This window comes from Medicago sativa, chromosome 6 (genome assembly GCF_051527215.1).
Source record: "Medicago sativa cultivar Bolivia chromosome 6, Bolivia_mono, whole genome shotgun sequence".
Taxonomy (NCBI): Eukaryota; Viridiplantae; Streptophyta; class Magnoliopsida; order Fabales; family Fabaceae; genus Medicago; species Medicago sativa.
In genome coordinates, this window is record NC_140754.1 from 94,560,285 (window position 1) to 94,632,373 (window position 72,089).

The window sequence follows — 72,089 nt, forward strand, 5'->3', positions numbered from 1 at the left end:
TGAAGCACACTGGTCAGAAGCTGAATGAGACAACTTCTGATGTGATGTTCAGAATCTAAATGCAGCGGATAAAAACAGAGAGAGAAGAAGAAAGACACAAAGCAATTATACTGGTTCCTTCCACAATCCGGAAGTAGTCCAATCCCCCTTGCACTTCCAAGGAGATTGCACTAAAATGTAATATCTGATTACAATTTCTCAAGCACACATCAAGAGACTTCCTTTGCTCAAGCACACTTTGCAAGAGTCTTCCTATGCTCAAGAACACAATCAAGAGACTTTTATGCTCAAGCACAACTGCAAGAGACTTCTATGCTCAAGCACAACTGCAAGAGACTTCCTAAACAAACAAAATTACACAAAAAATTGTTTGAGGTTGAACACTTGATATACAATCAGAGGTGCTCACAACACAAATCAGATACAGACTCTAAGACTTAAGAATTTCTAAGATGTGAACTTGAAAACAGAAATTCTAAGTGACTTTGAAAGCAGAACAATTTTAGCAGAGTTTTGACGCTTGTAAATTGTAGATGAGTCGTATGCCAAACTCTAAGTCTTCACTCCTTTATATAGAGGTGTGAAAGAGACGTTGTGAAATTGCCAGCACATCAAAAGAGTAGTTGTTGAAGCTTGATCTTTCACCAATGATCTTTTGCCTGATTTGGTTGTTGTCCTACGAAGAACCAATTTCAAAACCATTCCAGTTGAGAGGGAACATTTCTGCTGGCTTGGTTGTACATTCAGAGCTGTTATTTTGTCTTGTAGCAGAGACACAAAACAGAGTAGTAGAGAAGGTGGTTGTACAGTTCGTACAAAGTACAATGTCAACGCTTTTGTTCCTTTTGCAAGCAAATGCCTTCAAACACTTTTGAAATGACCATTGCAAAGTTCCACTAGTCTTCTGCTACCTTTAGATGAATTTCGATCCTTGAAACAACTCTTAAATCCTTGAATTTTGCAAATTTAGTTGATCTTCAGCTTCTGGTGAAACAACTTCTGAAGAGGCAGATTCTGATGATGCACCTTTTGATGACGTGGCACTTCAGGACCTCTAGTCTTCAGGAGCATTAGTCTTCATGAGCACTTTGACTTCAGGAGCGCTTTTGGTCTTCAGGAGCACTTTGTTTTCAGGAGCGCTTTTAGTCTTCAGGAGCACTTTGCCTTCAGGAGCTTCTAAGCTTCAATTTCGTTGATTTCTGTTGCTCTTTATTTGCTCATTCAGAACCTTTGTATGATATAAATTTTTGTCTATGGTCCTGTACACTTGAACAAATATTAGCAATTCCAATTGTCAATTTTTAATACCTTGTTATCATCAAAATTCTAAAGGTTTATTGTTAAACACATTTTGTTCCAACAATCTCCCCCTTTTTGATGATGACAAACAATAGTATTTAAAAACTTGATCAATTGTTGTAAGCTCTAACTCCCCCTGAGTCTGATAGTCTTTAAGGTGAGGTTTGTAAGCTCCCCCTAAGTTCTATCCAGGTTAATTAAATTCATTTAGCGCGCAATAATATCAGAGCTTAAAAAAATATCTTGAGAAGTAGATTATAAATAAGAATAATGGTTCAATTAATTTTATTTGAAATTGATACTCCTTCTTTTTGTTCATAGCTTATACCTTTCAGGTAAAAATGATAGAAGTTTTTCAAAATATTTTCAAATATCATTAATGGGGCTCAGGGCCTTTAAATACTATCATATATACTCCCTCTTTTGTCATTAACAAAAAGAAATAAACAAAAAAAGAAGAGATGAGAAAAACATAGAATTAAAGGTTCAGAGCATCATATAAGTAAATTGACCATCTTCATACAATCAAAGTAAATTAATCAGAGCATATTATCCAAAAATAATTATCAGAGCAATCAATATATAAGATGAAGAATAATCAAACAGTTCAGAAGCACATGATAATCAGGCTCAAAAACTATTCAGAAGCAAAATGATAAAACAAGTCATATCAGAAGCATAAAGAAAATAAACAAGCTTAAGGTGTGCAACTAAGGGTTTGGCTTGTTTTGATTCTCCAAGATCTTCCTCAGTAGCTCATTTGTTTATGGTAGTTTCTGATCCATCTCTGTCTTGAGCCTTTCTTCTCTGAGTCTAGCTTCTTCCAGCTTAGCATCTGTTTCAGCTTTGAACTTAATCAGCAGTACCTTTTGTTCAGATAGCTCTCTTTCCAGCTCCTTATTCCTTTCTTTTAACACCTTATTCTTCTGAACTAGAGTCAGATCAGGTGCAGCTTTGCTCAAATTTACCTTTGAAAGGAATGTAAGATCCAGATCCTTGGGGTGAATAAACTTAGGAAGGAAATCCTCCGGTTCTCTTCCTCTTATGCTTAAAGGATTCTTCACCCAGGTTCCAAGGACCTCTATCTCATCCAGACTTGCTTCCATACCATTTAGCCAATCTTCCAGCTTCTGCTTAGCTTGTTCTTGAGCTTCAATGCAGGAGTCATGTAGTGCTGAAATGATATTAACCACTCTCTCTTTCAATCTCCTCCATTGATTCTGATAGCTGATTGTGTGACTCAAGTCATTTCTTCCTTCTATCAGCTTGATTAACTCAGCAGCAATGTCTTCACACACACCTTGTAATACTTGAGGGTCTAAGAATATGGTGGGTGGTGAAGGTTGTTTAGAGGCTTTTGGTGAGACTGTAGGTACAATGACTAGGTTTGATGATGATTGGCCATTTGTAGTTACAGGATTGCTGGTTGATGGTTGGTCAGGAACAGAATCTATAGCCATGTCAGAGGCTTGAGGATCAACTTGATCATCCTCAGAGTCAGTGTCTATGTCAGTGGCTATAGAAACACTAGCATAGTGGGTTATCTTGACAACTTGAACAGGTAAAGGAATGGTGAATGAATTGATTGGCTCAGGAGCAGTTTGTTCAGGAACAGTGTGTTCAGGAACAGCAGGCTCAGGTAAGGTTTGTTCAGAAACGGCTTGGCTAGAGCTGGTTGAGGGGGCCATTTGTGGGTTAATCTGTGTGTTTGGTGATTGTTGTTGTGGTGATGAAGTCTTTTGTGGTTCAGGTGCATGGTGTTGGGGGCTTTCTGAAATGACTTCTTCTGAAGCAACTGCTTCAGAAGCTATTTCAGAGGCATTTTCTGAGTTTGGATCAGGTAATTCACCTTCACAGTGACTTTCTAAGAGGTCTAATAGTGAGGTGTTTTCAGGGGGATAGATGATGAAGGACAAGATGTGGTGAAGACTTGAGATACCTGAGGAATCTTGACTGAGTTATCAGCAGCTTCTGAAGTAGACTCTGAAGCTGCAGATTCTGAAGCATCAACTTTCTTCTTAGCAATTTCTGCAGTTTTATCAGCAATGCATTTTACTTCTGCCATCTTCTCCACGAAGAAATCTTCATTCTTATCTTGCCCAGTTTCCTTGAGCTTTGCATCCCTATCCTGAATGAATTTAGCTTTCATTTCCTTCTGTTCTGCTAACATCTTGTCAGCATGATCAGAAGCCATTTTGGCTAAGTCAGGAGTTACCTCCACCATGGGAGTCATAATAGGTGCAGCAACCTTCATCTTCTTCTTGGGCTTATACTCTTCTTCTTTTATCTCATCAAGAACATGTTCCAAATGTTCCTTGGTGATAATAACTTCTCCTTTACTTCTCTTTCTCTTAGCAACCTTCTGTTGCTTGGCCTTACCATCAGCAGCTTCTGATTCAGTAACAAATTTGGCCTTCTTTCTTTTGACTTCAACAGAAGCAGCTGCTGTTGGAACAAAATATGTTTAACAACGAACCTTAAAGAGTTTTGATGATAACAAGGTATTAAAAATTGTAAATTGGACTATAGTTAATATTTGTTCAAGTGTACAGGACCATAGTTAAAAATGTACATCATATAAAGGTTCTGAAGAACAAAAAGAGAGCTAAGAAATCAAGAAAAGGAAGCTTGAAAGCATCTGAAAAGAAGTGCATCTGAAGTCATAAGTTCTCCTGAAGAATGATGACGTCATCAGAAGCTGAAGGTCATCAGAAGCTGAACGTCATCAGAAGCGGATAACCTTCAGAAGCGGATAGTCATCAGAAGCAGATAGTTCAGAAGTGACTTCATCAGAAGCTGAAGCTCATCAGAAGCTGATTATCACCACAAGCTGAAGATTCAAAGATCAACACTTCAAAAGCTGTCTATTGGATTCGAAAACACTGCAGAAGACTAGTGGATGGTTGCAACGGTCATTTTGGTGAAGATTTGAAGGCATTGGAACCTTATCTTCAAAAAGCGTTGACATTGTACTTTGTACGAACTGTACAACCACCTTCTCCACTACTTTGTTTTGTGTCCACATTACAAGACAAGAAAACAGCTCCAGAATAACAGCTATGCCTGCAAAGATGTTCCTTCACGATGGGAATGGATTTCAAATTAGTTCTTCATAGGACAACAACCAAATCAGGCAAAAGATCATTGGTGAAAGATCAAGCTTCAACAATGACTCTTTTGATGTGCTGGAAATTTCACAACGTCTCTTTCACACCTCTATATAAAGGAGTGAAGACTTAGAGTTTTGGTAATGCTGAACGAAAGACTCTCAACTTTTTTACAAGTGCCAAATCTCTGCTGAAATTGTTCTGCATTCACTTAGAATTTCTGTGTCTCAAAGTCATATCTTAGAAATTCTTAAGTCTTAGAGTCTGTATCTGATTTTTATTGTGAGCACCTCTGATTGTATATCAAGTGTTCAACCTTAAATAATTTTCTGTGTAATTTTGTTTAGTTAGAAGTCTCTTGCAGTTGTGCTTGAGCAGGGAAGTCTCTTGATTGTGTTCTTGAGCATAGGAAGACTTTTACAAAGTGTGCTTGAGCAAAGGAAGTCTCTTGCAGGTGTGCTTGAGCAATTGTAATCAGATATTACATTCTAGTGAAATCTCCTTGGAAGTGCAAGGGGGACTGGACTACTTCCGGAATGTAGAAGGAACCAGTATAATTGCTTTGTGTCGTTCTTCTTCTTTCTCTCTGTTTTATTCCACTGCGTTCAGTTTCTGATTATCACTTCAGAAGTTGTTTCACTTAGTTTCTGATCAGTGTGTTCAGTTTTTAGGAGAAACGAAGAATTTTCCAAAACACAATTCAACCGCCCTTCTTGTGTTTTTCTCACCTTCAATTGGTATCTAGAGCCTTGGTCTGTTGTTTAACACTTAACCGTGCAACAGTAAAAGATGTGAGAAAAACATGTCTGGTCCTATTCCTACTCCTATTCCTGGTCAAACTAGCTATAATAATGTCTCACATGATTATAGTGATAGTAAGAAATCCAGTGTTGGAAAAGTTCCAAAGTTCAATGGAGATGCTGAAGAATTTTCTTGGTGGAAAACCAACTTCTATAGTTATATCATGAGCTTAGACGAAGAACTATGGGATATACTAGAAGAAGGAGTTGGTGACCTGGTTCTTGATGAAGAAGGAGCTGTTGTGGATAGAAAGAAACATACTCTTGAGTTGAAGAAACTCTACAAGAAGCATCATATTATCAGAGGAGCTCTTGTCACTGCCATTCCTAAAGCAGAGTACATGAAGATGAGTGACAAATCCACTGCTAAGGCTATGTTTGCTTCTCTCTATTCTAAATATGAAGGCAGCAAGAAGGTCAAAGAAGCAAAGGCTCTCATGCTTGTACATCAGTATGAGTTATTCAAGATGAAGGATGATGAAACCATTGAGGAGATGTACTCAAGGTTTCAAACCTTAGTCTCTGGGCTACAAATCCTGAAGAAGAGTTATGTTGCTTCTGACCACATGAGCAAGATACTCAGAAGCTTGCCTGCCAGATGGAGACCAAAGGTGACTGCCATTGAGGAAGCTAAAGATTTAAACACTTTAAGTGTCGAAGATCTTGTTAGTTCTCTCAAAGTTCATGAGTTAAGTCTTAATGAACATGAGTCTACTAAGAAGAGTAAATCAATAGCACTTCCATCCAAAGGCAAGTCATCAAAAGCTCACAAAGTAGTTGAATCTGAAGAAGAAGAACTATCTGGTTCAGATTCTGAAGAAGATGCTGCTGAGATGACTATGATCTCTAACAGACTTCAGTATCTGGTCAGAAAGAACAGAAAGTTTCTAACCAGAAAGAGCAACTCCAGAAGCTCAAGGAAAGAAGATCAGAAGGGATGCTTCAACTGTAAGAAGCCTGGACACTTCATTGCTGAATGCCCTGATCTTCAGAAGGAAAAGTCAAAGGACAAGTCAAATAAGTCAACATTCAAACCAAGCAAATTCAAGAAGCAGATTAAGCAGAGTTTAATGGTAACCTGGGATGATTTAGGGAGTGAATCTGGATCTGATAAAGAGGAAGCTGATGAAGACGCAAAGGTAGCTGTTGGATTAGTAGCTACAGATTCAGACTCAAAAGATGAAAATGAGGTATACTCTAAGATTCCCAGAAATAAACTTGTTGAGTCTCTTAAAGAACTTCTTACACATTTTGAAGTAAGAACCAATGAGTTGAAGGATTTAAAAGAAAAATATGTTGATTTGGTAAAACAGCAAAAATCAACTCTATTGGATCTGAAAGCTTCTGAACAAGGACTTAGGGGCTTTGACTTCATGTGTAAAACTTATGAAGATCAGCTCAGGTTCTTTTGTCAGAAGCTACAAGAAAAGTGTAATGAAAAACCTTTAAGACCATGAAATTGCTCTTGAAGATTTTATCATATCTGGCATTGACAGAAGCAGAGTGGGTTCTATGATTTATAGCATTTACAAGAACAATGGCAGAGGAATTGGTTTTCCAGAAGTGAAACTTGAGAAAACCAATCTAAAATCCTATTGTGAATGCATCAAGGAAGGTCTGAAAACCTTGTTTGTACCTGAAGGTGCTGAGTTGGAAACTGTTGTTCAATCAGAACCTGAAGCTTCTAGCTCTAAGGCTAAGATTACTTCAAAGCCAAAGAACTCTAAGCCTAAGGCTATGATCAAATCTGATTCCAAGACTTCAAAGATCAGGATCCTGAAAAGATCAGAACCTGTTCCTCAGAGTCTTGTGAAACCAAAATCTGAGGTTCTGAAGTCTAAGTTTCAGAAGAAGACAATTACTGCTTCTGAAGTACCAAAACCAAAGGTGATGGTTAATCAGAAGCAACCCAACTCACAGCACAAGGTACAGGAAGTGAAGAGTAAAGCCTCAAGTACTAACCTTCCAGGACCCATAGGACAATGGGTACCTAAATCTAAAAATGTCAAAAATGCAGGTATGTCTAAGAGCAGTGCCAAAGCAAAAGTCATGGTACTGATAGAGCCAAACCGCAAGCGCACGGCCTATCGAAGTAATAGTAGTAAGTAGAGTATCGTTCCGCTAGGGAGTTGGTCAATTTAATTAACTTTTAATGAATGATTAGAGGAGAGAAAGTTGATTAGAAAGGGTTTGATTGCTGAAGGTAAAAACAATAATAATAAAGGGGTCTTAGGATCATTGGTTCATCTTAATAACTAATCCTTCACTTGACAAAACCTAAACTTCTAATTTCATGGTTTACACACTAATTTCTAAAGACCGGTTTCCCTTAGCCCCTCACCTTTCCGATGAAAGTCCGGTGAGAGTTTACTTCTAGCAACCAAGCCTATTTCACTGACATGATTACTAGAAGATGCATAGAGGATTGAAACTACTCTTTGTCTCAATAGTTGCAAAGACTATTTCACTGTTTTGCAACTATTGTCTAGATTCACTTGTTCCAACATCAAAGCTCCGCTCTCGCTTTATGAATTGATGTTTGGGATGATGGATTAACGATTATCAAACCCTCCGCTTTCGCTTCCACAGTTTGATAATTGTTAATCCACGTTAAGACGGTGAATCTAGATTAGAAATTAGGGTTACATAGAAATTAGGGTTTAGACATGTTTTGTTTAGGATTGAGTCATTAGACTCCCCAATAATCCTAAGACTAAGAAGTCTACTCACTCATGTTCATCGTAGACATGGAGGAAGAAGAGAGAAATACGGTAAAATAAATTGCAAGGAAAGTAAAAGGAAAATAAAGACTTTTATTAAAATAATACTTGAAATAAACAAAGTAAAGGATGATTGTTTATGGTGGAGAGCTACTCTATTTATAGCTTTACATTCGACTTAGAAACTAAGCAACTAAAAGGATAAAACGGTAAAGCTGCAACAGGGTAACTTGGCCTTGAAGAAAAAGCAGCAAAAGTGGTTCTGGGGACGGGCACGGCCGTGCCACATGTTGGCACGGGCCGTGCCAAGCTTCTGGTAAGGGGAAATGTATTTTTGCCCCGTATCTTCGTATTCTTGCGCTGTATTTTGCTCCAGTCCTCTTTCTTTTGCTCCAAGGCACCTTCCACCATATATTTATTCCTAAAATAAAATAAAAGACAATTTGAAGTAAAATATTCTAAACTAAAATAAAATGCAATAAAATAAAATCAAATCTAAGATAAAACTAAACTAAATAAGGCAATAAATAATGCTATCTATGACTCATCAAACTCCCCCACACTTGAATCTTTGCTTGTCCTCAAGCAAAAGGCAGCAAACATAGCAGCAACGAAGATTGATTTATGGCAATATTAAGAACATAAGTCTCAAAGAAAGGTTTTGCCTCAAGTACACTAATTTCAATTTCAAACACTTCTCATGAACCTATTCTACCCAACATCAAGTCTCAAGTGAGTGTGTGTGTGCAGTCCAACCCTTTTCTTGCTCCTGTATAAGACAGATATTATGAGGAATAGGTTCTATCCTTAGTGCTAAAGTAACCGAGAAAAGTCCTTTCTTCATTTCATATAAGAGTGATGGGAATTTGAGTTAAAATTAAATTAGATATAACAATTAAGCACAAAGGGGCTGCAGATGCTTAGGGGCTATCTATCCTCGTAGGAAGTCTTCTCGGATGTAATTGTCCTTTCCCCCTAGATTCAAAATCACCCTAAGCAGTGCTGCAAGATTATTTATTTGTTTCATCTCCGCGTAGGAAGTCTTTTTGGATGTAATTGTCCTTTCCCCCTAGCATTGATGAATTTGTTTCACTTTAAGTTCAAATTAAGGAGTCACCACCACAATTAGGAAGTCAGGATGTAATTGTCCTTTCCCCCATATGTTGGTGCCATTCTCCCGCCCCATTTAACATTAACAAATTAATAAGAATATAACAATTAAGAACAATTTGATTAATTTTCCCACACAAACTTATACTACTTTTACTCTTAAGACTTTAAAGGGTCTAAGTTAACACTAAAGATAGAACGTGTTCCTTAAAATACCTATTCATACATTTACTCAAGGATTGCAACCGGGTGCTTTTCTCATTGGAGATTTTCACAATAAAACATGATATGGGTATAGCAAGAACATAAGAAACACAAGAAACTATTTTCATGTACCAGAGACAACCTTTAGAGAAGAGACAAAACAAAAATTTTATGCCATATTTACATTAAAAACAAGCTACTTAGTCATGCCTCTTGCTATAAAAACAAAACAAAAGAATAAAGTTCAAGGGAGTTTGGGAACACTACGACTCTAGACACTTTATTAGGCCCCCCCCACACTTAGGGGAAGCATTGTCCTCAATGATTCAAAAGAAAAAGAAATTAAAAGAAGAAGAAGAAGGAGGAGTAGAAGAAGATGAAAGAAGGAGATGAGTAGAAGAATGAGAGATATAGGGATAAGAAGAAGGGAAGAGAGGAAGAGGAAAGCTCACATTTGTTTATTGAGGTCCGTAAGGAGGACCTTGAAGTTGGAGGTGTTGCATCATCCGACGGAGCATCTCATTATTTTCATCATTGACACGGTTGCCCCTTTGAACTTCATTGCGAAGGCCGGAGATCTCAACACCTTGCCTTTGTTGCTCGGTGCTCATCCTCTCGATTTCATTGTGAATCCATGTCCATCTTTGATTTTTATTAAGCTCATCGGCTTCATGGCCATGGTGCCCCTCTTGGTGCAAGTTAGCACCTTCTCCTTCATCATGGTGCAAGCTAGCACCCTCTCCTTCATCATCTTGTTGTTCTAGAACCTGCACATCATCAACATACAACCAATTTTCTTCCACCTCGGTGGTAGTCCGAGATGGGTTAGGCAATAAAAATACGATTGGCACATTTAGCTTAAGTTGGTAATGGAGTGGTGGACGATATTTAATGAAATTCATAGCAATGAGGGTTTCCCGGTTAAGCTTATTGTTTCCCTCAATTGGTTTGATCCCCTCATCCTCACTCACACCAAAACATCGAGCTATGTATGTAATGATGCCAAGAAGAAGAAAAATTTGGTTTAAAAAGGCCAGAACACGGGCACGGCCGTGCCAACCTTGGCACGGGCCGTGCCAACTTTCTGTGGCTCCCAACCTTCTTTTCTTCAAAAACACTGGCACGGCCGTGCCAGATCCAGCACGGGCCGTGCCAACACTCTGGTCAGAGGGACTTCAAAATTTTTCATTTTCTTGATTTTTCTCGAATCATACTTGGACAATTACCTACAAAACAAATTAAAACAAAGAAAAACAAAACAAAAACAATTAAATGCGTGGGTTGCCTCCCACGAAGCGCTCTTTTAATGTCATTAGCTTGACGGTTAGAAAGAGTCCTTAGAATGGATCAAAGATATCATGTTGTGTAGATGGCGCTATAAAACGTTCTTTCACAACATGATCGTTAAGCATGCAACAAGAGTAAAGAGCGGGACCTTTCATAACGTTTTCCAACTCAAATCCTACCATCTTATCACTCACTTGAAAGACGATCCTACCAAGTTTAACATCAATGAGGGCTCCTGCAGTTGCGAGGAACGGTCTACCTAGGATTATAGGGACGTCATCGTCCTCTTCAATGTCAACGACTACAAAATCAGTGGGGATGTATATCCCCTCTATCTTAACAGGTATGTCCTCGACAAATCCTACAAGTTTCATGGTAGAACGATCAGCTATTTTTAATTCCATCTCGGTAGGTTTCAACTCTCCTATCCCTATCCTTTTAAGCAGAGACAAAGGCAGCAAACTAACACTAGCTCCTAAGTCACATAAGGCTTTGTTTATGGATTCATTCCCAATTTCACATGGTATGGCAAAGCTACCTGGATCTCTAAGCTTAGGGGGTGCTTCTTGGATGATTGCACTAGTTTCCTTAGCCAAGGCTATTGTCTCATTATGCTCTATAGCCCTTTTCTTTGAAAAAATTTCCTTTAAAAACTTGGCATAAAGAGGCATCCTAGACAAAGCTTCAGCAAAGGGAAGTTTAATGCAAATCTTCCTAAGTATGTTAACAAATTTTTCAAATTTACCCTCTAATTTAAGCTTTTCGGGATTTAAGGGGGATGGAGTTTTGTTTTCTTCAAGTGGTTTAGCTTCTTCTATCACAACTTTATCACCTAAGGGCTTGACATTTTCTTTCCCAATGTTTTTAACCTTAGCAAAAGTTTCGCCTAATTTACTACCCCTAAAAGATATGACATTAACTTGGGCTTTGGGGTTGGCTTCGGTTTGACCAGGAAAGACTCCCGGTGTTTGGGAAGATGTAGCCACTTGTTGGGCTATTTGGGCGATTTGTGTTTCAAGCATTTTAGAGTGAGTAGCAATAGAATCAACCTTGGTATTGAGCTTGGAAAGAGAATCATTCAGAAATCCAGTTTGGTTTTTAAGTTCTTGGAGTTGTTTGTTTTGGTTGGCAATAGAATTTTCCAACAAAATTTCCAAATTGGATTTTTGAGTGAATCTTTGGTTGTTTGCATAACCGGGTGGTGCTACTTGTCCATAGAGATTTTGGTTTTTATAAAAATTTTGATTTTGTCGTATCCCTTGGTTGTATTGAGCATAATTCATTTGCTCAACACCATTAGTAGCACTACCTAGTTGGCAATCAACACCAGCATGACCAGCTATACCACATATTTCACAAGAAGGAGTAGATGCAGAATTGATAGCACTAACATTGAATTTTTCAAGTTTTTCAGTTAGTGTATCAATTTTAGAAGCAAGGTGATCATAGTTAGAGACTTCGTGTATACCTGCCTCCTTTTTGGAGGATGAAGAACTAGAGATGGCTCTCTCGTCGGTCCATTTGTAATGATTTTGAGCCATGTCTTCAATTAGGGCATACGCCTCCGTGTAGTTTTTGTTCATAAGTGCTCCACCTGCAGCTGCATCAACAGACATCTTAGTGGTATAAGACAAGCCATTATAAAAAGTGTGGACTATAAGCCACTTCTCTAGGCCATGGTGGGGACAAAGTCTTAGCATTTCTTTGAAACGCTCCCACGCCTCATAGAGAGATTCCCCATCTTTTTGATTGAACCGTGTGATTTGGTCTCTAAGTTTAGCGGTTTTAGATGGTGGAAAGAAACGGGCAAGGAATGCTTGCCTCATCTGATCCCATGAAGTAATGGAACCGACTTCGAGGGAATGGAACCAAGCGCTAGCTCTATCCCTTAAGGAAAAGGGAAAGAGATGAAGTCTTACGGCCTCTTGGTTCTCCTTCATGGTTCCACTAATTCGTAGGAAAACAGAGATGTGAAGATTGGGATCCTCTGTGGGGGATCCCGAGAATTGGTTTTGCTGCACCAAGTTAAGTAGGGCAGGCTTGATTTCAAAGTTGTCATCCTCAACCGTTGGGTACACAATAACAGCTTGTGGCTCATCCGTTGACGGCGTTGCATACTCTTTGAGAGTGCGATTGGCCATGGCGGTGTTATTTTGTGCTGCTCTCCTCCTTCTATGTAAGAACCTTTCGATCTCGGGTATGAATACCGCTTGATTTCTAGTTCTTCGCATACAAGGTTGAGAACCCAAGAAGTTAACGATAACAGAAAAATAAAAAGGTAAAAATAAAAATAAAAAGAAAAGAGAAAGAAGAAGAGAGAATTCTAATCACTAAGAAAAAGCTAATCAAATTAGTTAACTCCCCGGCAACGGCGCCAAAAACTTGATAGAGCCAAACCGCAAGCGCACGGCCTATCGAAGTAATAGTAGTAAGTAGAGTATCGTTCCGCTAGGGAGTTGGTCAATTTAATTAACTTTTAATGAATGATTAGAGGAGAGAAAGTTGATTAGAAAGGGTTTGATTGCTGAAGGTAAAAACAATAATAATAAAGGGGTCTTAGGATCATTGGTTCATCTTAATAACTAATCCTTCACTTGACAAAACCTAAACTTCTAATTTCATGGTTTACACACTAATTTCTAAAGACCGGTTTCCCTTAGCCCCTCACCTTTCCGATGAAAGTCCGGTGAGAGTTTACTTCTAGCAACCAAGCCTATTTCACTGACATGATTACTAGAAGATGCATAGAGGATTGAAACTACTCTTTGTCTCGATAGTTGCAAAGACTATTTCACTGTTTTGCAACTATTGTCTAGATTCACTTGTTCCAACATCAAAGCTCCGCTCTCGCTTTATGAATTGATGTTTGGGATGATGGATTAACGATTATCAAACCCTCCGCTTTCGCTTCCACAGTTTGATAATTGTTAATCCACGTTAAGACGGTGAATCTAGATTAGAAATTAGGGTTACATAGAAATTAGGGTTTAGACATGTTTTGTTTAGGATTGAGTCATTAGACTCCCCAATAATCCTAAGACTAAGAAGTCTACTCACTCATGTTCATCGTAGACATGGAGGAAGAAGAGAGAAATACGGTAAAATAAATTGCAAGGAAAGTAAAAGGAAAATAAAGACTTTTATTAAAATAATACTTGAAATAAACAAAGTAAAGGATGATTGTTTATGGTGGAGAGATACTCTATTTATAGCTTTACATTCGACTTAGAAACTAAGCAACTAAAAGGATAAAACGGTAAAGCTGCAACAGGGTAACTTGGCCTTGAAGAAAAAGCAGCAAAAGTGGTTCTGGGGACGGGCACGGCCGTGCCACATGTTGGCACGGGCCGTGCCAAGCTTCTGGTAAGGGGAAATGTATTTTTGCCCCGTATCTTCGTATTCTTGCGCTGTATTTTGCTCCAGTCCTCTTTCTTTTGCTCCAAGGCACCTTCCACCATATATTTATTCCTAAAATAAAATAAAAGACAATTTGAAGTAAAATATTCTAAACTAAAATAAAATGCAATAAAATAAAATCAAATCTAAGATAAAACTAAACTAAATAAGGCAATAAATAATGCTATCTATGACTCATCAGGTACCTAGACAGCGGTTGCTCAAGACACATGACAGGAGAGAAGTCAATGTTCCTCAGCCTAACAATGAAAGAGGGAGGAAATGTGAAATTTGGAGGCAACCTGTCTGGCAAAATCATAGGTACAGGAACTATTGGTAATTCCTCTACCTCAATTAATAATGTATGGTTGGTAGATGGTCTTGAACATAACCTTTTGAGCATAAGTCAATTTTGTGATAATGGTTATGATGTGCTTTTTGACAAAACCAACTGTACTGTAATCAACAAGGAAGACAAATCCATTGTATTCAAGGGAAAGAGAGTTGATAATGTCTACAAAATCAATTTTTCTGAACTGGCTGATCATAAGGTAATTTGCCTTCTATCAGTGAATGATAAGAAATGGATGTGGCACAGAAGGTTGGGACATGCTAACTGGAGATTAATCTCTAAGCTTAGTAAGTTACAACTTGTCAAAGGCCTACCAGACATTGACTATCATTCAGATGCACTCTGTGGTGCATGTTAGAGAGGAAAAATTGTGAAATCATCTTTTAAAACCAAAGACATTGTTTCAACCTCCAGACCCTTAGAACTACTCCATATTGATTTATTTGTACTAGTAAGTACTGCATCCTTATATGGAAGTAAATATGGATTAGTCATTGTTGAAGATTATAGCAGATGGACTTGGGTGAAATTCCTGAAAAGTAAAGATCATGCATATGATGTATTTAGTAACTTCTGAACACTGATTCAAACTGAAAAAGAGTCAAAATGATCATGGTGAAATCAGAAGTGATCATGGTGGAGAGTTTGAAAATGAGCCATTTGAAGCTTTTTGTGAAAAACATGGAATTCTCCATGAATTCTCTTCTCCTAGAACTCCACAACAAAATAGGGTTGTAGAGAGAAAGAATATAACTTTACAAGAAATGGCCAGAACCATGATCCATGAAAACAATTTGGCAAAACATTTTTGGGCAGAAGCAGTGAATACAACATGTTATGTCCAGAACAGGATCGATATCAGACCTATTTTGGAGGAAACAACATATGAACTCTTTAAAGGAAGAAAACCCAATATCTCTTACTTTCATCAATTTGGATGTACATGTTACATTCTGAATAACAAGCTCTACCTAAAGAAATTTGATGCCAAGGCCGAAAGAGGAATCTTTTTAGGTTACTCTGAAAGGTCAAAGGCATACAGAGTGTATAATTCAGAAACACTTTGTGTTTAAGAATCTATGCATGTCAGATTTGATGACAAAGAGCTTGAAGATAAAAATTCAAAGCAAGGTGAAAGTGTTGCAGAGATACAGGTTCCTGAAGATACTCCAGAACCTGATCAGATAGCTGAATCTGAAGATAGTCCAGAAGCTGAACCCACATCAGAAGCCCAAGATGGCTCACATCAAGCAAATCCTCCCAGAAACACATTCAAACATAAGTCTTCACATCCAGAAGAATTAATCATTGGAAACAAAGATAGTCCAAGAAGAACAAGATCATACTTCAGACAAGAAGATTCAATGATTGGACTGATCTCAATGATTGAACCTACAACTGTTGATGAAGCACTTTCAGATGATGGATGGATCTTAGCTATGCAAGAAGAGTTGAATCAATTCCAAAGAAATGATGTGTGGGATCTGGTACCCAAACCTCAGCACAAGAACATTATTGGAACAAAATGGGTATTCAGAAACAAGTTGAATGAGCAAGGAGAAGTAACAAGAAACAAAGCAAGACTTGTTGCACAAGGGTACAATCAACAAGAAGGCATTGATTATACTGAAACATTTGCTCCAGTTGCAAGATTGGAAGCAATCAGGTTACTTCTGTCCTATGCAGTTAATCATGGCATAATATTATATCAGATGGATGTCAAGAGTGCTTTTCTTAATAGAGTCATTGAAGAAGAAGTGTATGTCAAGAAACCTCCTGGATTTGAGGATATTAAGTATCCTGACCATGTTTTTAAACTGGAGAAATCACTATATGGCTTGAAACAAGCTCCCAGAGCTTGGTATGATAGACTAAGTAATTTCTTAATCAAAAATGATTTTGAAAGAGGACAGGTTGATACAACACTCTTCAGAAGGACCCTTGAGAAAGATATTCTTGTTGTGCAAATATATGTTGATGATATAATATTTGGTTCTACTAATGCATCTCTTTGCAAGGAATTCTCTAAGTTAATGCAGGATGAATTTGAAATGAGCATGATGGGAGAGCTGAAGTTCTTCCTTGGCATTCAAATCAACCAATGCAAAGATGGAGTTTATGTTCATCAATCAAAGTATACAAAGGAGCTTCTGAAGAAGTTCAAACTTGAAGATTGTAAAGTGATGAACACTCCAATGCACCCTACGTGCACCTTAAGCAAAGAAGATGAAGGAGTTAAAGTAGATCAGAAGTTGTACAGAGGTATGATTGGTTCTTTGTTATACCTCACTGCATCTAGGCCAGATATTTTATTCAGTGTATGCTTGTGTGCAAGATTCCAATCAGATCCTAGAGAATCTCATATGACTGTTGTCAAGAGAATCTTCAGGTATTTGAAAGGAACAACTAATCTTGGACTTCTTTATAGGAAATCCTTAGATTATAAGCTAATTGGATTCTGTGATGCTGATTATGTTGGTGATAGGATTGAAAGAAAGTCAACCAGTGGCAATTGTCAATTTCTGGGTGATAATCTTATATCCTGGGCAAGCAAAAGACAAACAACTATTGTTATGTCTACAGCAGAAGCAGAATACATTTCAGCTGCAAGTTGTTGTACACAACTACTTTGGATGAAACATCAGTTGGAAGACTATCAAATAATTGCTAACAGTATTCCCATTTATTGTGATAATACTGCTGCTATTTGTTTGTCTAAAAATCCAATTTTGCATTCAAGAGCTAAGCATATTGAAATCAAACACCATTTTATCAAAGACTATGTTCAAAAAGGAGTTTTAGATATACAATTCATTGATACTGAGAATCAATGGGCTGATATATTTACTAAGCCTTTAACTGTTGAAATGTTTGATTTTATAAAGAAAAATTTGAACATTCACTACATGTCTGATTAAATTTTGCTTGCTCATGAATAGGATTTTAGGTTCTGAAGTCAGTTCAGAAGCAGTGGTCCATCAGAAGCTCTTTATTGAGGTTCTGAGGAAAATTCGCTTCTGATGATGACGTCAGCATCTGAAGTCCAGAAGCTGGATTTTATGCTTCTGAATAGTAGAGTTAGTGGAAACGTTGGGAGTTACTTTTTCTGGTAACTTCTGGCCCACTAACTTGGTAGTTACTCTGAGAATTTCTGACGTGGCCTGTCTGTATTGGTGTATAACTAAAAAGGGCAATGATGATTTAATAGCTTTGAAAGTACTTTCACGCGCCCCCAATTGTCATTAATGTTATGTTTGTTTGTCTCTTTTGAATTGCAATCGTTTTTACTCTTAACACTTTGTCAATTCACACACTACTCACTTCACAAACAAACACTTTGCTTTCAAACCTGTTCTTGCGAAGTAAGCGCAATTCTCTCAACCCTAGAACCCTAAAAGAATCATCTTCATCATCATCAAATGGCATCATCAAGCTCACAACGAGAAGTTCCAGAATCTACTGCACAAGTGGTCCCTGACTATGACTACAGAGGAAGATCCATGAAACTAGAGGAATGGGATTTATTGGTTCAAATAGAAAATCCGCTGGATTTTGCATCTCTAGCATTTCATGATTGTTGGATCAGAAGTTACTATGAAAAGCAAGGACTTTTGCAATACTTCAAGATGTTGAATGGACCAACATACGAAGCCATGGTTAGGCACTTCTGGGTGAGAGCTAAGGTATATGACAAAGCTGCATCTATAGTTGAAGAAAGTCAAATGGTTTTGCTTTATCCAGAACTGGAAGGGAAAACTAGAGAAGAAATGGGACTTGAGCCATTTACTTACGTTGAAATCAGGTCAAGTATTTGTGGTATCCCAGTAAGAATTGCAGAATGGCAGATGGAATCTGTACTTGGTGTAGAAGCTTCTGGGAAATACTCTGGAATTAATCTTTCAAGCGCTGCTGATGAACGCTTCTGGAAAGAAAAAGCAAACATGGTTATATATAATTCCACGAAGGAAGGAATGTATGCTGATTTGGACATGGAAACTAAGTTGCTTCTGAAGATTCAGAATGAGAATTTGCTTCCATGTGGTGGAAATGATAAACCCAATTTGGCACAGAAAGTTTTTCTCCAGTACTTCATCAAAAAGGAAAAGGTGAATGTGCCCAAATACATGTTCAAGTGGTTGATTGACAATCTGAAGAAGAGTCAGTTGCAGGATAGACCCTGGGTTCCTTATGGAAGGCTCTTATCAGAAATATTTTATCAAGGTGGAGTTTTGGACAGACTAAGCAGTGTTGAAGCCTTTACAGATAAACTGCTTGACACTAAGACTGGGAAGTTCATCAATGCGCACACACTCCAGCATATGAAGCTTATCAGTAATGTCACCAAGCTTGATACTGACTTAAGTGAATCCAGTGCCAAGTCTGATCTCATGAAGGACTTCCCACCCATCTGTAAGAAGGATCCTCTTGATGTGCAGATGTATTACATCAAGGATCACTATGAGGCAACCAACAAGGTCATCAGGTTGGAGGATGTACCTGAAGAGATGTTTGGTGGCGCTCTGCCACATGCCAGAGGCAGAAAGTCAAAGAGGAAGTTGACTGAAGAAGAGTATTTGAAAGTTGAAAAATCTACTCATAAGGCAAAGGTTGCTTCTGACAAGCTCAAGATTGGTGGTTCTACAATGCCATCAATTGAGGAAGTGGCTGCATTTTTGGTTGTGCCTGATCAACCTACAATACCAAAGAAAAAGAGGAAGCCAGCAGTAAGGAAGATTAGGGAATCTCCTTATGTTGTTAAGAAAGCAGAGGATGTTGAAGCTGCTTCTGATTTGGCTTCAATGGATTTAAAAGGGAAGAAGGCAGAAGATGAAAAAGTCTTGGAAATCGCATCTGAACTACAAGAGTCTGTGGCCTCAGAAGCTAAGAACTTGATGCTGATGGCAAGTGAGTCTGCTCAAAAGGATTCTGATCCTGAACCAGAAGTGGTAGTCAATGTATCATCAGATTCCTCATCCTCACCATCATCAGATTCTGATGATGATATACCCATAGGACTCCTTTTTCAAAAACCAGTAAAAAGCCATCCAACATCAACCAAGACCAACAAAAAGCCCTCTCAGTCAAGCACTTATGAGCCAGTGGGTCATATAATCAATCAAAAGCTAGAAGAAATGGCTGAGAGAAGAGACCATGTCATTGATAGTATTCTCCGTCATCACCCTCAACCTCTTAACATTCAACCCCTCAACATGGTTGTACCAGAAAATGTTGAACCTAACTCAGAGAAAGCTTCTGAGACAACCTCAGAAGCAGCTGCTTCTGATAAAGTTGTTTCAGAAAGCCCCCAACAACAAACACCTGAACCACACAAACCCTCATCACCTCAACAACAACAATCACCCAAAGCTGATAGTGACCCCCAACCCAACATTCAAATAGAGCTAACATCACCCCAACCAAACCCTCAATCAGAGCAAGCTTCACCTCAACCTACCCCAATGGATATTGATAACCATCAAGTCAATCTCCAAACTTCAACCTCAACCGCACAAATTAACCCTGACCAACCATCCTCTTCAACCCAATCTGAGCAACTCACCATTCCAGAGTCTAACCCTGTTCAAGATCTTTCTCTTAGTAACTCTGACCTAGAAATCCTTGAACAACCACCGCTGGACATACTGGAATCTGAGTACATTGACTCTGAGTTACTCAAGATCCTTTCAGAGATGCAGGATCTGGTACAGAACAGAAGGATGATTGATCTGCCATCAGCTTATGAGGAACAATGGGAATCCTTGCAGAAGAAAGCTACTGATCTGATAGCATCTGTAAGTAGAAAATGTATCAGAATCAAGACTGCTGCTGTAAGGAGGTTTTTGAAGGATCTGAAGTTAGCCAAGAGAGGTCCAAGGCTGCTTCTGACAAATGAGCCATTCTACTTAGAAGCTGACTACATGACAAGAGAAGCCAGGATGTTCAAGCTACTAAGGCAGAAGATGGCAAAGCAACAGCAGGAAGCTAAAGCAAGGGAAATTGCTCTTCTTCAGAGGCAACAAGCTCTTGAAGAACTGGTGAAGAAGCAAGCGGAACAAAAGGAGAAGATGATGAAACAACAACAAACCAAACCTTAGTTGCACACCCTAGTGTCTATTTTCTTTGTTGTTTGTTTTAGCTGTTTCAGTTCTTGCTTCTGAACATTTCATGCTTTAAATTTCCTACTGTTTCTGAATGCTTAGTTGGTTCTGATTCATAATGCCTTGATATTTTGTTTATATACATATACATTACTCTGATTCAATTTTTTATTTATGCTCTGATTATATTTTGATAAGATTATAGGTTCTGATTATAGTTATACTCTCTTCATGTTTGAGTTTTTCTCAAATCTTTTTGTCTTTATTGCTTATTTGCTTTTTGCTAATGACAAAAGGGGGAGTATATGTGATAGTATTTAAAGGCTCTGAGCTCCATTAATGATATTTGAAAATTATTTTGAAAAACTTCTATCATTTTTACCTGAAAGGTATAAGCTATGAACGAAAGAAGGAGTATCAAATTTCAAATAAAATTAATTGAACCATTCTTCTTATCTATAATCTCTTCTCAATTAATTATTGTTTAAAGCTCTGATATTATTGCGCGCTCAATGAATTTAATTAACCTGGATAGAACTTAGGGGGAGCTTACAAACCTCACCTTAAAGACTATCAGACTCAGGGGGAGTTAGAGCTTACAAACCTCTGACTCTGAGCTTACAAACCTCAGAACCCCAAAGTAAACTTGTTAATTAGATTAACAACAATTGATCAATTTTAAATACTATTGTTTGTCATCATCAAAAAGGGGGAGATTGTTGGAACAAAATGTGTTTAACAATGAACCTTAAAGAGTTTTGATGATAACAAGGTATTAAAAATTGTAAATTGGACTAGCTAATATTTGTTCAAGTGTACATGACCATAGTTAAAAATGTACATCATATAAAGGTTCTGAAGAAAAAAAAGAGAGCTAAGGAATCAAGAAAAGGAAGCTTGAAAGCATCTGAAAAGAAGTGCATCTGAAGTCATAAGTGCTCCTGAAGAATGATGACGTCATCAGAAGCTGAAGGTCATCAGAAGCTGAAAGTCATCAGAAGCGGATAGCCTTCAGAAGCGGATAGTCATCAGAAGCAGATAGTTCAGAAGTGACTTCATCAGAAGCTGAAGCTCATCAGAAGCTGATTATCACCACAAGCTGAAGATTCAAAGATCAACACTTCAAAAGCTGTCTATTGGATTCGAAAACACTGCAGAAGACTAGTGGATGGTTGCAACAGTCATTTTGGTGAAGATTTGAAGGCATTGGAATCTTATCTTCAAAAAGCGTTGACATTTTACTTTGTACGAACTGTACAACCACCTTCTCCACTACTCTGTTTTGTGTCCACGCTACAAGACAAGAAAACAACTCTAGAATAACAGCTATGCCTGCAAAGACGTTCCTTCACAATGGGAATGGATTTCAAATTGGTTCTTCATAGGACAACAACCAAATCAGGCAAAAGATCATTGGTGAAAGATCAAGCTTCAACAACGACTCTTTTGATGTGCTGGAAATTTCACAATGTCTCTTTCACACCTCTATATAAAGGAGTGAAGACTTAGAGTTTTGGTAATGCTGAACGAAAGACTCTCAACTTTTTTACAAGTGCCAAATCTCTGCTGAAATTGTTCTGCATTCACTTAGAATTTCTGTGTCTCAAAGTCATATCTTAGAAATTCTTAAGTTTTAGAGTCTGTATCTGATTTGTACTGTGAGCACCTCTGATTGTATATCAAGTGTTCAACCTTAAACAATTTTCTGTGTAATTTTGTTTAGTTAGAAGTCTCTTGCAGTTGTGCTTGAGCATGGAAGTCTCTTGATTGTGTTCTTGAGCATAGGAAGACTTTTGCAAAGTGTGCTTGAGCAAAGGAAGTCTCTTGCAGGTGTGCTTGAGCAATTGTAATCAGATATTACATTCTAGTGAAATCTCCTTGGAAGTGCAAGGGGGACTGGACTACTTCCGGATTATGGAAGGAACCAGTATAATTGCTTTGTGTCGTTCTTCTTCTTTCTCTCTGTTTTATTCCACTGCGTTCAGATTCTGATTATCACTTCAGCAGCTGTTTCACTTAGCTTCTGATCAGTGTGTTCAGTTTTTAGGAGAAACGAAGAATTTTCCAAAACACAATTCAACCCCCCTTCTTGTGTTTTTCTCACCTTTAGCTGCATCCTGAGAGTTGACACCAGATTCTCTGTCATGGGTAGCTACAAGTCCAGTTAGGACTTCAGTATCATTTTCCTTAATGATGGAAGGAAAATTCATTATTACATCTGATTCTGCTGCTGAAATTTCCATAACCTTCTCATCTTGAGGAATTTTCTCGATAAACTTCATAAAATATAAGGTCCTGCTATTGATAGTCTTATCAGCAGTAGAAACCTTAAGGCATTTATCAGAAGCATCCTTTGATCTCCTCAGAATCTCCAGCAGTTTACCTTGGTGGAAGATTTCAGACAATAATCTCCCACATGGTACTTGCTTTCTACCTTTGTTGATGCCTTCATTTATTGCCCAGCATAAATGATGCATGATGTATCTTGGGAGATTGATCTTCTCGAAAGCAGCCATGAAGTATATTGCCAGCTTATGGTCCTGATTAGGTTGATCAGACCCTCCTCCTATCTGAAAGAAGCAGTCTGTGCTGAACTTCACCAGCATCCTGTGATGAATCTCCATATCTGAAGTTTTAGCAGCTGAGTTTCCTTCCAGCAGCAAGTTGGTGTAGCTTTCCAGCAGGATATCATCCTTTTTGACATCCCACTTAAATCTGCCTTCAGGAGCCACCCTGCAAGCTTTAGCAATAACTTCTTCTGTGATGGTTACTGGAATACCCATCACAGCTGACCTGATCTCTAAACCACTGACCTGTTTAAGATCCTTTTCCTTTCCCATCTTTCCCTTTAGACTGGGATTCTTAGACACTTCTTGTCTTCCTTCTGCCTTTGCATCCTTCCCGTTGTAGACTTCTGCCCTTATGATGAGTCATAGAATAGTCTATTTTAATGCTTTATTTAGTACCGTTTTATTTAGATTTAGTTTTATTTTATTTTAGTTTTATTTCCTTTTTGAATATTTTACTTTAAATTGCTTTTTATTATATTTAGGAACGAATATATGGTGGAAGGTGTCTTGGAGCAAAAGAAAGAGGACTGGAGCAAATACAGTGCAAAAATATGAAGATACGGGACAAAAATATAATCCCACCAAGTCAGGAGCTTGGCATGGCCCGTGCCAACATGTGGCACGGCCGTGCCACCTCCAGAAGCCACTTTTGCTGCTTTTCTTCAAGCCCAAGTTACCCTGTTGCAGCTTTACTGTTTTGCCCTTTTAGTTGCTTAGTTTCTAAGTCGATTGTAAAACTATAAATAGAGTAGCTCTCCACCATAAACATTCACCTTACTTTGGCTTAGAATATTTCAAGTATTATTTCAATAAAGTATTTTATTCTATTTACTTTCTTTCACAATTTATTGTCTTATCTCTTCTTCCCCCGTGTCTACGATGAACATGAGTGAGTAGACTTCTTTGTCTTGGGATTGTTGGAAAAGTCTAAATGACATAATCCTAACAAACCAAGCTTTAACCCTAATTCTATGTAGCCGTAATTTCTAATTTAGATTCACCGTCTTAACATGAATTAACAATTATCAAATTGTGGAAGCGAAAGCGGAGGGTTTGATAATTGTTAATCCATTATCCCAAACATCAATTCATAAAGCGAGAGCGGAGCTTTGATGTTGGAACAAGTGAATCTAGACAATAATTGCAAGACAGTGAAATAGTCCTTGCAATTATTGAGACATATGTAGTTTCAATCCTTATAAGCATCTTTATTATTATTGTTATTTACCTTCAGCAATCAAACCTCCTTTTATCAAACTTTCTTCTCCTCTAATCATTCTTTAAAGGTTAATTAAGTTGAACAACTCCCTAGCGGAACGATACTCTTTCTTACTACTATTACTTCGATAGGTCGTGCACTTGCGGTTTGGCCCTATCAAGTTTTTGGCGCCGTTGCGGGGGAGTTGTTGTAATTTGATTAACTTTTTAATAGTGATTAGACTGAAAAAAATCTTTTTCTTTATTTTATTTTATATATATATATATATATATATATCTTTCTTTTTCTATTTCTTCTTTTGCCTTTAACTTCTTGGGAAGATAATAACGATATGGCTAAGGAATGCACTCTCATAGAGTATGCAATCCCATCTTCAAATGAGTCATACGATGCTATTGTGTACCCAACGGTTGATGACAATTTTGAAATAGACCCTGCACTTATTGAGTTAGTGCAGCAAAATCAATTTTTTGGATCACCCACTGAGGATCTGAATATTCATATTTCAATTTTTTTAAGACTCAGTGGAACCGTGAATGCAAACCAAGAGGTCGTAAGGCTGCACTACTTTTCTTTTTCCTTAGGGGGAAGAGCTAGTGCTTGGTTTAATTCATTAAAACTTGGTTCTATCACTTCATGGCACCAAATGAAGCAAGCTTTTCTTGCCCAATTCTTTCCTCATTCTAAAATTGTTCACTTAAGAAAACAAATCATACAATTCACTCAAAAAGATGGAGAATCTCTTTACGATGCGTGGGAGCGTTTCAAAGAAATGTTTAGACTTTGTCCCCATCATGGTTTAGAGAATTGGATTATTATTCACACTTTTTATAATGGCCTTTTGTATCCCACAAAAATTTATGTTGATGCAGCTGCAGGTGGAGCTTTGATGAATAAAACATACACAGGAGCATATGCTTTGATCGAGGACATGGCACAAAATCACTTTCAGTGGACCTATGAAAGGGACATCACTAATGTTGCTCCTTCACCCTCTAAAAAAGAGGAAGGTATGTATGAAATTTCTACCCTTGATCATCTATCTGCTAAGGTGGACGCACTTTTTCAAAAATTTGATAAATTAAGTGTAAGTGTTGTCACACCTACTCCTGTTTCACCACCATGTGAATTTTGTGGAATACTTGGCCATACTAGCGTTGAATGCCAACTAGGAAGTGTTGTTGAAAGTCCCGAGCAATTAAACTATGATAAATATGATCAAGGGATGAGGCCAAAACAAATTTTTTTTAACAAAACACGTCAAAATCCCTTTGGACAACAAACAACACCACCCGGTTATGCAAACAACCAAGGAGTCCCTCAAAAATCCAGCTTGGAAATTTTACTAGAAAAATGTGTTATGGAACAATCCAAGCAATTTCAAGAACTTAAAACTCAAATTGGATTTTTGAACGACTCTTGTGTCAAGCTTACATATAAAGTGGACTCCATTTCTACTTACCAAAGTTTTCTAGAGACTCAAATATCTCAAGTAGCCCAGCAAGCGGCTACTTCCTCTCAAACCTCCGAAGTCCTTCCAGGCCATACCAAAACCAACCCCAAAGACCATATAAGTGTTATCACTCTTAGGGATGGTAAACAATTAGAGGACCCAGTTGTAAAAGTTAAGAACAATGAAGGAGAGGTAAGGAGTGATGAGCCTCAAAGTGAGAAAGCTATAGGAGAGGATGACAAGCCATTTGTTTCACCATCTCATGAGCCTAAAAGTCCTTTAACACAAGAGTTTGCTAAACCCAAGTTAGATGAGCAGTTTAGAAATTTTATTGAAATACTTCCAAACTTAAGGATCCAGAGAGATTTTCCATACCATGTGTCACAGGATATAAAACATTTGAGAAAGTCATGCGTGATTTGGGAGAGAATGTTAGTTTGTTGCCATTATCCCTTAGTGAGAGATTGGGTATAGGATAGTTAAAACCACTTTCTAACCGTCAAGCTAGTGACTCTAAACAAGCGCTTCGTGGGAGGCAACCCACGCATTTAATTGCTTTGTTTCGTTTGTTTTTCTTTGTTTTAAGTTGTTTTGCAGGTAATTGTCCAATTGTGATTCGAAAAAATTGAAAAAAAAGAAAAATTTTGAAGCCTCCTTACCAGAAGGTTGGCACGGCCCGTGCTGAAGCTGGCATGGCCGTGCCATGTTTGTAACACAAAAAAACGACCTGAGCCACAGAAAGTTGGCACGGCCCATGCCAAGGGTGGCACGGCCGTGTGCGATCTCTTGTTACCTATATACATAAAAATTTTCTTCCTTCTTCCTCATTCTCAAACCACAACCTTCTTTCATCTTCTAAACCTCTCTCTAAACCTCCATAACTCTCAAACCTCAAACCTTCATATCTCCATCAAATCTTCACCAAATCACTCCATTCTTTCACTAAAACAATTCTAAACTTCATCCAAAACACAAATCACCAATCAAAAACAACTTTCATCCACCCAAACCAATAATTCACCAAAACCCTAATCTTTCAAAACCTAACCCAAACACCACAAATTCTCAACCAATCTCCATAACTAAACCCATCAACCTTACTTACACATCAAACCTAACCCTAAACCAATCCTTTCCACCAAAAATCTTCCCAAACCCTAAACCTTCAAACCAATTCAAACAAGGGTCACATGGCTTCAAGAAGAAGCGGTAAGGAGCCAGCAAGCTCTTCCGGTCCTCCCTCAAAGAAGCAAGCAAAAGTCAAGAATCATGGAATCCAGTTTAAGGATGACACCCAAAAGGCCAGGTATAAAAATCTTATTTCTAAAACCTTACATCCCTCTAGATATCCTAATTCTTATGATTTGAGTGTGCTAGGGCTTAGAGATGATGTTTTTAGGCTGATAGGAAGACTAGGTTGGACTGATATGTTAGAACCTATGGTGGGTTATGAGAACTTCACTTATGAATTTTTAAGCTCAATTGTTTTTACCAAAGATAGGTTGAATTTTGATAACCCTAATCATATAGTTGTTTTTCAGTTAATGAATGTTGATTATAATATGTCTCTCCAACACTTTTGTGAAGCCTTAGGTTTTGTCAATAAGGGGCATATTCATGATCATTGGGATGATAGCCTAAAATCGGATAACTATGACCCAGCTGCCTTTTGGACACGCATCACCGGCCTTGACACCTATGTCCCTAGAGCAAACAAAGCTAGCAACATTCACAACCTCGTACTTAGGTACCTTCAGAGGGTCATGGCTGGCACTATATGGGGTAGAACCGAGCTAGGAAACACTAGAACCGATGAGCTGTTCATGTTGTGGGCAATGCTCTACAACCACCCGGTTAACACTTGTTTTTATTTGATTGACTACCTAGACTCCATAGGTAATAAACCATCCGGTAAGGGTGACATAGTGGTGGGTGGCATCATTACATACATAGCTAGGTGTTTTGGTGTGAGTGAGGATGAAGGGATCAAACCAATTGAGGGAAACAATAAGCTCAATAGGGAAACCCTCATTGCTATGAATTTCATTAAACGACGTCCACCACTACATTACCAACTCAAGCTGAATGTGTGAATCATGTTTTTATTGCCTAACCCACCTCGGACTACCACCGAGGTGGAAGAAAATTGGTTGTATGTTGATGATGTGCAGGCTCTTGAGGAGCAAGAGGTTGATGAAGGAGAAGGTGCTAACTTGCACCATGATGAAGGAGAAGGTGCTAACTTGCACCATGAGGGAGAACACCATGGCCATGAAGCCGGTGAACTTAATGAAGACCAAAGATGGACATGGATTCATAATGATCGAGAGGATGAGCACCGAGCAACAAAGGCAAAGTGTTGAAATCTCCGGCCTTCGCAATGAAGTTCAAAGGGGCAACCGTGTCAATGATGAAAATAATGAGATGCTCTGTCGGATGATGCACCACCTCCAACTTCAAGGTCCTCCTTACAGACCTCAATAAACAAATGTGAGCTTTCCTCTTCCTCTCTTCCCTTCTTCTTCTTCTTCTTCTTCTCTCCCTAATTCTTCTTCTTCTACTCCTTCTTTCTTTCTTTCTTCTTCTTCTACTTCTTCTTCTTCTCTTTTAATTTCTTTTTCTTTGAATCATTGAGGACAATGATTCCCCTAAGTGTGTGTGTGTGTGTGTGGGGGGGGGGGGGGGGGCTAATAAAGTGTCTAGAGTCGTAGTGTTCCCAAACTCCCTTGAACTTTATTCTTTTGTTTTGTTTTTATAGCAAGATGCATGACTAGTAGCTTGTTTTTAATGTAAAATATGACATAAAATTTTTTTGTTTTGTCTCTTCTTTAAAGGTTGTTTCTTGTACTTGAAAGTAGTTTCTCGTGTTTCTTGTGTTCATGCTATACCCACATCTTGTTTTATTGTGAAAAATCTCCAATGAGAAAAGCACCCAGTTGCAATCTTTGAGCAAGTGTATGAATAAGTATTTTAAGGAGCACATTCTATCTTTAGTGTTAACTTAGACCCTTTAAAGTCTTCAGAGTAAAAGTAGTATAAGTTTGTGTGGGAAAATAATAAATTGTTCTTAATTGTTATATTCTTCTTAAATTGTTAATGATAAATGGGGCGGGAGATGAACACTCCAATGATAAAGGAGCTTCTGAAGAAGTTCAAACTTGAAGATTGTAAAGTGATGAACACTCCAATGCATCCTACGTGCAACCTGAGCAAAGAAGATGAAGGAGCTAAAGTAGATCAGAAGCTGTATAGAGGTATGATTGGTTCTTTGTTATACCTCACTGCATCTAGGCCAGATATTTTATTCAGTGTATGCTTGTGTGCAAGATTCCAATCAGATCCTAGAGAATCTCATATGACAGCTGTCAAGAGAATCTTCAGGTATTTGAAGGGAACAACTAATCTTGGACTCCTTTATAGGAAATCCTTAGATTATAAGCTGATTGGATTCTGTGATGCTGATTATGCTGGTGATAGGATTGAAAGAAAATCAACCAGTGGCAATTGTCAATTTCTGGGTGATAATCTTATATCCTGGGCTAGCAAAAGACAAACAACTATTGCTATGTCTACAGCAGAAGCAGAATACATTTCAGCTGCAAGTTGTTGTACACAACTACTTTGGATGAAACATCAGTTGGAAGATTATCAGATAACTGCTAACAGTATTCCCATTTATTGTGATAATACTGCTGCTATTTGTTTGTCTAAAAATCCAATTTTGCATTCAAGAGCTAAGCACATTGAAATCAAACACCATTTTATCAGAGATTATGTTCAAAAAGGAATTTTAGATATACAATTCATTGATACTGAAAATCAATGGGCTGATATATTTACTAAGCCTTTAACTGTTGAAAGATTTGATTTTATAAAGAAAAATTTGAACATGCACTTCGTGTCTGATTAAATGTTTGCTTGCTCCTGAATAGGATTTTAGGTTCTGAAGTTAGTTCAGAAGCGGTAGTCCATCAGAAGCTCTTTATTGAGGTTCTGAGGAAAACTCGCTTCTGATGATGACATCAGCATCTGAAGTCCAGAAGCTGGATTTGTTGCTTCTGAATAGTTGAATTAGTGGAAACGTTGGGAGTTACTTTTTAAAGTAACTTCTGGCCCACTAACTTGGTAGTTACTCTGTGAACTTCTTACGTGGCCTGTATGTGTTGGTGTATAACTAAAAAGGGCAATGATGATTTAATAGCTTTGAAAGTACTTTTCACGCGCCCCCAATTTTGTCATTAATGTTATGTTTGTTTGTCTCTTTTGAATTGCAATCGTTTTACTTTTAACACTTTGTCAATTCACACACTACTCACTCACAACAAACACATTTGCTCTCAAACCTTTTGCGAAGTAAGCGCATTCTCTCAAACTTAGAACCCTAAAATCTTCATCTTCTTCAAATCTTCGTCAATCATCAAATGGCATCATCAAGCTCGCAACGAGAAGATTCAGTATCTACTTCACGAATGGTACCTGAATATGACTACAGAGGAAGAAGCATGAAATTGGAAGAATGGGATTTGCAGGTTCAGATAGAGAATCCAGTGGACTTTGATTCTCTGGATTTTCATAGGTGTTCAATCAGAAGCTACTATGAAGAGCAAGGACTCATGGATTATTTCAGAATGTTGAATGGACCAACATATGAAGCTCTGGTTAGACACTTCTGGGTAAGAGCAAAATTTTACAACAAAGCGGCATCCTTAGCGGAGGAAAGTCAGATGGTGCTAATGTATCCTGAATTAGAAGGAAAAACTAGAGAAGAAATGGGTCTTGCGCCATTTGTTGAAGATGAAATCAGGTCCAGCATCTGTGGTATTCCATTAAGAATTGCACAATGGCACATAGAGTATGTTCTCAAGGCTGCAGCCTCTGGATACTACTCTGGAATTGATCTTTCAGATGCTGCTGAAAAACGCATTTGGAAGAAGCAAGCCAACTTGGTAATATACAATTCTGAGAAGGAGAAGAAATATGCTGAATTGAGCATGGAAACTAAGATGCTTCTGAAGATTCAGAATGAGAACCTGTTTCCAAGTGGTGACTGTGTGAAACCAAACCTAGCTCAGAAGGTCTTTCTCCAGCACTTCATCAAGAAGGAAAAGGTGAATGTGCCCAAATACATGTTCAAGTACTTGGTAGAGTGTTTGAAACAGAGTCAGCTACTGGATAAACCCTGGGTTCCTTATGGAAGACTACTCTCAGAGATATTCTATCAAGGAGGTATCTTGGACAGTCTCAGTCAATCACAAGGCTTCACAGATCAGCTACTTGACACAAAAGCTGGAAAATTCATTAATGCTCATACTCTTTTGAATATGAAGCTAATCAGTGAAGTCACCAAACTTCAAACTGATTTAAGTGAATCACTTGTTAAGTCTGATCTTATGAAGGACTTTCCACCCATCTGCAAGAAGGATCCCATTGAAGTGCAGATGTACTATATCAAGGAACATTTTGAGGCAACCAATGAGAGAATCAGATTAGAAGATATTCCAGAGGAAATGTATGGTGGTGCTCTGCCACGAGCCAGAGGCAGAAAATCAAAAAGGAAGATGACTGCTGAGCAATATCTAGAGGTTGAACAACCTGCTAAAAAGGCAAAAGTTGCTGCTGACAAGCTCAAAATTGGTAGTTCATCAGTACCTTCTATTGAAGAAGCCATTGAAGACATGGACTCCAGGATGATCATGGGTGTTGACATTTCTCTTGATCAACCTGCTATACCAAAGAGGAAGAGAAAGCCAGCCTTGAGGAGAACCAAGGATTTTCCTCATATCACCTTAAGAGCTCAAGCTGCTTCTGATTTGAAGTTAAAAGAGTTACAAGAGAAGAAAGCAGCTGCTGAAAAAGTTCTGGAAATTGCTGCTGAGCTGCGAGAGTCTGTAGTTTCAGAAGCCAAGCAACTGTTGCAGATGTCCAGTGAATCTGCTAAAGAGGATTCTGATCCTGAACCAGAAAAGGTAATTAATATATCATCAGATTCCGCATCCGCATCATTATCAGATTCTGATAATTCTGATGATGATGTACCCCTAGCTAAACTTTTTCAAAAACCAGTAAAAAGCCAATCAACATCAACCAAAACCAACGATAAGCCCTCTTCGTCAACTTCTTATGAACCAGTTGGCCACATAATTAATGAGAAGTTAGCTGAACTGGCTGAGCAGAGAGAAAGAGTCATTGATTCTATCTTTCGCCTTAACCCTCAACCCCTTTGCATTCAACCTCTCAACATGATTCCTCCTGAAAATGTTGAGTCCACCTCAGAAAAAGCCTCTGAAACAACTCCAGAAGCAACTGCTTCTGAAAATGTTGCTTCAGAAAACCCCCATCAACAAACACCTGAACCACATAAACCCACAACACCCCCTCAATCACCAATAGCTATCATTGACCCCCAACTCAACAATCAAACAACAACTTCACCACATCAACCATCAACTGAAACCGAATTTCAACCTTTACCTGAACACTCTCCTGAACCAACTCCCATGGATGTTGACATCTCTCTAGTCAATGTTCAAGCCTCAACCTCCACCACACACATTGATTCTGACCAGCCCTCATCTTCAAACACACAAACACACCTTACTATTCTAGTTCCTAACCCTATTCAAGATTTAGAAATCAGTGATTCTGATCTTGAAACCCTTGATCATCCCCCCACAAACATCCTGGAATCTGGATATATTAATTCTGAGCTTCTGACAATCTTGAGTCAGATGCATAATCTGGTGGATCAAAGAAGGACAATTGATCTCACAGGTGCATATGAAGACTCCTGGGCATCTCTTCAGAACCGGGCAGCTGGGGTTATTGAAGAAATCAAGGCCAAATGCATCAGAGTCAAGCAAGCTTCAGTCAGAAGGGTAATGGAGCATGTGAATCAGAGTCTGAGAGTAAGAAGCTCTACACTGCTCCTGGCAAACCAGCCTTTCTTCTTTGAAACGGATTACTTGACCAGAGAAGCAAGGCTGTGTAAGCTTCTGAAGAAACAGATGGCACAGCAGCAGCAAGATGCCAGAGAAAGGGAACAAGCTCTTCTTCAGAGGCAACAACAACTTGAAGAATTGTTGAAGAAGAAGATTGAAGAAATGGAAGAGATGAAGAAACAACAACAAACCAACCCTTAGTTGCACACCCTTGTGTTTTTCTTTGTTTGTTGTTTGTTTTAAAATTTCTTAGTCCTTGCTTCTGAAATCATCTTGTCTTATTTCTTTTGCTTCTGAATGCTTACTGATTCTGACTGTTTAGCTGCTTCTGACAATTGAATATACATGATTTTTTTTTTGCTCTGATTTATTTAGTTCATTGCTTAATATACTCTCTCACGTTTGAGTTTTTTTCTCATATCTTTTTGTCTTTTGTGCTTAGATTTATTTTAATTTTTTTTTATAATGACAAAAGGGGGAGTATATGTGACAAGTATTTAAAGGCTCTGAGCCCCATTAATGACATTTGAATTTTTTGAAAAACTTCTATCATTTTTTACCTTATTGGTATAGGCTATGAACGAAAGAAGGAGTATCAAAATTCAAGTAAAATTAATTGAACCATTCTTCTTATCTATAAGTTAATTCTTTCAATGATTCAATTTTGCTTTTAAGCTCTGATAATAATTATTGCGCGCAAAATGAATTTAATTAACCTGGATAGAACTTAGGGGGAGCTTACAAACCTCACCTTAAAGACTATCAGACTCAGGGGGAGTTTGAGCTTACAAACCTCAGATTCTGAGCTTACAAACCTCAGAACCCCAAGTCAACTTGTTAATTAGATTAACAACAATTGATCAATTTTAAATACTTTTGTTTGTCATCATCAAAAAGGGGGAGATTGTTGGAACAAAATGTGTTTGACAATGAACCTTAAAGAGTTTTGATGATAACAAGGTATTAAAAATTGTAAATTGGACTAGCTAATATTTGTTCAAGTGTACAGGACCATAATTATAAAGTTACATCATCAGTGGTTCTGAATGAGCAAATAAAGAGCTATGGAAACAACAAAAATTTGAAGCTTGGACGCTCCTGAAGGCAACTTGCTCCTGAAAAAAAAAAAACGCTCCTGAAGTCAGGCTGCTCCTGAAGAAATAGCGCTCCTGAAGTAAGCTGCTCCTGAAGAATAGTGCTCCTGAAGACAAGAGGTCCAGAAGTCATCATCAGAAGCTGCATCATCAGAAGCTGCAGAAGTCATCTCATCAGAAGCTGCATCATCAGAAGCTGCATCATCAGAAGCTGCATCATCAGAAGCTGCCTCATCAGAAGCCATTTCACCAGAAGCTGAATATCAACTGGATTTGCAAAGAATCAAGAATTGAAGAATTATCAATGCAAAAGCTGTCTATTGGATTCGAAAACACAAACAAAGGATTAGTGGAGTTTGCAACGGTCATTTCAAAGGTGTTTGAAGGTGTGTGTTTGCAATTTGGACGAAAGCGTTGACATTGTACTTTGTACGAATTGTACAACCACGTTCTCCACTACTCTGTTTTGTGTCTGCGCTTCAAGACAAGAAAACAGCTCCAGAATACGGTCTCGCCTGCATAGATGTTCCTTTGGATAAGGAATGGATTTCAAATTTGTTCTTCATAGGACAACAACCAAATCAGGCAAAAGATCATTGGTGAAAGATCAAGCTTCAACAACGACTCTTTGGTGTGCTGGCAATTTCACAACGTCTCTTTCACACCTCTATATAAAGGAGTGAAGACCTAGAGAATTGGTAATGCAAGAACGCTGAACGAAAGACTCACAAGATTTTCACAAGTACCAAACCTCTGCTGAAATTGTTCTGCATTCACTTAGAATTTCTGTGTCTCAAAGTCATATTTTAGAAATTCTTAAGTCCATTGATTCTGTATCTGATTTGTATTGTGAGCACCTCTGATTGTATATCAAGTGTTCAAACTTAAACAATTTTCTGTGTAATTTTGTTTAGTTAGGAAGTCTCTTGCAGTTGTGCTTGAGCAGGAAGTCTCTTGATTGTATTCTTGAGCAAAGGAAGTCTCTTGCTTGTGTGCTTGAGCATTGGAAGTCTCTTGCTTGTGTGCTTGAGCATTTGTAATCAGATATTACTCATAGTGAAATCTCCTTGGAAGTGCAAGGGGGACTGGACTACTTCCGGATTGTGGAAGGAACCAGTATAATTGCTTTGTGTCGTTCTTCTTCTCTCTCTCTGTTTTATTCCGCTGCATTTAGATTCTGATCATCACTTCAGAAGCTATCTCACTTAGCTTCTGATCAGTGTATTCAGTTGTTTAGAGAAACGAAGAATTTTTCAAAACACAATTCAACCCCCCTTCTTGTGTTTTTCTCACCTTCAAACTTGTATGGTCTTTCTAGACTCATCATATTTGTTTTGAAGTGTTTCTTTTTCTGATTTTATATCATAAAGTTCTTTGATTAAAGAATGACATATATTAGTTAAAAAGTTTGAGTCATATAAGAGACTATCTATTTTACTTTCAAGATCTTTATAAAAAGAATTAGTTTTATAGATAATTACCTCTTCTTCATCATCTGATTGAGCCATCAATCCCATGTTGGCTTCTTCATCTTCTTGAGGTTCTGTCTCATCTAAGTCATCCCAAGTGATCATTGCCTTCTTCTTGAAGGGAGGTTTCCTTTGCACCTTTTTGATGTCAGGACATTCACTTTTGTAGTGTCCAGTTTTGTTGCATCCAAAACAAGTGACTTGGCTTTTGTCAGCTTCAGTTTTGGTGCTATTGTTGGTGTTTGGAAACTTTTTTCTGATCTGATTTCTTCTCAACGTCATTCTTTGAATTCTTTTAGAGATTAGTGCAAGTTCATCTTCAGCTTCTTCTTCATGAACTTCTTCTGACTCTTGTGGTTCTTGCACATCATCATCAGCTACTGATGAGGTTTGCTGAGATGCTTTCAAGGCAAGTGTTTTTACCTTCTTTACTGGTTTGTCTCCTTGAAGTACAACTTCATGAGCTCTCAGTGATCCAATGAGATCTTCCAGGTTCATAGATTTTAAATCTTTGGCCTGAGTAATTGCAGTGACCATAGGTCTCCACACACTTGGAAGACATCTTAATATTTTTTTTTATTCTATCATGAGTAGAATATGCCTTTCCAAGAGATCTCATTTCATTTACTATTGTAGTAAATCTAGCATACATCTCATCAATGGTTTCATTTTCACTCATTTCAAAGACTTCAAATTTTCTGACTCCAATGTCAATTCTAGTTTCTTTGACATGAGATGTACCCTCATGATGTATTTTCAAGGTATCCCATACCTCTTTAGCATTCTTACATTCATCAACTCTTTCACTTTCTTCCATGGTTAGTGCACATGATAGAAAGAGTCTAGCTTTAGAGTTTAACAATACCTGAGCTTTTTCATCTGTTGACCATGCACTCTTTTCTTTGACAGCTCCTTCTTTGGTTGTTGGAACAAAGTCTCCATCTGTGATGACTGTCCACATATCATTGTCTTGAGATCTGAGAAAGAGTTCCATCTTGCCTTTCTAGAAGTAGTAGTTTGATCCATCAAAAAGTGGTGGTCTGTTTGATGATCCTCCTTCAGCTATGTACTTGACTTTAGACATGCTTCCTGAATCTTTTCTCTAACACTTGTTTAAGTGTTCAAACCCTTAGAACCAGGCTCTGATGCCATTTGAAGTAGATAAAATGACTAGGAAGGGGGGTTTGAATTGTGACCCTTTAAAAATTATCCTGAAACTTAAAAGTGATTCTCAAGTAGTTTACTTGGAATAGTTAAGTTAACTTTCTGACTTCAGAACGTTCTGAAGTTCATACACAAAAACTGTTTAATAAGATAAGTGTGTAAGTGTGTGTTGTGTATACTGAAATTAAAGAGTATAGGGAAGAAAGAAAGAACACACAGAGAGTTATAGTGGTTCACCCAATGTGGGTTAGTCCACTCCTCACAATCTTGTGAGAGTTTCCACTATGATGCTTGAGATAACCTTTCATGTCCTGCACCTTACAATCTTTGTTCAACTGAACAATTACAAACCTGTATTCTCTAAGCCTCAGCAGGCTTGCACCTTCTTGCTAAGTTAACCACTTAGACTTTTACAACCTTTGCTCAAACTAACACTTTAGTACCCCTAAAGTTAGATGAGACTTTGTTACAATTTGTATGGAGGATGAATGTTTATGAATCAAACAGAAGAGGAGGAAGAAGAAGTTATCTATGAAAGAGATAACAGAGAGAATTGATTTACACTATAAAGAAGGTAAAAAGAGCCTTCAGTGATGATCAATTTAATTGCAAGAGCTTCAAACAAATTTAAGTTGTTTTCTTGTATGCTTTGCAATGGTGCAAGTTTTGCTGAGCCTTTGATCTATATTTATAGAGTCTTGGGGCTCATATAGCCGTTGTAGGGTGTCCAATGGTGTTATGCCATGTGTTCTGGGTCCCACAAGCTTTAACTTGAAATTCTGGGCAAACATTCTGATCTCTGATGAACATCAGAATGTTGTTGCGTTCATGATGATCTTCATCTGGGTTCATCATGATCTTCATCTGAGTTCATCATATATGAATGAACATATGAAGATTTGGGCATGTCATATGCTTTTCATATGAATTTCGGGGAAATAACCAAAGTATGGGCTTTTCCACATACATCAGAATGTTCCTTACCCAGATCTGCCTAGGGACTGGTGCAGGAAGATATAGTGGGATTCTGCATCTTCATACACATGCTTTGATGGATTGTGTGGTCCTTGTTCTGTACCAACTCCCATGCGTGTTTATATCTGATTGAACAAGACAGATTTGCTTTGCTTTGGCTTTTTGCTTTTAACCTACTGTAATGTTCATAAAGTAAGCATGTGTTGAGCTGAACATTCTGATCATCAGAATGTTCCATTTGTTTCACTTAGGATGATTTGTAAGACTACCATTTGATGTAATCAAATCCTAATAGTGAAACGCAATGAAGAGCAGTGTTATTAACATCTAGGATGATATTCCCTTGTGAAATATTCCTAGTACATCAATGTTCATAGTCTTAAATGAACATTGAGTATCCTTTTTGACATAATCCTTGTATATGCCTTTAATGCTTGATTGATCCGTGCAAATGTACTTTCCTGGACATGTCTTTATGTTACATGTGCCTTGCATGACCTTGATCATTGTTCTTGAGATTCTTGGCTTGTGTACGAACAACCTTCTGATCTCTGTCTGAACATTCTGATCTTCGAGCAACATTCTGATCTAACTTTTTGACCTCAGTGTTAGATCTTGAATTCAAATGTCCTTTGATTTCTTGATTCTTGGTATGATTTAAACCTTGTTCCTGTCTTAGTAAAACACTCAAGAGCACAAGTTAAATACCAAGGAATTAATCAAAGTCCATTAATTCTTTAATCATATTGGTTTATTATCTTTAAAATTAATTAGGGATTTTGCCTCAACAACTAAGGTGAGGAAGACTCCAGTTTTAATGTTGAAGGAGGATGAAAGAAGGCCGAGGCTAGAGAGGAATAACAATGTTACGTTTCTGGATGTTGATGAAGACGGCAAGGTTACTAGGGTGTCTGAGAGTGAGACAGACCGTTTGGAGAAGCCATCTAAGGCTGTAGCATTGGAGGGACAGATGGCTAATGTTATTAAGCTTCAATATCAATCAGATCAACACGACCGCGATTGGGCTAGTGCGGGTATTGTGGCGACGGTTTATTCAGGTGAGTCTATTTTATCTATTCAGCAACGGGTGGAAGATGCTGGTTTTATTAATATGGGTGTCATTCTGATGGGCGGTGATAGAGTCTTTATTCGTGGTAGTAATAATGAGAATGTTTGGGAGGTATATAATTTAGCAAAGGATTTTTTTGGGATGTTCCTATCGGACGTGCATAAATGGTCCTCGAAGAAGTTACGGTATGAACGCGGTGCTTGGTTACGTGTTTATGGGACACCGGCTCATGCATGGAATATAAATTTCTTCAAGCTTTGTGCTTCGGAATGTAGTAAATTTGTTAAAACTGATGACTGTACTCTTGATAGGGGACGAATTGATTATGCCCGTGTTCTCATTACCACTACTTCTTTGGAAGTGTTGAATGTCACAACGGATGTGCTGGTTGATGGTTCCATGTTTCCTATTAAATTGGTCGAGGAATGGGGGTGGAATCTAGGTGAGGATGCTTTCCTTACGGAGGAAAATAATGAACAGAGTTCGCTTAAAGACGAAGGTTTTGATAATTTCGACGGTCATGATATTGAAGGGGATGGAGGGGACGTCGAAGCTATACTTGATGATTTACGTAATGATTGGAGAAGCATGAAGCACCTGATCCTATTATCTCATCTGTGAAGCACGACACATATACAGAAGTGGTTCAAGAATTAAAAATGAGAGTGGCGCCTATTGCTCAAAAAAATGATAACGTAACTGCACCAAGCAGCATGCAGGCAGCAACGCCTGCACAAAGCTTTTCAGCACCTCAATTTGTAAGTGCTGGTCCCGTATTGGCAGGATGTAAAAATAATCCTTCTTGTGGAGATATTAATAAAAATGAATCTTTGAAGCAAATCACCAACACAGTAGCGCATGAAGAGTTGGAAGCAACAACGATGCATCTTGGTAATGAACCTTTACAAGTTCTTGCACCACATAGCTTTCAGGCAGCAACAAAGGTACAAGGTCAGAAGTTACACGTTGGCTCATCAAAGGCAGGGAGTAGTAAAAAGATTATTCCCTCTTCTGGAGTTACCGTTAAAAATAAAGGTGGTGGGTTCAGGTATTCATCTCGCAATTTAAAAAAGAGTAGCAAGGATGCCTGCTAAAGATAGGGAGGAAATTTTAAAAATATTGAAAAAACGAGCAAAGGAACAAAAAGCTAGATTTATATCTAATTCTAGTAGAAAAAAAGGTGCTGTAACATCTAATTCATCAAAACTAGATTCAACTACTTCACTATCTTCAGTAAACAAGGACTTGGAGCACTGGGTGTCGTTACAGAGTGGTATGGAGGCGAAGGACAAGGATGTGTGTGATATTGGGGAGGTGTTAGGTTTGAAGTTTAAGGAGGAAAACAAGAAAAAATTTAATATGCTATCGAAGGAGGGTCGGAGGGAGCTTAGAGAAGAGGTGGGGAGGATTTTGGCAAAAGGAGTGTCTGGAGGGAGTGGAGGTCGTAGTTAGTAGGTATTGATTGGTGGTTGAGGTTGGGGTGTGGGAAGTTAAAAATGAAAATTATTTCATATAATGTGAGGGGTCTTGGTGGTTTTGAGAAAAGAAGCGAGGTTAGGAGAATGTTGTCTGAAAAAAAGCCTTTTGTTTTGTGTTTACAAGAAACGAAGTTAACGGTAGTGGATGATTTGCTACTTCAGTCATTATGGCCGAACCCGTCGGTGGGATTTTCTTTTCAAGCGTCAGTCGGGGCATCTGGTGGTATTTTGACGGCGTGGGACCGTAATGTTGTTGATATTTGGTCTACGATATTGGTGATTCGTGGGAGAGTTATCCAGACTGGTCATGAATTCATTATTGCAAATGTGTATGCACCTTGTGACACGGCGGCCAAACAGTTGTTGTGGGATACGCTACTGCCTTTCGTGATACACAATAATAATGCAAATTTGTGTCTTTGCGGTGACTTTAATTCTATCAAATATCCGAAGGAGAGGAAAGGTCGGGGCACTATTTTTCGTCAACATGATTCCGATATTTTTAATAAATTCATTGATGATGGGTTTTTGGAGGATTTGCCGATTTGTGGTAGATTATTCACTTGTATCGCGATGATGGGTATTCGATGAGCCGCCTGGATAGATTTTTGTTGTCAATAAATTGGTGCTCTGTTTGGCCGAATAGTGTTCAAGTGGCAAACCAAAGGGGCCTTTCCGATCATGTTCTGTTGGTGTGATAGGTCAAACCGCAAGTGCACGGTCTATCGAAGTAGTAGTAAAAGAGAGTATCGTTCTGCTAGGGAGTTATGAATTCAATTAACTTTTAATAAGGATTAGATGAGGGTTTAAGATTATAAAGTAGTGATTTTTTAATAAGAAAATAACAATAATAAAATAAAAGGAGCCTTAGGATTATTGGTTCATCATAATAACAAGTCCTTCACTAGCCAAGACTTTAACTTCTAATTTCATGTTTTACACCTTAATTTCAAAAGACCGGTTTCCCTTAGCCCCTCACCTTTCCGATCAAGTTCGGTGAAAGTTTACCCCTAGCAACCAAGCCTATTTCGCTGACTTGATTACTAGAAGAAGCTTATAGGATTGAAACTATACATGTCTCAAGAATTGCAAATACTATTTCGCTGCCTTTGCAATTCTTGTCTAGATTCACTTGTTCCAATATCAAAGCTCCGCTTTCGCATTATGAATTGATATTTGAGATGATGGATTAACAATTATCAAACCCTCCACTTTCGTTTCCACAGTTTGATAATGGTTAATTCATGTTAAAACGGTGAATCTAGATTAGAAATTACGGTTACATGAAATTAGGGTTAAAGCTTGGTTCGATTAGGATTATGTTATTAGACTTATCCAACAATCCCAAGACAAGAAGAGTCTACTCACTAACGTTCATTGTAGACATAGAGAAGAAGGAGAAGAAGAAGAAGAAAATAAAGTAAAAGTGAACTTTTATTCCAAGAACAAAAGATGAATATTTGTGATGGCTAGCTACTCTATTTATAGTTTACATTCGACTTAAAATCTAAGCAACTAATCACTAGAATGTTCCACAAGAAACTAATAGGTAGCTTGTCCTCAAAGCAAAAGTAGCAAAAGGGTAAAAGGGGCGTGTGCCAAGCTTCTATTGGTTGGCTTCATATTCTTGTATCAAATCTTCATATTTTGGTGAAAGATGTTCAAATTCTTTGCACAAGATATTTTTGTATGAGATCTTCATATTTTTGGCATGAATTCTTGCATAATATATTTTTATATGAGATCTTCATATTTTCAGCTCCAATTCTCCTTTCTTTTGCTCCAAGACTCCATCTTTCAAATATTTGTTCCTAAAATAAAATAACTTGCAATTGAAGTAAAATAGTTCTAGAAGGAAATAAAAACATATTAAATCTAAATAAAATAAACTTTAAATATTAATTAAAAGACACTAATTAATGACTAATTATTGACTCATCATGGTGTTGTCTGTGGATGTAGCTAATTGGGGACCGCGTCCTCTTCGTATGTTAAAATGCTGGGCGAACTTTCCTGGATACTCACAGTTTGTTCGGGACAAGTGGATTTCTTTCATATTGATGGGTGGGGTGGTTTCGTCTTGAAAGAGAAGCTAAAATTGATAAAAGGTAGTTTAAAGGAGTGGCACCAGAGTCATTCTCAGAATCTGGAGAGCAAATGTCTAGCAGTGAAGGATCGAATGTCTTATTTAGACATTAAGGGTGAGACAAATGTACTTGATGAGGAGGAAGTTGCCGAGCTAAATGACTTGTCTGTGAATTTGCACTCATTATCACGATTACAGACTAGTATAAGGTGGCAGCAGACGCGTCTTAACTGGTTAAAGGAGGGAGATGCTAACACAAGATTTTTTAACGGGATCATGTCTTCTAGGAGGCGCCATAATGCTATACATTTATTACAAGTCAATGGGGCACAAGTTGAGGGAGTTCAAAATATTCGTGCTGCTGTTTATTGTCATTTTTTTTTGCTCTTTACAAAGCCGTTAGTATGGATCGGCCAAGGGTGGAAAATTTACAATTTAACTATTTGACTATGGCGGAGTCGAGTAATCTTATTCGACCATTTACTAGGGATGAGGTGAGACAGACGGTTTGGGACTGCGACAGTTTTAAGAGCCCAGGGCCAGACGGGATCAGTTTTGGTTTTATAAAGCAATTATGGTCGAAAATGAAGGATGACTTTCTGCGTTTTGTGTCTGAATTTCATCGGAATGGGCGGTTGACTAAGGGGATAAATGCCACTTTTATTGCTCTTATTCCCAAGGTTGACATTCCTCAAAGTTTAAATGACTTTCGCCCTATATCATTGGTAGGATGTCTATATAAGGTGTTGGCTAAGATTCTTGCCAACAGACTTCGAGTTGTTATTGGAAGTGTGGTCTCAGATTCACAGTCAGCCTTTGTTAAGGGGAAACAAATTTTAGACTGTATTTTGGTGGCAAATGAGGCGGTTGATGATGCTCGTCGCCTTGATAAGGATATGTTGCTCTTTAAGGTTGATTTTGAAAAAGCTCACGACTCGGTTGACTTAAAATACCTGGAGGCAGTTATGGTTGACTTATGTCAGAATGTGTAGGTATGGCCCATCGAGAGAGGCCTGCAACAAGGCGATCCTTTGTCTCCGTTTCTATTTTTACTCGCTGCTGAAGGTTTTAATGTTCTTATGTCGTCGTCCATAGAGGCAGGTTTGTTTCACGGTTATCATGTGGGTCAAGGTACTGGACTTTGTCTTTCTCATTTACAATTTGCTGACGACACTTTGATTATTGGTAAAAAAATGTTGGGCGAATGTGCGGTCTATACGGGCTGTGCTTTTGATTTTTGAACACTTGTCTGGTCTCAAGGTGAATTTCCAAAAAAGCTTATTGACTGGAGTGAATGTATCTGATACCTGGTTGAAAGAGGCATCTCTATTGTTGAATTGTCGAGTTGGGACTTTTCCATTTGTGTATTTGGGCCTTCCTATCGGAGGGGATTCCCGTAGGTTGGATTTTTGGAAACCGATTGTGAACAATATTATCTCTCGATTGTCGAACTGGAAAAGCAAATTTCTCTCATTTGGTGGTCGCTTGATCCTCCTAAAATCTGTCCTATCATTTCTTCCGGTTTACTTTATTTCCTTCTTCAAGGCTCCCGCAGATATAATTTCTTCTATCGAATCTTTACTTAAAATTTTTTTTTGGGGGGTATGTGAGGATTATAAAAAAATTGAGTGGGTTGATTGGGATTCTGTCTGTTTACCGCAGGAGGAAGGAGGTTTAGGTGTTAGAAGGTTAACAGAATTTAATATTGCTTTGCTAGGGAAGTGGTGTTGGCGTATGTTGGTTGATAAGTATGGTTTATGGTACAAGGTCTTAAAGGCAAGGTACGTGGAGGAGGGTGGGAGGTTGAAGGATGGGGGTAGGGAGAGTTCGGTGTGGTGGCGGATGATGACTGGCATTCGTCAGGGTGTCGGGTTAGGAGTAGGGGACTGGTTTGGTGATAATGTGCGTAGGGTGGTTGGTAGTGGTGATAGGACATTTTTTTGGACTGATAACTGGGTGGGAGGAGTGCCTTTAAAGGTGCAATTCCCTCGATGATTTGATTTAGCCGTTGAAAAGTGGGTGACGGTGAAGGAGATGGAGGGTAGGGGATGGATGGACGGGGGCGGTGCCTGGGAGTGGAGCAAACGTCTATTGGCTTGGGAGGAGGAGTCTGTTACAAATTTATCTTTCTTGCTGCATGATATTGTTTTGCAGGACCGTGCTCCCTGAAGGTGAGAAAAACACAAGAAGGGGGGTTAAATTGTGTTTTGAAAAATTCTTCGTTTCTCCTAAAAACTGAACACACTGGTCAGAAGCTAAGTGAGACAGCTTCTGAAGTGATAATCAGAATCTGAACGCAGCGGATAAAAACAGAGAGAGAGAAGAAGAAAGACACAAAGCAATTATACAGGTTCCTTCCACAATCCGGAAGTAGTCTTGTCCCCCTTGCACTTCTAAGGAGAGTTCACTAAAATGTAATATCTGATTACAATTGCTCAAGCACACAAGCAAGAGACTTCCTTTGCTCAAGCACACAAGCAAGAGACTTCCTTTGCTCAAGAACACAATCAAGAGACTACTATGCTCAAGCACAACTGCAAGAGACTTCCTAAACAAACAAAATTACACAGAAAATTGTTTGATGTTGAACACTTGATATACAATCAGAGGTGCTCACAATACAAATCAGATACAGACTCTAAGACTTAAGAATTTCTAAGATATGACTTTGAGAGACAGAAATTCTAAGTGAATGCAGAACAATTTCAGCAGATTTTTGGCACTTGTAAAAATGTTGATAGTCTTTCGTTCAGCACTACCAAAACCTTAAGTCTTCACTCCTTTATATAGAGGTGTGAAAGAGACGTTGTGAAATTGCCAGCACATCAAAGAGTCGTTGTTGAAGCTTGATCTTTCACCAATGATCTTTTGCCTGATTTGGTTGTTGTCCTATGAAGAACCAATTTGAAATCCATTCCTTATCCAAAGGAACATCTTTGCAGGCGAAGCCGTATTTTGGAGCTATTTTCTTGTCTTGTAGTGTGGACATAAAACAAAGTAGTGGAGAAGATGGTTGTACAGTTCGTACAAGGTACAATGTCAACGCTTTCGTTTCTTTTGCAAGCAAATGCCTTCAAATACTTTTGAAATGACCATTGTAAAGTTCCACTAGTCTTCTGCTATCCTTTGATGAATTTCGATCCATGAAACAACTCTTGAATCCTTGAATTTTGCAAATTCAGTTGATCTTCAGCTTCTGGTGAAATGGCTTCTGATGAGGCAGCTTCTGATAATGCAGCTTCTGATGATGACGTGGTGCTTCAAGACCTCTAGTCTTCAGGAGCACTAGTCTTCAGGAGCACTTGACTTTAGAAGCGTTTTTCTCTCTTCAGGAGCAGCTTGCCTTCAGGAGCGTCTAAGCTTCAATTTTTTCTTCAGTACCAATTAATGATGTAACTTTTTAACTATGGTCCTGTACACTTGAATAAATATTAGCTAGTCCAATTTATAATTTTTAATACCTTGTTATCATCAAAATTCTTTAAGGTTCATTGTTAAACACATTTTGTTCCAACAATCTCCCCCTTTTTGATTATGACAAACAATGGTATTTAAAAATTGATAAATTGTTGTTAACCTAATTAACGAGTTGACTTTGGGGTTCTGAGGTTTGTAAGCTCAGAGTCTGAGGTTTGTAAGCTCTAACTCCCCCTGAGTCTGATAGTCTTTAAGGTGAGGTTTGTAAGCTCCCCCTAAGTTCTATCCAGGTTAATTAACTTCATTTTTGCGCATAATAATAATACAATCAGAGCTTGAATGAGATTGAACGAAATAGATTAGAAATAAGAAGAATGGTTCAATTAATTTTATTTGAAATTTGATACTTCCCCTTTTTGATACACCCCATTTTACGTAAAACAAAAAAAGATAGAAATTTTTCAAATATTATTAATGGGGCTCAGAGCCTTTAAATACTATCACATATACTCCCCCTTTTGTCATTAACAAAAAAAACAAAAAGAAGAGATGAGAAAAATATAAACTAAAGGTTTAGAGCAAAATCATATAATTAAAGCATATTAACCATCTTCAAAACTAATCAGAGCATAGCAAACAATATTATCAGAGCAAACACTAATACACATGATATAAACAATCATATTATTCAGAAGCGAAAAGAGTTCAGAAGCATAAGGTAATCAGAAGTGAAAACTAAGTCAGAAGCAGAAATAAACAACATATATTCAGAAGTAGAAAGAAACAAAAACAAGCTATAGGTGTGCAACTAAAGGTTTGGCTTGTTTTGATTCTCTAAAATCTTCTTCAGAATCTCTTGAGTTTCATTATATTTTTGATCCATTTCTGACTTGTTCTTCTCTTCTCTGATTTTAGCTTGTTCCATATCAGCTTCCAACTTCATCAGCTTCAGCTTCTGCTCTTGTAGCTCTGTTTCTAGCTCTCTATTCCTTTCCTTCAGCACTATGTTCTCCTGAACTAGAGCCAGATCAGGTGCAACATTTTTCAGGTTAATCTTGGAAAGGGAAGTTAAGTCCAGATCCTTGGGATGAATGTAGTTAGGAAGAAAATCTTCAGGTTCTCTTCCTCTGATACTTAGTGGATTCTTCTCCCAAGTAACAAGGACTTCTATGTCTCCAGAGCTTTCTTCCACCCCATTTAGCCAATCTTCCAGTTTCTGCTTAGCTTGCTCTTGAGCTTCTATGCAGGAATCATGCAGAGCTGAAATCAGATTGACCACTCTTTCCTTAATCCTTTTCCACTGCTTCTGATAGCTGATTTTGTGACCCAAGTTACTTCTACCTTCTATCAGCTTCAGTACCTCAGAAGTTATGTCTTCCCACACATCTTGCAATATATGAGAGTCCAGGAATATGGTGGGTGGTGAAGGTTGTTTGGAAGGTTTAGGAGGGGCTATGGGAACAATGGCTTGGCTAGTTGTTGGTTGGTCATTTGTGGTTAAAGGTTGGCTATATGATGGTTGGTCAGCAATGGGGTATATAATCATGTCAGAGGTATGATCATCTTGATCATCCTCAGAATCAAAATCCATATCAGATACATCAGTGTAGTGGGTGACCTTAACAATTTGAACTGGTAAAGGAGTGAAGGTTGATTGGGTTGGCTCAAGAACAAGTTGTTCAGGAGCAACTGGTTTAGTTGGGATATGTTCAGGAACAATGGGTTCAGGAACATTAGGTTTGGAAACTGTTTGTTCAGGAACAGTAGGTTCAGGAACATCTGGTTTAGGAACAAAAGATTGTTGTTGTGGTGATGATGAAGTTTGAGGTTCAGGTTGTTGTTGTTGGGGGCTTTCTGAAATGACTTTTTCAGAAGCAGATGCTTCAGAAGCCATTTCAGAGGCTGTTTCTGAGTTAAGGTTGAACTCATCAGGTACAATTGTGTTGAGAGGTTTGATGTTTAAAGGTTGAGGATGATGGCGGATAATACTATTAATGACTTGGTTTCTTCTCTCATACATTTCAACTAACTTTTGATCAATCACATGACCAAAAGGCTCATAAGAGCTTGTCTGAGAGGGCTTTTTGTAAGGTTTGGTTGATGTTGACTGGCTTTTTACTAATTTAGGGTAGCGGAGACCTATGCGTTTATCATCATCAGAGTCAGAAGATGATGATGATGATGTTTCTAAAGAGGATGAAGAAGTGTTGCTGGATATCTCATGTATTACAGGTTCAATGTGAGAAGGAACATTACCTGTTGTAGACGCTTCTGAACAGCCAGCTGTTCTCTTCTGATCATCTTCAGCAGTGGCAGGAGCCATCAGTAGTTGTGAAGCTTCTGACATTGCAATCGCTTGAAGTTCAATAGCGATCTCCAGAGCTTTTTCCACTGCTTCAACAACTCCAGATGCAGCAGTAGTAGTTTCTGCTTCCTTAAAAACATGAGGAAAGTCCTTGATCCTCCATACCGCTTGCTTCCTCTTTTTATTTGGTATTGCAGGTTGATCAGGAGCAACCAAAGAAGCAGCAACTTCTTCAATTGATGGTATTGCAGAACCACCAATCTTGAGCTTATCAGAAGCAACTTTTGCTTTCTTATCAGATTTTTCAACGTCTAAATACTCTTCTGCAGTCATCTTCCTCTTCGACTTTCTGCCTCTAGCACGTGGCAGAGCACCACCAAACATTTCTTCAAGTACATCTTCCAGCCTGATGACCTTATTTGTTGTTTCAAAGTGATCCTTGATGAAATACATCTGCACATCAAGAGGATCCTTTTTGCAGATGGGTGGAAAGTCTTTCATGAGATCAAACTTGGCACTGGATTCACTCAAGTCAATATCAAGCTTGGTGACATTGCTGATAAGCTTCATATGCTTGAGTGTATACACATTGATGAATTTCCCAGTCTTAGTGTTAAGCAGCTCATCTGTGTAGGCTTCAACACTGCTTAGTCTGTCCAAAACACCTCCTTGATAAAAGCCTTCCATAACGTACCCAGGGTCTATCCTGCAACTGACTCTTTTTCAGACAATCTATCAAATACTTGAACATGTATTTTGGGACGTTCACCTTCTCCTTCTTGATAGAGTGCTGGAGAAAAACTTTATGTGCCAAATTAGGTTTATCACCTGCACCTTTTGGGAGCAGATTCTCATTCTGAATCTTCAGAAGCAACTTCTTTTCAGTGCTTAGATCAGCATACTTTCCTTCCTTCGTGGAATTGTATATAACCATGTTTGCTTTTTCTTTCCAAAAGCGTTCATCAGATGAGCTTGAAAGATCAATTCCTGAATATTTCCCAGAAGCTTCTACACCGAGTACAGCTTCTATCTGCCATTCTGCAATCCTTACTGGAATACCACAAATACTTGACCTGATTTCAATGCAAGTAAATGGCTCAAGTCCCATTTCTTCTCTAGTCTTCCCTTTTAGACTAGGATAGAGTAAAACCTTCTCCCTCTCTTCAGCTTCTGAGGTAGCTTTATCATAAACCGTAGCTCTCACCCAGAAGTGCCTAACCATGGCTTCATATGTTGGTCCATTCAACATACTGAAGTATTGCATAAGGCCTTGTTCTTCATAAAAATTTCTGATCCAACAATTATGAAAGGCTAACGAAGAAAAATCCACCGGATTTTCTATCTGAACTTGTAGTTCCCATTCTTCCAGTTTCATGGATCTTCCTCTGAAATCATAGGCAGGGGCCTCTTGTGCAGTAGCTTCTGAAGGATTCTGATGCGAGCTTGATGATGCCATTGAAGAAGATTGAAGAAGATTTTAGGGTTCTAGGGTTTTTGCGCTTACTTCGCAAGAGGTTTGAAAGCAAAGAGTGTTTGTTGTGATGTGAGTAGTGTGTGAATTGACAAAGTGTTAAAAGTAAAACGATTGCAATTCAAAAGAGACAAACAAACATAACATTAATGACATAGGGGGCGCGTGAAAGTACTTTTCAAAGCTATTAAATCATCATTGCCCTTTTAAGTTACACACCAATACAAATAGGCCACGTCAGAAGTTCTTAGAATAACTACCAAGTTAGTGGGCCAGAAGTTACCATAAAAAGTGACTTCCAACGTTTCCACTAACTCTGCTATTCAGGAGCATAAAATCCAGCTTCTGAACTTTAGATGTTGACGTCATCATCAGAAGCGCATTTTCCTCAGAACCTCAATAAAGAGCTTCTGATGGACCACTGCTTCTGAACTGACTTCAGAACCTAAAATCTTATTCAGGAGCAAGCAAGTTTTAATCAGACACGAAGTGCATGTTCAAATTTTTCTTTATAAAACCAAATCTTTCAACAGTTAAAGGTTTAGTAAATATATCAGCCCATTGATTCTCAGTATCAATGAATTGTATATCTAAAACTCCTTTTTGAACATAGTCTCTGATAAAATGATGTTTGATTTCAATATGCTTAGCTCTTGAATGCAAAATTGGATTTTTAGTCAAACAAATGGCAGCAGTATTATCACAATAAATGGGAATACTGTTAGCAATTATCTGATAGTCTTCCAACTGATGTTTCATCCAAAGTAGTTGTGTACAACAACTTGCAGTTGAAATGTATTCTGCTTCTGCTTTAGACATAGCAATAGTAGTTTGTCTTTTGCTAGCCCAGGATATAAGATTATCACCCAAAAATTGACAATTGCCACTGGTTGATTTTCTTTCAATCCTATCACCAGTATAATCAGCATCACATAATCCAATTAGCTTATAATCTAAGGATTTCCTATAAAGGAGTCCAAGATTAGTTGTTCCTTTCAAATACCTGAAGATTCTCTTGACAGCAGTCATATGAGATTCTCTAGGATCTAATTGGAATCTTGCACACAAGCATACACTGAATAAAATATCTGGCCTAGATGCAGTGAGGTATAACAAAGAACCAATCATACCTCTATACAGCTTCTGATCTACTTTAGCTCCTTCATCTTCTTTGCTTAAGTTGCACGTAGGATGCATTGGAGTGTTCATCACTTTACAATCTTCAAGCTTGAACTTCTTCAGAAGCTCCTTTGTATACTTTGATTGATGAACATAAACTCCATCTTTACACTGATTGATTTGAATGCCAAGGAAGAACTTCAGCTCTCCCATCATGCACATTTCAAATTCATCCTGCATCAACTTAGAAAATTCCTTGCAAAGAGATGCATTAGTAGAACCAAATATTATATCATCAACATATATTTGAACAACAAGAATATCTTTCTCAAGAGTCCTTCTGAAGAGTGTAGTGTCAACCTGTCCTCTTTTAAAATCATTTTTGATTAAGAAATTACTTAGTCTATCATACCAAGCTCTGGGAGCTTGTTTCAAGCCATATAGTGATTTCTTCAGTTTAAAAACATGGTCAGGATACTTAATATCCTCAAATCCAGGTGGTTGTTTCACATGCACTTCTTCTTCAATGACTCCATTAAGAAAAGCACTCTTGACATCCATCTGATATAATATTATGCCATGATTAACTGCATAGGAAAGAAGTAACCTGATTGCTTCCAATCTTGCAACTGGAGCAAATGTTTCAGTATAATCAATGCCTTCTTGTTGACTATAACCTTGTGCAACAAGCCTAGCTTTGTTCCTTGTTACTTCTCCTTGCTCGTTCAACTTGTTTCTGAATACCCATTTTGTTCCAATAATGTTCTTGTGCTGAGGTTTGGGTACCAGATCCCACACATCATTTCTTTGAAACTGATTCAACTTTTCTTGCATAGCTAAGATCCCTCCATCATCTGAAAGTGCTTCATCAACAGTTGCAAGTTCAATCATAGAGATCAGTCCAATCATCGAATCTTCTTGTCTGAAGTAAGATCTTGTTCTTCTTGGACTATCTTTGTTTCCAATGATTAGCTCCTCAGGATGTGAAGACTTATGCTTGAATGTGTTTCTGGGAGGATCTGCTTGATGTGAGCCATCATGGGCTTCATCAGAAGCAACTTCATCTTGCGCTTCTGGTGTGGGTTCAGCTTCTGGACTGTCTTCAGATTCAGCTATCTGATCAGGTTCTAGAGTATCTTCAGGAACCTATATCTCTGCAAAACTTTCATCTTGCTTTGAAGTTTTATCTTCAAGCTCTTTGTCATCAAATCTAACGTGCATGGATTCTTCAACACAGAGTGTCTCTGAATTATACACTTTGTATGCCTTTGACCTTTCAGAATAACCTAAGAAGATTCCTCTTTGGACCTTGGCATCAAATTTCTTTAGGTAGAGCTTGTTATTTAGAATGTAACATGTACATCCAAATTGATGAAAGTAAGAGATATTTGGTTTTCTTCCTTTAAAGAGTTCATATGTTGTTTTCTCCAAAATAGGTCTGATATAGATCATGTTTTGAACATAACATGTTGTATTCACTGCCTCTTCCCAAAAATATTTTGCTAAATTGTTTTCATGGATCATGGTTCTGGCCATTTCTTGTAAAGTTCTATTCTTTCTTTCTACAACCCCATTTTGTTGTGGAGTTCTAGGAGAAGAGAATTCATGGAGAATTTCATGTTTTTCACAAAAAGCTTCAAATGGCTCGTTTTCAAACTCTCCACCACGATCACTTCTGACTTTCAGAATCTTTGATTCCTTTTCAGATTGAATTTGAGTGCAGAAACTACTGAATACATCACAAGCAACATCTTTACTCTTCAGGAATTTTACCCAAGTCCATCTGCTGTAATCATCAACAATAACCAATCCATATTTACTTCCATATAAGGATGCAGTACTTACTGGTCCAAATAAATTAATATGGAGTAGTTCTAAGGGTCTAGAGGTTGAAACAATGTCTTTGGTTTTAAAAGATGATTTCACAATTTTCCCTCTCTGACATGCACCACAGAGTGCATCTGAATGATAGTCAATGTCTGGTAGCCCTTTGACAAGTTGTAACTTACTAAGCTTAGAGATTAACCTCCAGTTAGCATGTCCCAACCTTCTGTGCCACATCCATTTCTCGTCATTCACTGACAGAAGGCAAATCACCTTCTGATTAGCCAGTTCAGAAAAATTGATTTTGTAGACATTATCAATCCTCTTTCCCTTGAACACAATGGATTTGTCTTCCTTGTTGATTACAGTACAGTTGGTTTTCTCAAATAACACATCATAACCATTATCACAAAATTGACTAATGCTCAAAAGGTTATGTTCAAAACCATCTACCAACCATACATTATTAATTGAGGTAGAGGAATTACCAATAGTTCATGTACCTATGATCTTGCCAGACTGGTTGCCTCCAAACTTCACATTTCCTCCCTCTTTCATTGTTAGGCTGAGGAACATAGACTTCTCTCCTGTCATATATCTTGAGCAACCGCTGTCTAGGTACCATGATTTTTGCTTTGGAACTGCTCTTAGACATATCTGCATTTTTCACAATTTTAGATTTAGGTACCCATTGTTCTATGGGTCCTGGAAGGTTAGTACTTGAGGCTTTACTCTTCAGTTCCTGTACCTTGTGTTGTAAGTTGGGTCGCTTCTGATTAACCGTCACCTTAGGTTTTGGTTCTTCAGAAGCAGTAACTGTCTTCCTCCGAAACTTAGACTTCAGAACCTCAGATTTTGGTTTCACCAGACTCTGAGGAACATGTTCTAATCTTTTTAGGATCCTGAACATTGAAGTCTTGGAATCAGATTTGATCATAGCCTTTGGCTTGGAGATCTTTGGCTTTGAGGTAATCTTAGCCTTAGAGCTGAAAGCTTCAGGTTCTGATTGAATGACAGTTTCCAACTTAGCACCTTCAAGGACAAAAACTGTTTTCAGACCTTCCTTGATGCATTCACAACAGGATTTTAGATTGGTTTTCTCAAGTTTCACTTCTGAAAAACCAACGCCTCTGCCATTGTTCTTGTAAATGCTATAAATCATAGAAGCAACTCTGCTTCTATCAATGCCAGACATGATAAAATCTTCAAGAGCAATTTCATGGTTGCTTAAAGGTTTTCCATTACACTTTTCTTGTAGCTTCTGACACAAGAACCTGAGCTTATCTTCATAAGTTTTACAAATGAAGTCAAAGCCTCTAAGTCCTTCTTCAGTAGCCTTCAGATCCAATAGAGTTGATTCTTGTTGTTTCATTAAATCAACATATTTTTCTTTTAAATCCTTCAACACATTGGTTCTTACTTCGAAATGTGTAAGGAGTTCTTTAAGAGACTCAATCAATTCTTCTTTGGGAATTTTAGAATATACCTCATTCTCTTCGTCTGAGTTTGAATCTGATTCAGCTTCTGAAGTTGTTGTAGCTACCAACCCAATAGCTATCTTTACACCTTCTTCAGCTTCCTCTTTATCAGAACCAGACTCACTTTCCAAATCATCCCATGTGGCCATTAAACTCTGCTTAATCTGCGTCTTGAACTTGCTTGGTTTGAACGTTGACTTCTTTGACTTGTCCTTTGACTTCTCCTTCTGAAGATCAGGGCATTCAGCAATGAAGTGTCCATGCTTCTTACAGTTGAAGCATCCCTTCTGATCTTCTTTCTTTGAGCTTCTGAAACTACTCCTCTTGGTCAGAAACTTTCTGTTCTTCTTGGCCAGATACTGCAGTCTGCTGGAGAGCATAGCCATCTCAGTAGCATCTTGTTCAGAGTCTGAACCAGATGGTTCTTCTTCTTCAGATTCAACCACTTTGAGAGATTTTGATGACTTACCTTTGGATGGAAGAGCTATTGATTTACTCCTCTTAGTAGACTCATGTTCATTAAGACTTAACTCATGAACTTTGAGAGAACTAACAAGATCTTCGACACTTAAAGTGTTTAAATCTTTAGCTTCCTCGATGGCAGTCACCTTTGGTCTCCATCTGGCAGGCAAGCTTCTGAGTATCTTGCTCACGTGGTCAGAAGCAACATAACTCTTCTTCAGAATCTGAAGTCCAGAGACTAAGGTTTGAAACCTTGAGTACATCTCCTCAATGGTTTCATCTTCCTTCATCTTGAACAACTCATACTGATGAACCAGCATAAGAGCCTTTGCTTCCTTGACCTTCTTGCTGCCTTCGTAGTTTGAACAGAGAGAAGCAAACATAGCTTTAACAGTGGACTTGTCACTCATCTTCATATATTCTGCTTTAGGAATAGCAGTGACAAGTGCTCCTCTGATAATATGATGCTTCTTGTAGAGTTTCTTCAACTCAGGATTATGTTTCTTTCTATCCACAGCAGCTCCTTCTTCGTCAAGAACCAAGTCACCAACACCATCTTCAAGTATATCCCATAGTTTTTCATCTAAACTCATCATATAACTATAGAAGTTGGTTTTCCACCAAGAAAATTCTTCAGCATCTCCATTGAACTTTGGAATCTTTCCTACACTGGATTTCTTACTGTCACTATAATCATGTGAGACATTATTATAGCTAGTATGACCAGTGTTGGAAGATGATTCACCAGACATGTTTTTCTCAGATCTTTTACTGTTACACTGTTAAGTGTTGAGACAACAAACCAAGGCTCTAGATACCAATTGAAGGTGAGAAAAACACAAGAAGGGGGGTTGAATTGTGTTTTGAAAAATTCTTCGTTTCTCCTAAAAACTGAACACACTGGTCAGAAGCTAAGTGAGATAGCTTCTGAAGTGATAATCAGAATCTGAACGCAGCGGATAAAAACAGAGAGAGGGAGAGAGAGAAGAAGAAAGACACAAAGCAATTATACAAGTTCCTTCCACAATCCGGAAGTAGTCATGTCCCCCATGCACTTCCAAGGAGAGTTCACTAAAATGTAATATTTGATTACAATTGCTCAAGCACACAAGCAAGAGACTTCCTTTGCTCAAGCACACAAGCAAGAGACTTCCTTTGCTCAAGAACACAATCAAGAGACTTCTATGCTCAAGCACAACTGCAAGAGACTTCCTAAACAAACAAAATTACACATAAAATTGTTTGATGTTGAACACTTGATATACAATCAGAGGTGCTCACAATACAAATCAGATACAGACTCTAAGACTTAAGAATTTCTAAGATATGACTTTGAGAGACAGAAATTCTAAGTGAATGCAGAACAATTTCAGCAGAGTTTTGGCACTTGTAAAAATGTTGAGAGTCTTTCGTTCAGCATTACCAAAACCTTAAGTCTTCACTCCTTTATATAGAGGTCTGAAAGAGACGTTGTGAAATTGCCATCACATCAAAGAGTCGTTGTTGAAGCTTGATCTTTCACCAATGATCTTTTGCCTAATTTGGTTGTTGTCCTATGAAGAACCAATTTGAAATCCATTCCTTATCCAAAGGAACATCTTTGCAGGGGAAGCCGTATTCTGGAGCAGTTTTCTTGTTTTGTAGCGTGGACATAAAACAGAGTAGTGGAGAAGATGGTTGTACAGTTCATACAAGGTACAATGTCAACGTTTTCGTTTCTTTTGCAAGGAAATGCCTTCAAATACTTTTGAAATGACCGTTGTAAAGTTCCACTAGTCTTCTGCTGTCCTTTGATGAATTTCGATCCATGAAACAACTCTTGAATCCTTGAATTTTGCAAATCCAGTTGATCTTCAGCTTCTGGTGAAATGGCTTCTGATGAGGCAGCTTCTGATAATGCAGCTTCTGATGATGACGTGGTACTTCAAGACCTCTAGTCTTCAGGAGCATTAGTCCTCAGGAGCACTTGACTTCAGAAGCGCTTTTCTCTCTTCAGGAGCAGCTTGCCTTCAGGAGCGTCTAAGCTTCAATTTGTTCTTCAGTACCAATTAATGATGTAACTTTTTAACTATGGTCCTGTACACTTGAACAAATATTAGCTACTCCAATTTATAATTTTTAATACCTTGTTATCATCAAAACTCTTTAAGGTTCATTGTTAAACACATTTTGTTCCAACACTCCCGACAGATGGCGGTGGCTACTTGATACAGTTGCTGGTTACTCCGTAAAGGGGACTTATCAGTACATTACAACAACAGATAATTCTCTAGAACGGGGTAGGTACGATGCTGCGTGGCAAAGGCAAGTTCCTCTTAAGGTCTCTGTGTTTACGTGGAGGCTTCTTCGTGATTGACTTCCAACTCGAGATAACCTTCTACATAGGGGAATCATTCATCAGGATGGCACTTCTTGTATTGGGGGGTGCGGTTCTTCTGAGACAGTGCCGCATCTCATTCTCCAATGTGAAGTCTTCGGTTCAGTGTGGCACTATGTTTATCAGTGGTTAGGCATTTCTTTTATAGCTCCAGCGACAGTTGGTGATCACTTTCAGCATTTTGGTCAGTTGGCAGTTTTATCGAGATCTACTCATTCTTTTCTGACAGTAATCTGGCAGGCTTGTGTCTGGGTTATATGGAAGGAAAGAAACAACAGGATTTTTCAGCATAAGTTGATGACTTCGGATCGTTTAACAGAAAGGGTCAAGATTATGTCTTTTAATTAGTTTAAGGCAAATATGCCCAGCTTTATCTTCAGTTATAATGACTGGGGACAACATCCTTTATTGTGCATGGGTGTGCTGGTGTAGCTTTTTGTCTTTTTTTTTTTTCTTTCTTCTATTTTTCGTTTTAGCTTGTGAATTTCGATTGTACTAAATTTTGTTTGTGATGGGTGTTCTCTTTTGCACATCTTGTGCGAGATGAACCACATGTGGTAATTTAATATATTCCATTTTGGCTTGTTCAAAAAAAGACAACAATGTTTTTGTGATGCTAAAATGACTGAAAATTTGTGTCAAAAAAAATCTTATGGACTAAATTTCTATTTTGCAAATTTAAAAGACTACCTTGTTCAGAAGCTTTCAGATCCAATAGAGTTGATTTTTGCTGTTGTACCAAATCAACATATTTTTCTTTTAAATCCTTCAACTCATTGGTTCTTACTTCAAAATGTGTAAGAAGTTCTTTAAGTGACTCAACAAGTTCATCTCTGGGAATTTTGGAATATACCTCGTTTTCATCTTCTGAGTCTGAATCTGATCCAGCTTCTGAAGTTGCTGTTGCTACCAACCCAACAGCTACCTTTGCATCTTCATCAGCTTCCTCTTTATCAGATCCAGATTCACTTCCCAAATCATCCCAGGTTGCCATTAAACTCTGCTTAATCTGCTTCTTGAATTTGCTTGGTTTGAATGTAGACCTCTTTGACTTGTCCTTTGACTTTTCTCTTTGAAGATCAGGAGCAATGAAGTGTCCAGGCTTCTTACAGTTGAAGCATCCCTTCTGATCTTCTTTCCTTGAGCTTCTGGAGTTACCCCTTCTGGCTTGAAACTTTCTGTTCTTCTTGGCCAGATACTGAAGTCTGCTTGAGAGCATAGCCATCTCAGCAGGATCTGGTTCAGAATCTGAACTTGATTGATCTTCCTCTTCAGATTCAACCACTTTGAGCGCTTTTGATGACTTGTCTTTGGATGGAAGAGCTATTGATTTACTCTTCTTAGTAGACTCATGTTCATTAAGACTTATCTCATGAACTTTGAGAGAACTAACAAGATCTTCGACACTTAATGTGTTTAAATCTTTAGCTTCCTCAATGGCAGTCACTTTTGGTCTCCATCTAGCAGGTAAGCTTCTGAGTATCTTGCTTATATGATCAGAAGCAACATAGCTCTTTTTCAGGATTTTTAGCCCAGAGACTAAGGTTTTAAACCTTGAGTACATCTCCTCAATAGTTTCATCATCCTTCATCTTGAATAACTTATACTGATGTACAAGCATGAGAGCCTTTGCTTCTTTGACCTTCTTGCTGCCTTCGTAGTTTGAACAGAGAGAAGCAAACATAGCTTTGGCAGTGGATTTGTCACTCATCTTCATGTACTCTGCTTTAGGAATAGCAGTGACAAGAGCTCCTCTGATAATATGATGCTTCTTGTAGAGTTTCTTCAGCTCAGGAGTATGTTTCTTTCTATCAACAGCAGCTCCTTCTTCATCAAGAACTAAGTCACCAACACCATCTTCTAGTATATCCCATAATTCTTCATCTAAGCTCATGATATAACTATAGAAGTTGGTTTTCCACCAAGAAAATTCTTCAGCATCTCCGTTAAACTTTGGAATCTTTCCAACACTGGATTTCTTACTATCACTATAATCATGTGAAACAGTTTTATAGCTAGTATCATCAGAACCAGTAGGAGTTGGAATAGGACCAAACATGTTTTTCTCAGATCTTTGACTGTTACACGGTTAAGTGAGACACAACAGACCAGGGCTCTGATACCAATTGAAGGTGAGAAAAACACAAGAAGGGGGGTTGAATTGTGTTTTGAAAAATTCTTCGTTTCTCCTAAAAACTGAACACACTGATCAGAAGCTAAGTAAGACAGCTTCTGAAGTGATAATCAGAATCTAAATGCAGCGGAATAAAACAGAGAGAGAGAAGAAGAACGACACAAAGCAATTATCCTGGTTCCTTCCACAATCCGGAAGTAGTCCAGTCCCCCTTGCACTTCCAAGGAGATTTCACTAAGAGTAATATCTGATTACAATTGCTCAAGAACACAAGCAAGAGACTTCCTTTGCTCAAGCACACAAGCTAGAGACTTCCTTTGCTCAAGAACACAATCAAGAGACTTCCTGCTCAAGCACAACTGCAAGAGACTTTCTAACTAAACAAAATTACACAGAAAATTGTTTAAGGTTGAACACTTCATATACAATCAGAGGTGCTCACAATACAAATCAGATACAGACTCAATGGACTTAAGAATTTCTAAGAAATGACTTTGAGACACAGAAATTCTAAGTGAATGCAGAACAATTTCAGCAGAGATTTGGCACTTAAAAAAATATTGAGAGTCTGTCGTTCAGCATTACTAAATCTCTAGGTCTTCACTCCTTTATATAGAGGTGTGAAAGAGACGTTGTGAAATTGCCAGCACACCAAAGAGTCGTTGTTGAAGCTTGATCTTTCACCTTTGATCTTTTGCCTGATTTGGTTGTTGTCCTATGAAGAACTAATTTGAAATCCATTCCTTATCCAAAGGAACATCTATGCAGGCGAAGCCGTATTCTAGAGCTGTTTTCTTGTCTTGTAGCGTGGACACAAAACAGAGTAGTGGAGAAAGTGGTTGTACAATTCGTACAAATGTCAACGCTTTCGTCCAAATTGCAAGCACATGCCTTCAAACACCTTTGAAATGACCGTTGCAAAATTCCACTAATCCTTTGTTGTGTTTTCGAATCCAATAGACAGCTTTTGCAGTGATAATTCTTCAATTCTTGAATCTTTGCAAATCCAGTTCATATTCAGCTTCTGGTGAAATGGCTTCTGATGAGGCAGCTTTTGCAGCTTCTGATGATGCAGCTTCTGATGATGCAGCTTCTGATGATACAGCTTCTGATGATGCAGCTTCTGATGATACGACTTCTGGACCTCTTGTCTTCAGGAGCACTATTCTTCAGGAGCACTATTCTTACTTCAGAAGCGACTTAACTTCAGGAGCGCTTTTTCTCTTCAGTAGCAAGTTGCCTTCATAAGCGTCCAAGCTTCAAATTTTGTTGTTTCCTTTGCTCTTTATTTGCTCATTCAAAACCAATGATGATGTAACTTTTTAATTATGGTCAAGTACACTTGAACAAATATTAGCTAGTCCAATTTACAATTTTTAATACCTTGTTATCATCAAAACTCTTTAAGGTTCATTGTTAAACATATTTTGTTCCAACAGACAAAACCATAGATTTCAGTTTACTACGCCAAAACACAATAAAACTAGAAATCCTCCTCAGCCTATAACGAGAAAATGCCACTTCTGATATGATCCCAAATTAGACCCTGCTACTAACTATCAATAAACAGGCAAAAATAGACAAACTTGCACTGATATCAATAACCTCAGACAAACATACAATGGCAAAACAAAATATTATGGAACCAAAAAACCAAAATAATACTCAACTGAGCAACTGAACATAACATAGACCAAAATAATACTCAATTCCATATTGCATTGCATATTCAATTCCATAATACATATAAAGCAAGCATGCACATTGATCAGAAAGTTGAATTACCTTCTGTTTTTCCTATTGAACCACCAAGCAAGAGTTTCTCACTTCTCTGAATATACTATGCATTAAGCTTTAAGTTTCCTGGAAATATGTATTTGAAAGATGTGTGTCCAACGATAGCAGATGTGTCTTCTGGTGTTTGATTCGTCATTTGAACTCCGGATGACCAGATGCAACAACCTGAAGATAATAAAACATCACAAATCTTTGTTTTGAAATTTCTGAAAATTTATTAGGATTACTCATCAAACCATTTTGTAATATCAGAGAAATAATTTTGTTTTTGTCAACAGCAAAAAATAAAAATAAAAAAAATGAACCTTTAAGTAGCCAACATCAATCATTGGTTGCCGGCATCCAAATCTACGATATCTGCAGCTTGCCGTTTGCATGATAAGGTGACAGTTCACTAACCATTATCCTACATTTTCCAGAGCTGTCAGATATAGAATGTTTTGAATTTGCTTCTTTTCTTGCCAATGCTACCAGGCTGGCAATCTGAAACACGATTGAAATATTTGAACTTAACTGACAAGGTAAGGCTTCCTAAGACTATTATGAAGAACTAGGAGGTTAAATTTTGAAAATAAACCTGTTCTTTGAGATCTTTGACGTCTTCCCCATCCTTGTTTACTCGGGCAGCACCAAGTTCAACTGTAGCAACTCTTTCTACAAATTTTATTGTGCTAATTTTTTCTCCAATAGCATTGGTCTTTGGACTAGTGTGAACAAACATTAGTGTCTTGGCCTGTTTTGAAAATAAGCAACCCTCATAACAAGTTCTTGCTTTGAGAACTAAGTCCAGTTTGGATAAACAGTTTAATTAAAGACTTATTTCTAATTTGCTTATCATACAAGTACTTACAAGTTACATATATAAGGTATTTCTATAACAAAAGATAAAATATAGTCAAGTTGTTTCCATACAAGATATAAGTAAGTAGTTTTCATAAATCATAGTAGTTGAACGGAATAAGTTGAAAAAAGGTTATCACCATGTCATAATTTGTTTCCAAAGGCTATTCCATAGAGTCCACAAGTGCTTAACCCAGGAGATAATTTCAAATAAGTCAATTCAAACAGATTTTAAGTAGATCAACGTAAAGTGCCTAATAATGAATGATCTTAATTTTAAGAGTAAGAGTGAGTATTTTGACTTACCACATCAACGTTCATGTCAGAGAGCACAGAGTTTAACTGGTGTTAAGATTGATGAGAAAAGCAAGACCCATTTAACCTAAAAGAGAGAAGAAAATAGAAATGTTGTTAAGATTGATGCCGTCGCATTGTTGATGATTCGCCGGTGGCGGTTGCCGAAATCGATGATTGTTAAGATTCAGCAAAAAAGCATAAGCATAAACAAATCTTTGAAGTTCATCACATTCATTTTCATCTAAATTACATAGCTCATTGGAGTTGAACTTTCACTCTATAAAATATAAATTATAAAAACTTGTTTTCACTTTACATTATCTTGGCAATCAAACAGATAAGAAATTCTAAAGATGGAATGAGAAGCAAAGGAATAAGGCAAAAAAAGTTCAAATAAAGGTCTGTTTGGATTGGTACATTTGAGTCTATCGACTCACATAAGCACTTGTTAGATTGTTTGGGAGACCTTATAAAAATACCTTATGATATGTCTATAAGTTGTAGTAGTGTACTTTGCTCACTTTGCTCAGTTAGTTATTTTAGGTCCAAGAGTAACTAAGGGCTTTGGTGTGCTGAAATCAAAAGTGTTGGTTGGACCCTACAAAGTGTATTTTTTTTTAAATAAAGAAAAGTGAAAAATGAAGAAATTTTTATTAATTAAATTGACACTAGTGATTACTTTACAACTGTATTTTAAGGGATTGGAACTCAGTACCCTAAGGTTACAAGACTAAGCACATAAAATGATGTGTTGTTGCAAGCTCATTTTGATTCAATTATAAGGGATAAAGTGTACGGAAGAAGCCTCCTAAAAACTAGATCAAGTGTAACTTAATGTCGCTTTTATGTCTATTTGTGACATAACATATTCTGGCGTATATATTTACTTGACAACTAGGGTAAGATTTTGCTGGCTAAAACCTTGTAGTCTTCACGTCTTCTAAAAGCTTTATGAAGGTGAAGTTTACGATCCTTTTATAGGGAAATAATGGGCAGTGAATCTTGGTCTTGATAGCTATATAATTAACATCGAGACTAGGGTTTTTTGATGTTACATGAGAAAAATTTACTAAACTGGCTATACGTTGAATGTTACTCCCCATATTTACGATTTTATTCCTATTCCGATTTGTATTTTCCATTTTTTTTACAATAACTCCTATTTATATTAAACACCATTATTATTAATGAAATATTATAACGCTAAAAAAAGATGATTTGAGATTCCTTGACAGTGGAAAAAAAAACACGCAAGTATATACCATGATACTGGTTAAATTCTAATTAATATGGGTAGGATTTCACTGGACCCTCCAGTCACTGGAGAGGATCCATTCCCCCTGCTCTATTGTTTACAAACAACCGATGTGGGACATAATGTGCTATTATTTGTTTTGCTTCTTTTGCTCTTAGGTATTCTATCCTTCAACTAGAGCACACAAGTGTTGATGCTATTTTTATTGGTTTTTTACTTGTTTAATTGTTCGTTTTAAATAATTGTTAAATAGTTGTACCAAAAACATGTTAAATAGTTAATTAAATTAAGAGAAATGATATTTAAACAACCATTTTTAACAACTTTTGTGACAACTTTCTCTCTCATACTTACATTATCTTTTTACTTTATCTCTCTATTGCTTTGATTTTTGTGTCAATATCTCATTTCCTTTGTAAAATTTTGGTTGTCACAAAAGTTGTCACATAATCTAACAAACTCAAACAGAAAACTGAGAAATGACTTGTAACTCAACGAACTGATATGAAACCAAAAAATATTAATGAACAAAGTGTCTTAAGTTTGTAAGTTAACGGACTAAAATGAAAGGAAATACTTAAGCGGTCAAAAGTGTAATTTATCGTACTTCCTATATTCAAAGATGAGCATTTATATGAATGTGCATGTTTTTTAATATTTAATGAATACCATGTAGTTGAAGTGTACTGATTTCAGCATCAAAACAACCACCATTACATACCTCATCGTCAAACCAGCGACCTCGCCGTACCCAAGCACTGACCAAGGCAAGCAAGATTCTAGGAGGAGTCAAGTAATTGATGGCCTTTCCTGTTCCTTTAACGACTCGCATTCGTGGAACTAATGTTCTAGCAACAGTTTCAGGAAGCTCACATATGATATTAAACATTTGGCCAATATTTTTACAAACTGCAGGGACCAATACCAATATTTTTACAAAGTGCAGGGATCAATACTAATAGTTTTGTGTTTTTTTTTAACAGAAAGTTAACAGAGGGACCAATACCAATATTTTTACAAAGTGCAGGGACCAATTCCAAACAAGAAAAAGTGCAGGGACCAATGCCAAAATCTGATGAAAGTGCAGGGACTAAAGACATATTTAAGCCTTAATTATATTGTACATTTTTCACATTTAAAGAGGACCCAACCCTAACTTGGGTCAAATATGATCTAGAACAAATTTTAAAATAAATGGTTTGATCATATAACATAAATTGATGCATTATTTGGATTAAAAATTTGTATAATTTTGCCAATTTAAGTTGACATATATGGTTGAACCTATCACATACACTCACTATAAGTTATTCAAGTTTTCTTTAAAAAAAAAAAAAAGTTATTCAAGTTTTAAATTCTCTAACTGGTATGTTATATGTAAGTTTCATTAAAATCCTCTATGATAGTAGTGGTTATTCATGTACTTGCATGAGAATGCAACTCTGTTGATCTAAATACATTATTATACAAAAAATGTTTATACTTTTTTTTAAGAGTGCTGATACGTGAACCACCTTAGGTGGACGTACCACTTCCTACACCCTTCCACTTGTCACAATAAAATATAAAAAAATGAATCATAATCCATGTCAAACCAAAAAGAAAAAGGAAAAGGAAAACTGAAAAAAGAAAGTCCTCTCTCTCTCTCTCTCTTCTCATTCATCCTCGCCTCCTTCTCCCATCCCTGTTTTTTACCCCTCGCCGATGGAAGTTCTCCTCCCCATTTTTGTGGATTTGGTCGTCAGTTACTGAAAGCTTGTCTAGCAGTTCCATCTCCTCCCGCATGTTTTCCGTCACCGTACTTTTCGTTCACTCTCTGTCACCGTTCTTAACTCAATCTCTCCATTTCATCTCAATCCGTGTTGCTCCACAATTGAAGGTGTGTCTTTTTTTGTTTTTGCTTCTTCAATTTCTGTTTTTAATTGTTTGCATTTAGGGATATTTGAGTTTTAAATGGTTTTGGTAAAGAGATTGGGTTAGGGTTAAGATGATTTTTTTGAGTTTGGTACACATGCTTGTTGAGAAAGAAGGTTCTGCTTAACCTTGTGCTGATTAGCTTCTTTGTTTTTAGATGTTGGGTTTGTCTCTTATTAAATCCATATTTTTGCTAATTAGTTTGTTAGATTCATTTGTACTTAATGATTGTGGTGGTTATTGTTTTATCGAAGGCTTGTTTTAATTTGTTTATTTGAGATTCTCTACTACCCTTAGAATTTATGAAATTGTCTAGGAGAGATTATTGAAACAACCTATAGCATGTACATTCGGTGTTTTTAGCTTTTTTTCCATTAGCTCTCCAATGTAGAATTTATGATCTCTTTTATTATGAAGGTTGTTGTTTCTTTATTATTGCTTTCACATCTCTATTTGTCAATTCAAGCTGCTCAATCTTCACTATAGTGCAGCCAATTTTTTTTATCGTAAGCTTGTGTTCTGGTTCAGTTTCTGGTGTTGTATTGTGGGACTGTGATGCAGGTGTTAGTGTTGAAATGATGACCTCTAATGTTGTCATATTGAGCTCGGGAGAGAGTTAATTGGTGGGTTGAAAGGATAGTGGGTGGATTGAGGGTCAAAGGTTTTGTTTGCAGATTGATTGTGTTCACTTCATTCATACACACAGCTTCTCAGTTGTACCTGCAGATCTGCCATTGGATTATCTATGGAGAAATTGCAGTTGCAGTGTCGACTATGTCTTGCTGCAATTTCATAGGCGGGTTTTAAGAGGGTGGCAAGGAGAAATTCTTGATGCATTACTTATGTCAGTATCGGTGAAAGAGGTGTTGTTCGGGTGCTGCGTTTCGTGCAATTAGGAGGGGGATAAGTACTGCAGGTAAGACTAAGAAGGGATACTTTACATTTCGACATGGGAATGGGAAAAAAGAAGCACCAATGTATAAGATGGTATAAAAAAATTTCATTGTTAAATAGATGCCACTAGAAGGGAAATTCTACCACAACATTACATTACTTGTTGACTGATATGTATATATAATATGTTTGCTTTTAGAACCATGATGTTGGAAAAAGCTCTTGCTTACCTGATAAATAGTGTTGTTTGTAGAAATTGATAGGTTAAGTATTTGAAGATATGAAGAGTTTGTTGTAAAATTGACTTTGGGATAAACTTAAATTATGCGGCAGCTTTCGAATTGGTAATAGGTTTCAATAGAAAGTGATATACCTGATTCTATGACTTATAAATGCTTTTTTCATGTTTTACCTTGGATTGATGATTCTAAAGTAGTGAGTGATATTTTTGCATATTCTATGCAAGTTTAAAATCTAAAGTAGTGATAAAATATTCTTTAGTTGATGAGAAGTTGTCTGTAATTTTACCACTAGCCTTCTAAAGTAGTGAACGATTCATGCTTCTACATTTTCAGATTATAGGTATTATGTTTATTGTGATGTTCAAATCTATGATGGGCTAATACTTTGTTTTTCTTTCTATCCTTCTGAACTACTTCTTTGGGATCCTTGTCTTTTTGGTAGTTTTTACCGCAAGACAGGGTCTGTGAGTTTGCAAAATTAACTCCTGTGCAACTTCTGGAAGAGATAGAAAAGGCTGTTGGTGATCCACAACTTCCAGAGCAACATCATGCGTTGTCTGAATGTTTTGTATATGCCGAGCAATGTAGACTCCTCTATGGTGATGTCTATTTTTTTTCTTTCTGATATGCCTAGTTCATCCTTTATTTTTCTCATATAAGAGGTTTTCTAATTCTACTGCATTGAAAGTTCACTGTCTTTAATACACTTTTTAAAAGGAAAATATAAAAAATATGCCTGTATCTGTTTTGTAGGCCGAATCAATGAAAAAGAAATTGCCATGGCTGAGGTATGATATGAAGCAGGCTGAATATCATGAAGCTAAGGAGCGTGAGAAGGCTGCAGCAAAGGAGCTTGAGAAGGCGGCAAAATTATTAAATGAACTTAAAGAACCTATTAAGTATGCTATCCTTTCTTACTTTGTTACATGTTTGTAATTGTTTGCATTTTGATCCTCTTAGAATTTGAATTGCTATATGAGAAGGTTGCTTATATTTTAGCAGGGGTAGAAGTTTGGGAAGGGCACTTGACTTTTGATCAAATTCATAATAGGTTGTTCTATTAATAATTGTATAGTTTTCAGCTGTTTTATATTTAAGTGAAGTCAAGGAAAAAAAATATGTCTCACTCTATATCCAGGAAGAGGCTTAATATAAGCCTTAAAATGCAGGATTTGAATAAAATGAATTCATAATCCGATAAGGAATTTATAACCTGCAACACCACCGCCATTGTATGGTAGCTTGTCAAATTTCTGCCACTGCCATCCGCGATGACCGCCACTCTCAAAGAATGGTCCATGATGGTTTATATACTATGATTTTCAGATTGGAGAGGTCAGTTTGTTTTTGTTTATTTAGATTATAATTATTTATGTTCAAGAGACTTTTATCTAACTTCTAAGTCTAGATAGGAATGTGACTATTTTTGTTTTTATTAGGCTGCTATAATGATGAGTATGCTGGTAAGTTTATGTTGTCCAATTTTAAGGCCATGTCTTGATAATTCCAATTCTTCAATATGGACTAGCTCATTCTTCTATTCTTGAGTTATCATAGATACATCATCATTATGTTCTTTAAGACGTAAGGTCTGTTTCTTTTATTTTTCAACCGTGTGTTAGTTTTGAATGTTTGTGATTCCTACTATGGATTATCATATGGACTGAGATAGTGTTTTGTAGATTATCCTACAATGATGCTTCTTGTTATTTAATCTTGTTGACAATAGATTTTGATAGGGAACAAAATTGTGTGTACTCATAAGTAACTCTGGTCATGCTATTATATATTGCCCCACAGGTATGCACTTCCATGTGAGTTTGCCCCACAGGTAGCCTTTGATGTGGCGCAACTCATGAAATTGGTGGATGTCCAATTTATGTTAGGTATAATGATAACTAAATGGTATGAAACTTGTTGTTATGTACATAACTAAATGGCCTTGAAAACAATTATGCTAAAGCAATAATTTGTTTTAGTTCTATAAATGGTATGATTTGTTCATGTTTCTTCAATTTTATGGATAACAACACATATTTTGGACTGGGCAGTTTCCATGTGAAGATAGCAATTTGAAACCCTTTGTATGAGATTTTAGTTCATAGTGTAAACCTTTTTATGTCTATGGATTTGAGTAATCAAATCACATTGTCGTAGTATCTACAATATTCTCTGATGAAGATCTACAATATTGTCGTAGCTTGGGAATTCTACAATATAATACCAAGCAAAGGTTCAGGTATCCACATGATGAAGATCATCAAATGTATCAAATGATGAAGATCACCAAGCATCAACCGTGTTCACTCGAGTAAAAGACAAGTCAAGAAATCGTGTCAAGAGCGGGGTTCTTGGAACACCGTGGGTGAAGAGTGATATGAGGAAGAATAAAAATAGTGTAGTGGCGTAATCAAAATTTAATGTAAATTTTTTTATGCTCTTTTAAATTTACCAGGACCATGTTAAACCTATATTATTAATGAAACATAATATGTTGTTAGTTACTAACTTTCTTGAACAATACTATAGTATGGTACTCACTAAGCTTGTAATGTACTATTCCTTCTAATCGCACTATGTATGGTTTTATGGTTCTTAAGATAGATATTGACAGAGTATGAATATGAATATGTTTTGTGTGACCACATATTTTAAGGTTCGTGACCACTATTTTTTCAGAAATTAGAACTTGTCCGTCTTTAGGTGTGATAAGCTCGCAGATTGTAAAAGAAGTTATTTATGGTTGGAAATGCTTTTAGTGCACAAATTAGATTGTGTGTTTGATTTGCCTAAAACAAGATTATTTATACCTGGTAAAGATATACTAGCCAAATATATGGTATGTGTGACCACATTTTTTAATATGTGTGACCACTATTTTTTCAGAAATTAGAACTTGTCCGTCTTTAGGCGTGATAAACTCGTAAATTGTAAAATAAGTTATTTATTGTTGGAATTGCTTTTAGTGTAGTGATCAAATTAGATTATGTGTTTGATTCGCATAAAACGATTATTTATACATGGGAAATATAAACTAGCCAAATATATGTTTTGTGTGACCACATATTTTAAGGTGCGTGACCACTATTTTTTCAGAAATTAGAACTTGTCCGTCTTTAGGCGTGATAAACTTGCAGATTGTAAAAGAAGTTATTTATGGTTGGAAATGTTTTTAGTGCAGTGATCAAATGAGATCATGCGTTCGATTCGCCTAAAACGAGATTATTTACATATGGGAAATACAAACTAGCCAAATATATGGTCTGTATGACCACATTTTTACAAATACGTGACCACTATTTTTTCAGAAATTAGAACTTGTCCTTAGGCGTGATAAACTTACCGATTGTAAAACAGGTTATTTATGGTTGGAAATGCTTTTAGTGCAGTGATCAAATGAGATCATACGTTCGATTCGCCTAAAACGAGATTATTTACATCTGGGATATATAAACTAGCCAAATATATGATCTGTATGACCACATTTTTACAAATACGTGACCACTATTTTTTCATAAATTAGAACTTGTCCGTCTTTAGGTGTGATAAACTCGCCGATTGTAAATCAGGTTATTTATGGTTGGAAAGGCTGTTAGTGCAGTGATCAAATGAGATCATGCGTTCGATTCGCCTAAAACGATATTATTTACATCTGGGATATATAAACTAGCCAAATATATGATCTGTATGACCACATTTTTACAAATACGTGACCACTATTTTTTCATAAATTAGAACTTGTCCGTCTTTAGGCGTGATAAACTCGCCGATTGTAAATCAGGTTATTTATGGTTGGAAAGGCTGTTAGTGCAGTGATCAAATGAGATCATGCGTTCGATTCGCCTAAAACGATATTATTTACACCTGGGAAAGAAAAACTAGCCAAATATATGGTCTGTATAACCACATTTTCACATATGCGTGACCACTATTTTTTTCATAAATTAGAATGTCTCACTGATAATTGGCTTGAATTGATTTTTTTTTTTTTTGCACATGTAAGTTACAGATAACCAAATAAACGAACAATATAACCATAATTTGTCAAAGGCGTAACCATTTTTTCCCTGCATTCAAAATTGGTCGTCATTTTCATATCCGACCTAACAACATAAAATATGTTGCCCTTAATAATTTGAAGTACATGGATGATGGTAACTTTGAATGTATCACTGACAATTGGCTCGAATTGATTTTTTTTTTTCACATGTAAATTAAAAATAACCAAATAAATGAACAACATAACCAGGGTTTAACAAATGTGTGGCCAAGTTTTGACTAATGACAATAAAGTGAGAGTTGAATGTAACCAAATAATTGAAGCATATGTGAAGTGTTTACCCACTTTCTCTTATAAGCTTTGAGAATTTAAAAAATTGATATTAACTCGCGAACTAACCAAATTTGTGAAGTGTTTACCCACTTTTTATCAAAGGAGTAACCACAATTTTGATTACTGTTAAAATTATCGTTCCTATCCACCAGTGAAATCCAGTTTGATTCCACATCAAATTCCCTTCCAATCGAACACAAATCTCTCCACCATAGCAAATCCAATCTTCCACCTATTATTCCCTCCAGTCTTCCACCTATTTCACTGATAAGTTGAACAATTTATATAATGGAGACACTAGATAACTTTACAATCATAATACCTATTAGACAAACTCGTGGACAATATTAGTAAAATCACATACATTATATGAGAAGCAAAATAAATTGAGAGAAACACTAACCTACAATGGATAAAGTATCATCAAAACTCATACTACAATATTGGGAAGCTCAGGGACATAGACCATTTCCAATGAGTTGAGCAACCTTCCATTAAAAATTCTTTTACAAACTTAAAATGTCACTTTATTTTCACCATTTACATACAAATAGATGAAACTAAAAATGGGACATGATATTGTTTTCCCTCTGATGCCTACTCATACCAAGCACAAATTCAATGACCATGAAGGTTTTGATATAAATCATAAATATGTTCCAAGACATCCCTTCTACACTTCACCATTTCAAGAATAACATTACTATAATTATGACTACTCACTGGCCTATACCATCTATTGATACATCCTCTTCGGACTCAAGATGCAAAAAGTTATACCTATACGATTGCACAACTTAACTGCTCCCGGAGCTGCAGTCTTACTGCCATTATAGTATAGTAGATACTGATTGGTTATTCACATCGAAACCATGATAGAGGTCGGTACCTTTAGCCTCCCTTTATATTAGCTCCTTCCACAACTCCAAAGAAATAATAAGCACACAAATTTAAGCACCCAAGACATTAACAATAACAACATCCATCATCCAAGAAACTCTAAAAAGAACAAAAAATAAACTAAGATAATAACAAGCTATTATTCTACAGAATTCAAATTCACGAAATCATCGATGTTATACTCGACATCATTAGCAAAACTTAAAACATTACATATCATTGTGATCATGGTCATCATTCCATATAATGATATAACAATTACAATCTAAACTTTAAACAAAAAAAATTAATACTTTTTCAACTCCTATCAATATCATTATCAGTCATTATCTAGAATTAAAAGTCGAGTTGACATAGCAAGAACTCAAGATTAACAATGTTGGTGAAAAGGGAAAATGCTAGCCACAAGCGGACATGCTACAAAGGAAGAGTAAAAAGCTTACCTTGACGATTTTAACAAATAAACTAAATTCACCAATTAACAAAAAAGTTAAAAAGACCAAAGGCACTTCATACACCCTTTGAAAGAAAGAAAATTTATTATGCAACGAGGCCTTTGTAAGAATAGAAGACAAATCTTGAAAAATCAATCAACGTTGAGTTAAATAACTACTAATAATGTTTGAAAGCTTTCTAGAGTTAAAAATGAAAGAATGGGTGTAAGTGATATATAATAACTAAGTTAACAACACGTGAAAAACCCCCATGGTCAATAATCGTGGTCACACATATGGTTATGTTTCGTAATTTTAGATTGACTCAACTTTAAATACTAGCATAAGTTGAACACTATGAAATAGTTCGATAACAATTTGCATCTGAGAACGAAGCCAAATAAGTTTTTGTAAATAAAATCTCTATAAAATCCAAAATAATCATGCAATGTGTATACCAAAACTTAAATCAAACAGAAATTTACCCAAAAATTCAAATTGAATTACTCTCTAACAAAACAAATGACTCATATCTTAAATCAAAAACCAATTCCCTTTCAACCTAGTAACCCATGTCTTAATCCATAACTTAATCATGCCAAAATTTACCCAAAAACTTAAATTAAATTATTGTCTCATACACAAAAATTTACCCAAAACTTGAATTAAATTATGTCTCAGACATAGAAATTTACCTAGAAAGTTGAA

The 72,089-nt window shown here is 37.3% G+C and overlaps 1 protein-coding gene, 2 long non-coding RNA genes, 2 other non-coding genes and 1 pseudogene across 6 annotated transcripts; 4 read left to right on the forward strand and 2 right to left on the reverse strand.

The window, feature by feature from the left end:
* Positions 1-6,718: 6,718 nt before the first annotated feature.
* Positions 6,719-26,094, forward strand: LOC146918409 (uncharacterized; annotated as a pseudogene).
* Positions 12,199-12,305, forward strand: LOC146918410 (small nucleolar RNA R71). Its single transcript, XR_015017017.1, has one exon. It is a non-coding gene; the product is annotated as a small nucleolar RNA R71 (small nucleolar RNA).
* LOC146918411 (small nucleolar RNA R71) lies at positions 24,856-24,963 on the reverse strand. Its single transcript, XR_015017128.1, has one exon. It is a non-coding gene; the product is annotated as a small nucleolar RNA R71 (small nucleolar RNA).
* Positions 26,095-26,801: 707 nt separating the features above from the next.
* LOC146918412 (uncharacterized) lies at positions 26,802-36,110 on the reverse strand. The gene is made up of 3 exons (XM_085722053.1): positions 35,718-36,110; positions 35,129-35,632; positions 26,802-26,855 (listed from the first exon to the last, which is right to left on the reverse strand). The coding sequence occupies exons 1-3, from the start codon at positions 36,108-36,110 to the stop codon at positions 26,802-26,804; spliced, it is 951 nt and encodes a 316-aa protein (XP_085578179.1).
* A 28,142-nt stretch (positions 36,111-64,252) lies between these two features.
* LOC146918413 (uncharacterized) lies at positions 64,253-66,614 on the forward strand. The gene is made up of 4 exons (XR_015016184.1): positions 64,253-64,543; positions 65,140-65,494; positions 66,157-66,313; positions 66,468-66,614. It is a non-coding gene; the product is annotated as an uncharacterized LOC146918413 (long non-coding RNA).
* A 92-nt stretch (positions 66,615-66,706) lies between these two features.
* Positions 66,707-68,342, forward strand: LOC146918414 (uncharacterized). 2 transcript variants are annotated; one of them, XR_015016186.1, is made up of 3 exons: positions 66,707-66,765; positions 66,884-67,049; positions 67,915-68,313. It is a non-coding gene; the product is annotated as an uncharacterized LOC146918414 (long non-coding RNA). The 2 variants fall into 2 exon arrangements; XR_015016185.1 differs by lacking the exon at positions 66,707-66,765 and adding an exon at positions 67,515-67,600 and having other exon boundaries at positions 66,912-67,049; positions 67,915-68,342.
* Positions 68,343-72,089: the final 3,747 nt, after the last annotated feature.

Bases quoted from the DNA above. Each gene is read 5' to 3' on its own strand.
- LOC146918412 (XM_085722053.1), bottom strand. From the start codon at position 36,110: ATGGAACTCTTTCTCAGATCTCAAGACAATGATATGTGGACAGTCATC. The intron at 35,633-35,717 runs GCATATTCTACT...GCAATTACTCAG, and splicing joins AAATGAGATCTCTTGGAAAG to GCCAAAGATTTAAAATCTAT. The intron at 26,856-35,128 runs GTAATTATCTAT...TGCTTCTTTGAG, and splicing joins AATCAGATGATGAAGAAGAG to GGAGGACCGGAAGAGCTTGC.